At 36.0% G+C, this 72,089-nt stretch overlaps 2 protein-coding genes across 5 annotated transcripts in view; one reads left to right on the forward strand and one right to left on the reverse strand.

Moving 5' to 3' along the window:
• Positions 1 to 30,689: 30,689 nt before the first annotated feature.
• Positions 30,690 to 49,156, reverse strand: LOC136041653 (eukaryotic translation initiation factor 2-alpha kinase-like). Of its 4 annotated transcripts, none has more exons than XM_065726364.1 (4): positions 39,550 to 39,695; positions 38,825 to 38,962; positions 36,989 to 37,137; positions 30,690 to 31,142 (listed from the first exon to the last, which is right to left on the reverse strand). In XM_065726364.1, exons 1-4 carry the CDS (start codon positions 39,658 to 39,660, stop codon positions 31,124 to 31,126), a joined length of 417 nt encoding a protein of 138 aa, XP_065582436.1. In that variant the 5' UTR covers positions 39,661 to 39,695; the 3' UTR covers positions 30,690 to 31,123. The 4 variants fall into 4 exon arrangements, with proteins under 4 accessions (XP_065582436.1, XP_065582437.1, XP_065582435.1 ...); XM_065726365.1 differs by lacking the exons at positions 30,690 to 31,142; positions 39,550 to 39,695 and adding exons at positions 31,220 to 36,279; positions 49,059 to 49,156; XM_065726363.1 differs by lacking the exon at positions 30,690 to 31,142 and adding an exon at positions 31,220 to 36,509 and having other exon boundaries at positions 39,550 to 39,691.
• A 16,883-nt stretch (positions 49,157 to 66,039) lies between these two features.
• LOC136041651 (zinc finger protein 664-like) overlaps positions 66,040 to 72,089 on the forward strand; it is an 87,817-nt gene continuing 81,767 nt past the window's right edge. Inside the window, exon 1 of the mRNA XM_065726358.1 lies at positions 66,040 to 66,208. The gene's annotated coding sequence lies outside the window, so the exon portion shown is untranslated. The remainder of the gene's footprint in view (positions 66,209 to 72,089) is intronic.

A 72,089-nucleotide genomic window follows, 5' to 3' on the forward strand; every position in this document is an offset into this window, starting at 1 on the left:
ACTTAGTCATTTTTGAGTTACACCTATTTGACAACCCGCATGCACATAAAGTGCATTGATTTATTTGGACAGTCCCCTCAACATTCTGGGAAACGCTCACCTGAATGCTTTTCATCTTTTGGAAAGTAAGATACCAATCTTGCTCAATAATATATACCATATGTAAACGATGAACGAATTACCTAGCTTAAAGCCTTTGCCCTGATGGCTGTAGGGGTTTTGGAATCCTCAAAGGCATAATTACCGGACTTTTCAACAATTTTGAACAACATAGCTGTCTCAAAATTTTGATTTTGAATGCGTTTTGGGAAATGATGAGTGTGGGATGAAGGGCTGGTTGCCTCTCAATAAGTTTTGACACTAAAAATTCTCATTAAATGAGCCAACACCGGAGTTTTGTTATCTGACCTTTGAACTGTTTAACAAAAAATGGCTATCTCAAAATTTGTATCGGATGGGTTTGGGGGGGGGGACTGAGGCCTCTCTGAAGACCAGACGACCATCCCTTTCATAAGAACCATAGATGCCCCCAGGATATAACTTACAACGCCTGCCCCGGGACCTGGGTGGTTGTGTCGACACTGGAGTTTTGTTTTATAATTTTTGAACTATTCTTAAAAAAAATGGCTATTTTAAAGTTTGAATCGGATGGGTTTGTGAACAAAGGTCGTGGGGATCTAGTTGCCCTCTGATCTCTTTTGACTTAAAAAGTGATCCAGAACTTTCAATTTCCAATCAAATGAGCTCTCTATGAAGTTTATATGAGCATCTCTTCCATAATAACCATATATTTCCCCGGGCTATAACTTACAACGCCTGCCCTCAGGCTTTGGGGGTTGAATCGACACCGTAGGTTTTCTTATCTGATCTTTGAACTATTTTCAACGAAATGGCTCTTTCAAATTTTTATCGAGTGGGTTTGGGGGAAAAAAGCGTGGGGGCTAGTTGCCCTCCTATCTATTATGACTCTCAAAAACTGAACTAGAAATTTCAAATGACGCCTCTCTGAAGTTTATACGAGTATCCTTTCCATAAAAACCGTATATGTCTCAGGGCATGACTTACAACGCCTGCCCCCAGGCCCTGGGGGGTTGTGTTGACCCTGGAGTTTTCGTTATATGATGTTTGAACTATTTTTATAAATGGCTTTTTCAAAGTTCCTCGGATGGGCTTGAGGAAAAAGGGCGTGGAGGGGATGGGACTACTTACCCTCCCATCTCTTTTGACTCTTAAAAATTGAACTAAAACTTTCAATTTCTGATGAAATGAGCCCTCTCTAAAGTTTATACGAGTATCCCTTTCAAAAGAACCATATATGCCCCCATGGCATAACTTACAACGCCTTCCTCCGGACCCTGGGGGGGGGGGGGGTCCTGTGGGGTCTTTTGTGTACACCGGAGTTTATGTTATATGATCTTTGAACTATTTTTAACAAAATGGCTGTCTCAAAATTTTATCGGATGCATTTTGGAAAAAAGAACGTTGCGGGGGGGGGTAGTTGCCCATCGATCACTTTTGACTCTTAAAAAGGGCACTAGAAGTTTCGATTTCCAATTGACTCCCTTCAAAGGTTATGCGACGACCCCTTCCATATGAAGTGCCTTTTGGAAAAATAAATAACAAAACATTGGAGTCGTATAGCCTTTGCTATAGGCAATGCTATAGCGTTGCCTATCAAAATGGAATTAGAAATTTCAATCTCCAATCAAATGAGCCTACTCTAAAGTTTATACGAGCATCCCTTCCATAAGCCCCCAGGGCATAATTTCAACGCCTGCTCCGGGGTCCTGGGTGGCTGTTTCGACACCGGATTTTTTGTTATCTGATGTTTTAACTATTTTTAAGAAAATGGCTATAAAAATTTTTATCGGAAGGGTTTGGGTAAAAAAGAGGTGGGGGTTTAGTTGTTCTTGAATCTCTTTTGACTCTTAAAAGATTGGCTAGAACTTTCGATTTCCAATCAAATGAGCCCTCTCTAAAGTTTATGCGAATATTTCTTCCGTAAGAGTCATATATACCCCCAGGACATAACTTACAATGACTGTCCCTGGGCCCTCTGGGGTTGTCTCGACACCAGAGTTTTGCTATCTGACTTTTTAACCATTTTTAACAAAATGGCTATTTAAAAAAAACTCTGCTGTATTTGGAGATAAATGGTGTGGTCGGGGGGAGGGGGGCCAGTTGTCCTCCGATTTCTTTTGACTCCTAAAAATTGAACTAGACCTTTCACTTTCCAAACAAATGAGCCCTCTCTGAAGTTTATAGGAGCATCCTCCATATGAACCATATATGCCCCCAGGTCATAACTTACAACGCCTACCCCCGGGCCGCGGATGTTTTGGAGCATCTGATTCATAACATCCTTCTATATATCCATGTAGCCAAAAAAAAATATAAATATGTAAATTTCATTTTAATTATTCGTCTGCCGAGAGCCAAAGTCAAAACATGCATTATTTCAAAAACGGTCAGAAATTAAATAAAAAAAAACAAGTTTTTTTAACTGAAAATAAGGAGCGACATGAAAACGTAAAACGAACAGAAATTACTTCGTATATGAAAATTGGACGATGAAATTTGACGATGAAATTTGGACGATGAAGGACGATGAAATTTGGCAGGTGTATCAGGGACCGGACCAATTTGAATTAGAAATAGTCTTTTTCCCGATTTGATCATCTGGGGGGAGTGGGGGGCCCGTTAATTCGGAAAAAATAGAAAAATTGAAGTATTTTTAACTTACAAACGGTTGATCAGATCTTAATGAAATTTGATTGTTGGAAGGATATCGTGTTTCAAAGCTGTTATTTTAAATCCCGACCAGATCTGGTGACATTGGGGGGAGTTAGGAGGGGGAAACCTAAAATCTTGAAAAACACTTGGAGTGGAGAGATCGGGATGAAACTTGGCGACAAAAATAAGCACAAGTCCTAGATACATGATTGACATAACCAAAACGGATCCGCTCTCTTTGGGGTAGTTGGGGGGGGGGTGTAATTCTGAGAAATTAGAAAAAATGAGGCATTTTAAACTTACGAACGGGTGATTGGATCTTAATGAAATTTCATATTTAGAAGGATATCGTGTCTCAGAGCTCCTATTTTAAATCCCGACCGGACCTGGTGACATTGGGGGGGGGGGGTTGGGAGGGGGAAACCTAAAATCTTCGAAAACACTTAGAGTGGAGGGATCGGGATGAAACTTGGCGGGGAAAATAAGCACAAGTCCTAGATACATGATTGAAATAACCGGAACGGGTCCACTCTCTTTGGGGTAGTTGGGGGGGGGGGGTGTTAATTCTGAAAAATTAGAAAAAATGAGGTACTTTTAACTTACGAATGGGTGATCGGATACCAATGAAATTTAATATTTAGAAGGATATTGTGTCTCAAAGCTCTTATTTTAAATCCCGAACGGATCTGGTGACATTGGGGGGAGTTTGGGGTAGAGGAACCTAAAATCATGGAAAACGCTTAGATTGAAGGGATCGGGATGAAAATTGGTGGGAAAAATAAGCAGAAGTCTTAGATACGTGATTTACATAATTGGAACGGATCTGCTCTACTGGGGGGGGGGGTTAAATATAAAAAATTAGAAAAAAGACGTATTTTTAACTTACGAAGGAGTGATCAGATCTTTATGAAACTTCATATTTAGAAGGACCTCGTAACTCAGATCTCTTATTTTAAATCTCAACCGCATTCAGCGTCATTGGGGGTGGCAGTTGTGGGGACCAGAAATCTTAGAAAATACTTAAAGCGGAGAGATCAGGATGAAACTGGATGGGAAGAATAAAAACTTGTCTAAAATACGTGACTGACATAACCGGACCGGATCTGCTCTCTTTGGTGGAGTTGGGGGGGGGGGGTAATTTTGAAAATTGAGGTAGGCTATTTGGAACTTACGAAAGCGTGACCAGATCTTAATGAAATTTGGTATTTAGAAGGGTCTTGTGCTTTAAAGCTCTAATTTTATATTCCGACCAGATCCTGTGACATTGGGGGGAGTTGGAGGGGGAAACTGGAATTCTTGGAAAACGTGAAAATTGGGGTATTTTTATCTTACGAATAGGTGATCGGATCTTAATGAAAATTTGATATTTAGAAGGAATTCATGTCTCAAAGCTCTTATTTCAAATCCCGACCAGATCTTTTGACATTGGGGGGAGTTGGGGGGGATCTTGGAAAACACTTGGAGTGGAGAAATCGGGATGATGCTTGGTTGATAAAATGAGCAAATGTCCTTGATACGTGATTGACGTAACCGTACTGGATTCTCTCTCTTTGGGGGAGTTGGGGGGAGGGGTTCAGTGATTTGGCGAGTTTGGTGTTTCTGGACGTTCTAGACGATGAAAATTGGTAGTCGTGTCAGGGGACTGCACACATTGACTTGATAAAGTCGTTTTCCCAGATTCGACCATCCGGGGGGCTAAAGGGAGAAGAAAAATTAGAAAAAAGTAGGTATTTATAACTTACGAGTGGGTGATCGGATCTTAATTAATTTTGATATTTAGAAGGACATCGTGACTCAGAGCTCTTATTTTAAATTCTGACCGGCATTAAGCCTCTGACTTTCCTTTTAAATCAATCTATTGATTCGCAGAATTTTGTTAAAGCTCATACCTTATGAGCTCTTGGCTCTTAGCTCTTCTTGCCTTGTCACAAGTGCCTTATGAGCTCTTAGCTCTTGTTATTTAATCAAGAAAAATGATAGTCTGGACGCGCTATAGACACTTGAAATACAATTACATGGTGTGTTTTGCATCTAAGTATATAAACCAATTTTATTTTTGTTTGTGCATGACAATAAGATAAATACATTTAAATATAGGCCGTAGGCCTATATTTCCTAATTCAACACTGATCAGATCAGAATTGACTTGACAAATTGACAAATTGACTTGATAAAGTCGTTTTCCCAACACTGATCAGAATACATTTATTATTCTGTTTACATCGAAAAGATTAAATTTTTTCATAAAACAAACCTAAGTGCACTTAGAAGGACTCTGAACGTGTCATGAGAATGCACGGAAAGATTTTTTCGACAATAGCAACAAAAATCACTGCAGCACGCAAAATTGGGCTATTGTAGGGTTCTAATAACAGACCATGGTGGCAACCTTATTACAGAGCAAGGCACTGTAATCCGATGGAGTTTTCAGTGTATAGTCGATTAGTGGCTGATTGGTATTTTTCCTTCTTTGCTCTTTTATTTCGTTTCATTTTTTCTTTTCCTTTTAATTATATAGTGGGTTTTCTGTTGGTTATTTTTTTTGTCATAGTAACTAGTAAAGTTGCCAGGGAAGAATACTGATGTTTACCTTAACTCGCAAAAAACAAAGGCCTCAATCAGTTTTATGTTCGTCTCCTATTTTAGTCATAAATGTATTGTTAGTGAATCAGCATCTAGTTATTTTTCTTTGAGTTTTCAGGGTATGGTTAAACTTCCAATATTAAAGGAGTTAATTTACAGAAACTGAATTCCTTGAGAACTTTATGAGAACTGACTTGCTTTGAGAACTCTAGTTCTGCAATTACCCCTTTGTTGAATTCTATCTCAACAGATAGACTGTGATTCATAGTTATGAGTGTCTTCACCTCTGAAGAACTCTATTGATGAAATAAGTATATGTTCTTTTCTAAGGTTAGGTTCAAGGTTCAATCGGGTTTAATTAAAAAAAAACCTTTGCATATTTCTTATATGCAAATGTTATATATGTTTTTTAACCATTTTAATTGGTCAATGGTAATAATTGATTAAAATTAATGGGACCAAATAAAAGCACAAGATGACATCATGACAAAATAATATCGTCTGAATCCACAAAAACTGACACTTTTGCATGGTTTTTCATCAATCGTACTAACATGCTTTGCTATCTCCCCCTTCTTGTGTCATCATTTTTTACCTCTTCTAAGTCATTTTTAGTTCAACGTTGAAATCTCCGGAAAAATGTGTAATTGTTTAACGTAATTTTTTTTTGTAGAATTCCCCTCTGGTGCCTCAGAAACGTGGATGTCTGATTTGGACATTAATTTTCACATCCATTACCTTTGGCATTTTGTCGTTTTTATGCTTGATGACCATTAAAGCGCTTGGACTTGAGAGTGAAGTTTATGGTTTCTTCCTTAAAGTGGAAGGTAAGCAATTTTCTTACTGTTTTTTGATTAATTGAGAAGACAGGCGTTTGATCTGGTGGTTTTTGCATTCAATGCCTGATACTTATGGATGCTCTATGGAGGAGAATAATTCCTTAAAGACCCCTCCCCCATATTTTCAAAAGTTACACATATATTATACAACTAATCGGCAGGCACATGAAACGGCAAAGATGTTAGAAAAATATTATACATTTTAAGGCTTCAGGCGCACTTTTCTTTCCAGAAGTGACAATATTTATCGGAGGTACTTTATAGTAGCTGATACGCAAGTATGCACCTCTTTACATAATCAAACTCTTTGCTTGACTTCAATCAATAGCAAACGAAAATAAAAAAATAACTAGTATATAAAAAGAATTAGATTGTCTTGCTGATTGATTTGGAGGGGGGGGGGTAAATAATATTTAGTTGTGCCTCCAATTTACTTCGACTGCGTCACTAACATATGAGGTCTTTAAATCATCAACTTTAAATCATCAAGGTAAGAGTAGAGATAAGCTGGGAGCTCTTCTTCAAACTGAATTTTGCCACTGATATGAGAAGGAGGAGGGTTTTAAAAGAATAAAATGGATAAATTTATGCACTATGAATGGGATAACTTGGTGGGCTTACGAAAGTATTTACCTGAGGGCTTATTAACCTAGGATTGGCCTTATCTTTCTGATCCCCTTGCAACTCTACGCTGCTAAAGAAACACGCTTAACATGCCATAGTCGCTCAAACAAGAACGGGTAATTATAAGGCCACTTAACACCCTTATACTGGCAGTCATGTGCATTTTGAAGCTGTGATATTTGCTGGTTTATTGTAGTATGGCTGTTTTGGCTGCTAATTTTCCACGTTCCACCTTTCCCATCACGTGCTTTAACTGTGTGTACACCATGATAAGTACGAGTCCTTTCAAGATCTTTTCAACTGACGAATAAACAGTTTGAGAGTTGATTAAACAGTTTGAAAAGAGCTCTTAGCTCCTCTGGCCTCGTCACAAGTGTTATATGAGCTCTTAGCTCTTATTTTTATTTCCGTTTTTTTTTCTCAGGACTTGCCTTCATACAGGGTAAATAATTGCTCAGGGTAAATATCAACTTTTTTAGACCGTAAAAGATCCTAGACTCAGTTGAAACACTCGATCAAGCATGGATGCTTGTCAAAAATATTACAGTGGAGATGGCGCCAGAGTAGTAATAGTGAGGGGAGGAGGGGGGAATGCATTTGAAGATGGAAAAAGAAAAGTAATTAATTTTTTAACAAATAAAATTCAACAAATTTTCAAATGGTGAAGATTCCTGGTAAAACTATCAATCTTTTAACCGGTACTTATAAATTTAACACCCAGTGCTCAAGAAGTGAAGTTAGCTTAATCCTAATCAAAATTACCGAAACATGATGAAATTATAGTACTTTAGAAACAAATTTTGGATATTTATTTGCACATTATGGGTTGGAGGGGTTGGCGGTTGGTACCTTGACTTAAAATAACCTACCTCCCCTCCCCCTACCTAATGTGCAAATAAATAGCCCAACTTATATAGTTCCAATGTATTCGGTTACCCGTCACTTGTTTTACACTGGGCGTAAACTAATTGTTTCTTAATACAGATAGATAAACCGGTTTGTTCTCTAGTTTTACACAGCGTAAACTTAAGTTTTGGCAGTAGAATACATAAGTACATTTAAAGTTATCATGCATTTAAATACTACGTATTTAAGATTAATCTATTAACAGGTCTCCAGTGGTATGCTCATCTCATTTATAGCTCGATAATAAAAATATCGCCAAATTTATCACGGAATCCCCTAATGCCTCTTTGCATAGGTACCTTGCTTTCCCTTTTTGATTTTAGAATAATTTTTCAATCTAACTCTCTTATATTTTTGGATGTTTGAAAATTAAACAGAATAGCCAAAGTTAATCAAATTTAAACTCATGGACCAGCTGTATAAAATAACCCTCTTTGCATTGATGCTTGGATCACACTGAACGTAAACGTGTTCAAATGAAATTCTTTACCAGGAGTGTGATTTTTGATGTGTAGTATATAATTGAGAAAAAACTTTGGAAAGTAGTGGAAAATTAGGTCAAGTTAAGTAAATGTGATAGTTACTAGGCGTGGATTGTCACTAGTGATACATCGCAAGAGGTGGCAAACCTGAGTGAAATGGGATTATGAAGAACCGATTATTTTTTCGAGAAGACACATTCTTGGGTAAATCCCTAAAATTTCTGGGATACTGGATACTCAGACAAAATCAGCCAACAAATTTTACCCGGCCATGAAAACTGCCAAGTAGCTTTGCTACTACGATACCCCACATTTTGCTTGGCGGAGCACAACATTTAACCGTTTTTGTTTGAGCAAAAACTATTTTTATGTAAAAATGGTATTTGAGACAAAATCTGCCAACAAATTTCAAAACTGCCAAGTAGTATTGCTACTTTACTACCCCGCTTTTTGCACGGCAGGTTAGTACTAATTCCTATATTCATCCTCTCTATAGGTGGCATTGACATCCAAGGGGCTTGTCTCTGGATCTGGTCACTGTATCTGGGTTTGGCATTTTCTAGGGTTTATTTTTCATAGTTTATTCCAACGGTCATCTTTTTTTTTTGTTTTTGTAAGAATAATTTTGTTCTACGAGAACCATTTTCGATTTTGTTGGAACTTTTTTGCATTCTTTAAGAAGGTATTCTGGATTTTTTGGATATTTTGTGTTTTTTATCAAGTAGGTACCATTTTTATTTTATTAGAACTACTTTGGATTTGTGTTAAGTATTTTTTGTATATTGTAATAATATTTTTATAAGGACTATTTTGGATTAATCTTACCCATCAAAAGTTACGAGTCTCAGAAATTTGCCAGATTCTTGAAAAAGGAGGAAACGTTCCCAATAAGAATATTATTGTAAATTACGCTATCAGATTCAGCAAGTTAGAGAACTTCACTATTGACTTTTCAAGCTCCATTCTTTACAAATGTGGAATTATGCATTCTGCCAGAAGAAAAGTCATGTGTGCGTTTTTATTTATTTATTCCCTTTGTTCTTCCTAGGGGTGATCGTATCGGACCAAAACGTCCTAGAATGTTGAAAGTCATTTTGAGCAAAAAGTAAATTTTTTAATGACCCTTTCCAAATACCAAAAAGATTGGAGGGTAAGTATCCCCCCCCCTTCCCGTGGCTTTTTCTGTAGAGTTGTCTGGTTAAAAAGTTTGCTACAACCATTTTATTGGGCGTAGTCAGTATAATTGGAAGGCCTAATAACTATGTCTTTGGGAATGTGTGACCTCCAAAACAGCTGGAGATAGAGAAATATGTTGTGGTATTTGTTATAGGGGAGTATATCGACAATTTTCAGGAGAGATTTTCAATTGGGAGACTCACATACTGGGATGAATTTTTGGGGTTGAATTATTCAGGGAAAACTTTAAGCGAGGGGAATTTGCCCGAAGTTACATAGCAATTTTTTTTTACTTGTCGCACTCTCTCATTGATGACCCCCTTTACATGTGAGGATTCTATGGGAGAATATTTTCAGGGGAGTTTGAATTTTCGGGGGAATTTTTGCGTAGGAGAGGGATTTCCCAGAGGAGAAATTAACCAAGGGGGAGCTAATACCAGGAGAAATTTCCCGGCAAATTAGCAGGAGAATTTTCGGGGGAGATTTCTGGTTTACTTTTTATTATTTTACGAATAGGTGGGATTCTGTCATGGCTTTAAAAACGATCAGATATGAAATAAAAAATCAGTTGTTTCTTTTTGGTAAAATTAAGTTGAGGAGTATTTTATGCAGAATCGTAAGCAAGAAGCTTTTTCTTGGGGGAGGGGAATTTGCTATGAGGATGGTATTGTCGGAGGCAAAAAATTTGACATGGGAAGAACTTTCTATAAACGAATTTCCCGTGAGGGTTTTTTTCTAGGGAGAGAATGGATTTCCTGGCATCATTTGAAAAAATAGAAGAAATCAAATTAAAAAAAAAACAAGCTTTTTCTAATGAAAGCAAGGATCAACATCAAAACTTAACAGAAACAGTGTTCCGTATATGCAAGGGGTTCCCCCTCTTAAATATTCCACTCTTTACGCTAAAGTTCGAGCTGTTGTCCCAGTCCTTTAACAAAGATTCCTGAAACACAAGAAACAGAGCATTTTTTATGTACCAGAAAAACCTTTGGCAGAATTTTGAAGAGTGGAAGATTGAGAAGGGTACACCCCCTCACAGAGGGAATAATATTTTTGTTTTAAGTTTAAATGTTGCTCTTTACTTTCACTAGAAAACTTTGATTTTATATTTAATATTGCTTGTAACCACTTTATCTGATTGTTTATTTATACATTATTATGATATAAACAATTCAATTTTTTTGTCATTGGCAACTATACTAGTTACCGGCTATTACTGCTACTGCCTATTATATATTTAATATACTTTTTAGTTGTTGTTTTTTGCGTATTCTTAAATATTACTGATTTTGCTTGCTTACTTGTTTCTTCTTGTGGCTCAGAATATGTTTCAAAGGGTCTAAGTTAAAAGGTTCTTTTAATATTCATTGTCTGATTGAGGAGTTTAATTCAAATACTGAGCTAATTGCTAATAATAAGCACAAGTATGATAATATAAAAATATGTGTCTAAAAAATGGATTCATCTCAAGTCTTCGTATTGTTTGTATTTTGGTCTCTTCAATACTGTACATTCTTAAGGGTAGTATCACATTTTCGTTAGTGTTGTTATGTTAAACAATGACAATAAATAAGTCAAACAATTTTATTTAATTTTACCACGCTTTCCATCCGTAAACACCATACACCCCTCCCCCTCAGGTTCGAATTGGTTTAATATATCACTTGAATAACTGAACATGCTTCAGTTTTACCGAATTGTCCCTCATCGATTTTGGAGAGTCTAAGCACTGAGCCGTTGACGGATGTTCTCGATTACTAGGTGATAATCTGTGGTGCGAATATCAGGTGCCTTGCGCGTTCTGTAATTGCTTATGCATGATCGAAATCTCTGCAAGATGATGATATAGTCAAAAATTTTCTCGCTACGACCCTGATCACTGTACTACGTGGATTTGTGAATTTCTTTTCTGGCGAACAGGGTGTTCGAGTTGACAAGGTTGCAAATGCTGCCGAGCTGTTGGAGCCTTAGTCTGTTCTCACTTAGACGATCCAGAGTTACTGGTCAAACAACTTGTGACTATCGCTTACAGTAGCATTAAAGGTGCCCAGCAAAACTATAAAATCGTGAGGCGAGATATCAGAAAGTCCTCTGGTCTGGTAGGAAAAAAAAAAAATCATCTTTTGTTTCAGTTTCAGCTACATTTTTGTGGAGAATAACTGAAAAAGACTGTCACTTTTGTCTTACTTTTACTAAAATGAGCGAGGGTAATTCTATCTAACATAGACTGAATCAAAGTAGACAAACCTTAGATTTTTCGCTGAGGACCACTCCAATCCCTCTTCTCTTTGTGTTTTGTTATCCTGACAACAGAAGATGATATTCATCAGCAATTGGTTCAACTCATCTCTCAGCTAGACGGGTGTCTGTTATATTGGCGGCGAAACTGCAGATGGGGCTCAGTTCTATTGCAAAAGTGACTTTGTTTGTGGATCATTCAGCGTTATAATATTCCATGTGTTAATAGGGAGGCTATCTGGGTCAAAAGAATTCAAACGATTGTCAATTTTTTGCCTAGAGGCAAGGTTCTGGGAATCAAAATATCAATCATCTGGGGCAGTTGCTACACTCTTCACTGCAAGAAGTTTCAGGTGGAGCGTTGCTACTACAACAAACCCTAGGCTTAGGAATTCATTAAACCTAGGTAAGACCTATATATATATATATATATATATATATATATATATATATATATATATATATATCCTTGAGATGGGCTCCATTTGACCCATCAGAATGAGGCCACCCTTATCTAAAATAGGATAAATATTATAAGTTTTTTTCAATACTTCCGCATCACATTTTAACAGGCTGTTAACATTTTGCATTGGAATATGAAGCATTTCATTTTTTAGACAAGGTGGCTTCACCTCCCATTTTGGCTTATCAGTCGCTCAACGGATGCCTTAGAGGAAGGAAAAAAAAACTTACAACTGTTATAAACGATGATTCGTTGGAATAAGTAAATTTTTTTCGAAGCATTCGAACTAACAGACGTGATTAGACCGAAAGCACGACACAAGCACCATAAATTTGCGATGGGTGAAAATTAACAGCCTGGACCGTCAAATGAGACTTGACATATTCGAGCGCCAAAGGATAAAAAAGGATATACATCCTTTAGACCTTTTCTGGTGAATAGGATGTCAAATTGATGTTTCAGTTGCTGGGTCTTTTTTTTACAGGGACAATTAGCAAGCTGGTCGCACAACCTTGCTATGGCGGAGATTCAACTCTGGGCCAAGAATTGCCAAGCAGAGGATCAATCTATTGTGCTGCATGAAGGGTTACAGCAAAAGGCATAGGAAAGATGCTTGAAATTGTCAAAATTGAACAAAAAATAATAGGATATTTCGAACACATATACAGTGTTCATCATCAGTAGTAAAACTCAGCAGTAAAGACGTTTTACTGCTGATGATGAACACTGTATATGTGTTCGAAATATCCAGTTAATTTTTGTATCTGTTCACTGTCAATAAAAAGGTTTCATCCCTATTTTGAACTGTTTTACTTTAAACAATCTTTAGTCCTTTTGCTATTTTACCAAATGATGAGGCAATTTATTTCAACTTTTCTTCATAATCTATGATAAGTAGACTAAAATTAGTAATAGCAAAATATTTCTGCTTAACACATTTTAAGAACTAAAGTCAAATTCCTGTTTTTAATTTTAGGAGGCTAAAAGATTAGAATCTTCTAAAATTAAACGGATCGGCATTGCATTTCCAGACTTTTTAGAGTCACAGTCTATAATCTAAAAGTCATAGCACTCAGAGCCATAATCTATAATTTAACAATAAAGTCTGCATCTCTAGATACAAAATTCAATGAAATCGTATAATATTATACAGTATAATGCAAGAAAAATGAAAATATAATGGACAATATAAACTATGATAATACCAACAAAAAATATAACAAATATGTGGTTAGAAGAGAAGTGACAGCGGGAATCAGAACGAGTTACTAACGAAAATGAAGAAAAAAGACTTTTGCGTCTAGAAGACTTGCAACAACAAGGGACTTGCAAAAATTCTTCAGTTTGTGCTTAGTTGACCGTGTTCAGTTCTCAGCACGATTTTATTTTATTTTCCATCCATAAAAAGACATGCATAGTTAGACAACTAATTGTTCCTACAGTCTACTTCCCGCTTCGTAAGTACTTCAAAGTCTGTATTTGATACTAATTGACTAGTGTACTAGATTTGAAATATTTTGTCCATGAGCATAGGAGTTGACAAATAGTATTGATAGTTTTCACTCCTTCCAATAATTTTAAAAACAAAAATGATTTAGATTTTTTGCAAATTAATTCTGACCATTTTATATTTCAGGACCGTCCTACTTCCTTATGACGAGGTTCGGGATTTTGTAGTTATGTGGCATATCCGTGGTGTCCTGCTTACATTCAATAGCATCTCTCCAATTCTGCCGCCCCCACCAGCAGTGTCATCTAATATACTACAGATGCTGTAATTGTAATGAGACATCACATCAACTAATAGTAGCTGTGGGGGTGGCTAACCAATTAATTGTTCTATGGAAAGTCTTTTTCTTCGCAAAGAGAATCATAAACAGTTACACCGTTATCCCATGCATTCTTGCTATAGCTATTGATTCTTTCATCACAAGGGTAAGTAAACTTCTATTTTTCCTTCTGTTTATTATTTTTAATATCTGGTATGCATGGTATAATTATTGGATTTTAGGAAATGATATTGGTAGCTTACATTGAAAAAGTTAAAAAGTATTAAAGCGAATTATAGTTCTTGCTTTAGAAGACGAAAATATAATGGGCTGGATGAACCTTACGGGAAGTATATTTACGTATGACTCAATTACTGTGAATAGTAACTGCTTGGTCAGTTTGCTGCTTGATCAGCAACTGCTTGGTCAACTATCCTCTGGTTAGTTTTTATCTGGGGTACAAGGCTTATAAACTATAGGTGGATAAGAGGCTTATCCACCTTTTTCTTGACATGAACTGAAAAATCAATCGTTAGTGTTTGTACCATAGCCAATAATGTTGAATATACAATTGGTTCCTGTTTGTGCAAGCTGAATTAGTCGACAAAATTAAGTAGGTACTGTTTGGTGTTACCTCCGACAACTATATGGTTGGAGTCCAATTTATATTTTAAACATAATTTTAATATGCAGCGAAACTGTAAAAGCCATTAAATTTTAGTTATGGATGTAAATCTACTCAAGGTAATAAGGCTAATCTATCTATATATATATAAATAAGTTGTCTGTGTGTGTCTGTGGGTCTGTTGGGTGACGTCATGTTTGTGTGTTGACTGACGTCATGTTTTCGACTGACGAAATTACAAACCGGGACAGGACATCGGGACAGCACAAATGACGACCGGGACACCGGCACATAGGGAATATAAATGACGACCGGGACACTCAAAGAGAAAGCGACCGGGACACAAGGAATGTTCGATTAGCAATCACCATCAACAAAGCACCGGGACACAAATGACGACCGGGACACAGGGAGTATAAATGACGACCAGGACATAAGTAAAAAAAAACTAAAAAGAAAAAAAAACTAAAAACTAATAAAAAAACAAAAAAGCTAAAAAACTGAAAAAACTAAAAAACAAAAAAAAAAGAAAAAAAAAGGAAAAAAAAGAAAAATAAAGGAGAAAAACTAAACTAAAAAAAAATAAAATAAAAAGAAAAAAAACTAAAAAAACTAAAAAAAAAAGTAAAAACCAAAAAAAAACTAAAAAGAAAAAAAGGGGAAAAATACAAAAATTTATTTCATCATATACCATTTCAAAAAGTATTCTTCAAGCCTCCAGATAATTGGACTTAAGAACACCGAACCCTTGTTAACCTGATTGTATTCTCCTAAAGTTTCGATGTTCTAACCAATCTAACACTCTTGAAAATGAAACTGCTATATAAAAACCACTTGTATTACCCCTGAGCCAATGAATTCTTTAGGCTCCAAATTTTCTTAAAATCTGTTTGCTGAACTAAATCGTACTTTTTCGTTTTGGCATAACCTCAAGCTTCTGACCTATAATGAAGACTTGCAACTTCTTTTATCTGAAGGAGTCGTCTCTGAATTTTCACATCAACTAACTGACCTAAATAACTTCTCAAAAGGATATTTATTTGGCTATTAGCCTTTCAATTACAATTTTCTACATGCTTAGACATCCCTATTAGCGTGCAGACTTGATGCCAAAATAAACAAGCTATTCTTTAACCTCTAACATTTGTCCTTCAAAATTAGCTGCAGTCCCAGATCAAACCTCTCATGTACTCCGAAATGAGATTTATAAAAACAGCATATTTTTTGCATTGAAATCAAGTCGTCGCAACAGTAATATTCAAAATTAACATAAATCATTCCGTTTATGAGGTACTGGTGCTCGTCCAAAGTCTACTCTCGTGCATTCTTGGCGCCTGCAGAGCTTACTTCACGTGTCTCTGGATATCCAACTAGCAATCGGAGAACTAAACGCACCTAGGGAGGATTGGTATAGCAGCCCACATCCTGATATTCATTGCTATGAATGGAACTTGAAATACAGCCTCGGATGCCCCATCTGCTTTCCCAAACGAACCAAGGCCAGCCCAAAGACGTATCCCTTTGAACATTGCTGACCAAGGTGGCATTATGGTGCCACGTGGAATGTTTTGACGTTGAACCAGCCCGACTCTAGACTTCTTTTAGTAAAAGAACTAAAAAGTATAAAGTGACGATTGCAGGAATAACAGAAACTTGCCTTTCAGGAAGCGGTGAAGAAGATATTGGAGAAGGACAGACACTGCTTTGGTCCGGTGGAACCCAAAGAAGAGAGGGAGTCCACCTTGTTCTCAACAGTTTCGTCCGGAAAGCCCTACTGTCATTCACACCTATCTCATCACGTTTACTGAGAGCGAGAATTGACGGCAAGCATAAGAAGGTAACTTTTCTTACCTACTATGCACCGACAGATGAGGCCAAGGATAGAGATAAGGACGACTTCTATGCAGTGCTGTCCTCCAAGGCCTCCTCTGTGCCGCCACATGACAACCTCATTGTCATAGGTGATTTCAACTCCGTTGTCGCTAACAGCCCTTGCCTATATGATGCGGCTTTTGGACCTTTGACGGTTGACGCTCTACGCCCTATCAGTCATTAATTCATGGTTCGTGAGAAAAGACATTGCGAAGCACACATGTTACAACAATGACGGCAAGACAAAAATATGCTTGACTACATCATTTTACGACGACGCTGGCTTTCGTTTGTACAGAACTGCTGCTCATACAGAGGTGCCGAGATCGGCAGTACTGACCATCGTCTTCTTTCTGCAAGGATCAAACTCCAGCTGAGGACCAACAAAAGTAACTCCTCTTCCTCCAAGAAGATAGACACCTTTCAATTGAAGCAAGATCCCTCGGTTCGTTAATGTTTTTACTGCAGCTACAGAAGTTGTGGGCTTGAAGTAGTGAAAAAAGAAATAGTGGATTTGCAGCCAGACTTTCGAAGTGATTGAGCAGTTACGGTGAGCGAGACTACGAGGAGATATGACACTCTAAAGACAGTTCAACGAACATTGCAAATCTATACTAAGGACAAGAAAGACTTCATTGGAGGCAAAGCCACTGAGCTCGAGCAAGCTGCCCAAAAGAAAGACATAGGCGCAACATTCAAGATCTTGCGTGAGCTGACTGGGGAACACTCCATTGTGTCCACGAGCCTGATAGTAGTGAATGGAGATCAGTCCCAATGTCTTGGTCTGTGGAAGAAACACTTCGATATACTGCTCAATTCAGATCCGTCCGTTTGCATTTACCCAGAGCTTGTTGCTGCTGCTGCAGAAGCCATCGCTTCCCCTGACGACGATGAGTTTTCTCCTGAGGAGATCAGATCGGCCGTAAAGAAACTTGAGGATAATAAAACAACGGGCACTTGTGGCTTCGCTTCTGAGATACTCACAACAAGTGGCCCTGCATTGATACTCTTGCTACAGATGGTGCACAGCATTATCTGGCACACTAAAGTTATACCATCAAACTGGAAGAAAGGAATCCTTGTGCCAGTGTTTAAGCGTAAGGGCAGCAAGACGGACTGCGGAAACTACCGCGGTATCTCCCTGTTGTCTCTTCTTGGAATGCTATTTGCGATGCTGCTTCTGAAACGTGCAAAAAGTTTCCTACATGCTTTGCGCCGCCCCTAACAAACTTGATTCATGCCAGGAAGATCGACAACTGAACAGATTGACACGGTTTGATTGATCGTTGAGAAAACAGTGAAATTTAACAAAAAAAAAGCCTACATAGCTTCCATTGACTTTCGTTCTGCCTTCGGCACTGTTGACAGACAGTCCATTTGGCTAATTCTGCTACTACGAGCCTACCCACAAAGATAGTACAGAAAACGCCAGAACAAGCAGAAAACACACAGAAAACTTTGTCCTGGTCAACGGGAAGCTTTCTTCTTCCTTCCTCATACAAAATGGAATATGGCAAGGATGCGTTGCTGTACCTGAGCTGTTTAACTGTTTCATTGACCACATCCTGAACGAGACGCACAATCCCCACCCTTTTGGCATCAGTTATGTCGGGAGAACTCTGTCTGATGTTGATTTCGGGGACGATGTACCTGTCCTTAGTGACAATCTCGACCAACTTAAGTCTGCACTCGAGACACTCTCCTCCACAGCCTCTAGAGTTGGGCTGTAAATCAACTGGAAGAAAACGAAGATAATGCCCATAAGAAAGACCACATCAGCACCAATCTCAACTGTTAAGATTAACGGCTAAGCTGTTGATGTGGTAAGGCAGTCCACATATCTCGGATTAGTTATGTACTCAAGTGGCACACTTGATGCCGAAATCTCAGCCAGATATGCTAAGTTTCTGTGTTCAGAGGACTCCTGAGAGCAGGCTTCCACAAATCACAAAAGTTAGCCGCCATACCAAAGCCCAAATTTACAACGCCTAAGTCTCAAGCATCATGCTGTACTCATCTGAGACATGGCTGATAACCCAGACACAGCTAAGAAAGATCAATGCCATTCAGGCTAGACACCTGTGTTGATTCAAAGGCTTCAAATGGTATGACAAGATCCGCAATACTGAGATCCTGAAGACCTTTAAGCTGGCGAACCTCTCTACCCAAAAATAGAAGCCCTCTAAGGTGGTACGGCCACCTACTCCGTCTCCCACTAACTATGAAGTATATGATATATAATTCAGAAGTATATGATGGGTTTGCCCCCCTCCTCCTTAATACCTTGCTCTTTGCGCTAAATTTTGACTTTTTTTTTTCCTTTTTTTTTTACGACTTCTGAAACACGATGGCAGTTTAGCTAAAATAAAAAGCTTTTCCCAAAAAAGTTAAAAAGTTTACCATGAAGATTGCAAGGTGATGAGGATCGGGGGGGGGGGGGCTCTTCATATACGGAATAATTTTATTCGTTTCGAGTTTTTATGTTGGTTCTTATTTTCAGTTGGAAAACTTTTTTGTGTTTATTATTCAATTGGAACAAGGATCTACTGCGTCTTGGGGCATATCTCAAAAAATGGATATGGCTTCTTAGACGTGTAGTTTCTATTAATATTTAATTTTAATGATCTATTTACTACAATTCAGATAATGACAAGCAGGATTATGTTAAAGGATATATTTAAAGCATCCAAAAAATGACAGTTTAGCTTTTTCAATTTTGTGACTTTTTAAGTCTTAACCACCTCATTTTTTTTTTTTTAAATCTAGTTTTTCAGGGTAGCAGAAAAATACATTTTAATTTATAGCACCTTTAGGCATAAGAATATTTGAAGTTTTTCCTGACTTTCTTTACTCCATTATGTTATTCATGATAGACCTGTCCTACAAATGATAAAGAGAAGAAAAATGCAAAAGAGCCTGCCAATTAGATCTATTCTTAGAGCATGATATCATATCTCAGAGTAGTTAGTTATTTGGATCAATGTAAGGACAATACTTTAAAACTTTGGTGCCTCATAAGAAACGAAAATAAAACAGAAGCTCATGAGCATTATCTTTCTAATTGCTGTTTCCTGTATTAATGTTCAAATACTGATTTTTTATTTGTTTAATGACTGATACATGTAAATTACATCCAGTAACATAATTTATTTTTTATTTTTTTGATTCGTACTATTTTTATTGTCCCACCTTATTTTAGATAACATATCCTCCCATTCGATTTTTTAAAATTGAGCTTTTATTCAGAAGATCTTTGACTGGAAATTCTTTTCAATTTTTTTTTTTTTTTGTTGATTTAATGCACAAAATCAACAAAAATTATTTTCTAAATAAAATAAATCCAATTCACAAACAGTTTGGGGGGAGTCCATGTTATTGTCGAAGGCATTTTTTATTTGGCCTTTCAACTATGTTGAACAAAATTGCTATCTTAAGATCTTTACCAGGTTACTTCGGGGGACAAGGTGCTTGGGAGTGGAGCTATCTACCCTCCAATCTTTTTTTTAACTTTAAAAAGACACTAGATGTTTTAATTTCAGTCTGAAAGAGTCCTCCTCTGATATTCGAAGACCATTGGTTCGACACGATTACACATGGGGAAAAAACAAAAAACACACATCTGCGATCTTTCATCCTGCAAAAAATACACAAACTTAATATTCTGCAGAGAAGAGCTTGAAATCACTGGAAGTAGCCTTCTCTGATACGTTGAATTAATGGTATTATTTTATTAAAATCGCTTTATTTTTCGGGGGGTTTTCCCCATTTTTCAAAAATCATGCCAGTTTTCTTAGATTCTTAGCTTTTGATGCGTAGCATTAAACTTACTGATTTTTTATATTTGGAAACAGCATAAAAAGTCAATTTTGGTGTACCTATTGGTGTCAAAATACCGGTTCTTAGAACTGCTATTTAATAATACCACTGATTTCTTTATGTTCAATAAAACCGTAGAGTTATTAATAATCCTTCATCATATCATATGTATGTTTTTTTTCAGTTACTCATCTGGTTGTGTCCAATCTCTTGTTTCTCAATTTCAAAATGCATAGTGAAATTGGAGTGGCTCCTATTTTACATCCTAGTTTTAGTACCAGCCTGGCTTCAAAAGTATTATTTCAATAAGTCTTTCGAGACGTCGAACTGTCGGAGATTCTTTGAAAATTTGATGGACCGTGCAGCCGTAAGTGTTTTCAATCTGATAAAATATTGTTTCTTCCATCATGTAACAGTTATTTTGGAAAATAATGTGGCCACAGCTTTGATTGTTGCTAATTTTCAAGCAGTTTGTAGTACTGAATTTCAAAATTTTAAGAACGCGTTTGTCATGTTATTATTTAAAATAAAATTTATTAGCTGAAGAATATTATATAAAGAATGGTCCTTTTGCCATCTTGTCTGCCAAAAGTTACTATAAATCAGTAGAACCTAAGAGATTCTGCAATCAGTTGATTATACCAAGAAGATGAATAAATTGTCAATTTTTTAGCTATTTGTATCTGCCGAAGTTTGATCTTACAAGTTTCGAGGTTTTAAAAAAAATTCTATGGAGCAATATCAGGAAAAATTGAAAAATCCCAACCCTTTAATCTGCGTTTAATTGTTAGCCACATGAATAGCCAATTTTTTTTTACTTGTTTTTCTAATCAGCAGATAATTAATTTGAGATAATTTACCTGGTTTGAATTCTTCAACCCACAGGACTGTTTCTTTATGAACTGCGTACCTTCAGGGAAAAACATATGTCCGAAGGAATAAAAAAAATGTCAGGTTTTGTCGGATATAGGAGAAATGAAGTATATTTTATTACGAAAATAAAACATATAGCTCAACCCAAAGCTAATATTTATAAGAAGTAACAGGTTTGAAGAATACTTCTGTTTATAAAAGCTGTTTTTAAATAGAAAAGATTCGAAAGTAAGCAAAGAGAGATTTCTCTTATTATGCACTTCACAAAGCTGTAGAGCATCCTGTATCTCTCACAAGGTTTGAAAATTAAAACTTTCCAAATTTTATGCTAAATCAAATCACTCTTACATATTTAGCACTAAAAAAAGGAAGAATTGTATGGGAATGTGGAATTTTTGATTTATCCCCTTCTCTCTAATGCCCGACCATACTATAGTAAAGCTTATTGATAAGAAAAGCCAAGTTTTTATCAATGATCTTTGGTTTTCCGTCACATTTAATTACAGAAGCAGATAGTTAAAATGGCAAGGGCAATGGAAAGTAAGATTCTCTTTCTAATGGTTTAAAATTTATCGTTCTGCAATTTTTTACCAAAATATAAGATTTTCATTCTCCACTCCCCCTCTTCCCATGAAAATTTCCATTATACTTCAATCAGACAGACTCCATTTCAAGAAGAAGAAAATTTTTTTGATTATTCACCGCTTTCACTTTATTTAACATTTCTTCTTAATGTAAAAAATTATGATTTATTGACAAGCTGATATCTGAGTTGTCTGAGTTGAAGAGCTGTTGTGAGTTGCGAAAGAAATGTTTTGGACGAGTGTTGGGGAGTGAATGCTGGTTAAAGGAGCGAATGGCTGAGAGGAATGGATATGCTATTAAACAGTTATGTAAGTTTCTTCGTTTATGGATTAAACATAGGGAATCATGTTTGAGGAGTTAGCTTGGTAAGAGTTTATTAACGGGTGTTTCTGAATTCATAAAGTGTTTGCAAGTTTGTTTGCTTGTTTAAGTTGTTTGTAATTAGGTGTTTGTTTAAAGTTGTATGTGTTTTGCTATGGCCTGCAGGCTTTTTTGCAAATAAATCTTATCTTAAATCTTATCAGTACAAGAGTGCACTGAGATCAAGACTGCTAAGAGTGCACGTTTCTGATTTTCTAATGTTTGAAATGGGAGCCAGTGACACAACTACAACGGCGCGTAACGACTTACGCGCGCGGGAGGGGGGCTTGGGGGAGGGGGGCGCGAAGCACCCCCACCAACTAGGTGTTGGTGTGGCGCGAAGCGCCACACCAACAGCTAGCACCATATACAAACGATGAACGAATGACCTAGCTTAGAGCCCTTGCCCTGATGGCTGTGGGGGTTTTGGCATCCTCAAAGGCATAATTACTGAACTTTTCAACAATTTTGAACAACATAGCTGTCTTCAAACTTTGATTGGATGCGTTTTGGGAAATGATGAGTGTGGGATGAAGGGCTTGTTGCCTCTCAATAAGTTTAACAATAAAAATTCTCATTATTCCATTTAAATGAGCCCCATCCAAAGTTCATACGACTAATCATTCCATAAAACCTTATATACCCCTAAAGGATGACTTACAACCCTTGCCCCTTGGCTCTGGGGGTTTTGTCAAGGAGGACAAAATTTTTGTCCTGGAGGCATTGTTAATTGTTCTTTGAATTATTTTGAACAGATTGTTTGTTTCCAAATTTCAATGAAACTTGTTTGGAGAAAAAAGGGCTTCGTGGGGGGGGAGGGGGTAGCTGCCCTTAGTCACTTTTGAATCTTAAAAGGGAGCCGGATTTTTCAGGTTCCAATCAAATGAGCCATCTTTGAAGTTTATACGACGACCCCTTCATAAGAACCTTGTATGCTTCTGGGGCATAACTTGTGACCCTCAACTCTGGGCTCTGAGAGTTTTTTTCAACTCCAAAGTTGAACAAACCCCTGTGATATTTGGACTATTTTGAATAAGATGGATGTCTCCAAAATTATATTGGATATATTTTGGAAAAGAGGACTTGGTAGAGAGGAGGGGGTAGTTAACATCCGATCACTTTTTACTCTTAAAAAGGGCACTAGAAATTATGATTTCAAATCGAATGAGTCCCCTCTGAAGTTTTTACCATCACCTCTTCCATAAAAAAACATTATATGTTAACAATGGGCGACGGGTTTAACTTATATCCCTTGTCTTGAGGGATGGGGTGAGTGTACTTCCACAACTTACAGTCCTTGTCCCGGAGGTGGGGGATTGTACTTCCATAAATTACAGTCATTTTCGCAGATGCTGGGGGATGTAGTCAACTCCTGGGTATTAGTTCCTGTCTTTTGAAAAATTTTGATCAAAACTGCTGCCTTGAAATTTTGATTGAAAGTATTAGGGAGAAAAAGGAAGTGGAGTTAGAAGGGCTGACTTCCATCTGATCACTTTACTCTTATGAAGGGGACTAAAACTTTTTATTACTTATCAAACGAACCTCCTCCGAAGTTTATTCCCCCCACCCGTAAATACTTTAGACGTGTTGCCACGGAGATAGTTGGGGATTTTCTCAACTCAGGGGCATAATTATTTGGCCTTCGGAATATTTTAGAACAACATTCCTGTTTTAAAATTTTGATAAGATGTAATTTGGGAAAAAGAGTGCAGTGGGGAAGGAGCTGGTGGCCTTCCAATCACTTTTGTTCCATAGAAAGGGCACTAGAACTTTCAATTTTCTATGGAATAAGCCCCCTCTTCGTCTCATTTTTCTGGCATCTCTCCTTTCTTACTGACTATCGTCCATAGTCTTTGTGTCTTAGGGAAATATTTATTCTTGCACATCACTATTGGGAACTAAAGTCTGTCGGAAATAATTCACATGGCTATATAAACAGTGAACTTGAATACTCATGTTACAGATTTCTGAAACGTATAAGCATATGGTTTACCAGAGTGTTCAGCTTGCGCTTACCTAAGAAATGTTTGACTTCAATAAATGGTTTGCATCCTTTTCGCTCATCCATTAAAAAATATTTGTTGTAAAACTGGCTCTTCTATTCTGTAAAACTTGGTATTTCCTACATCACTTAAAGTTTTATTTTTGCTCTTTACTTACAACAGAATAGTTAATTTTAAAAATCAATGTAAGTACTAGCAGGAGAGAGGAAAGAGCGATCGAAAATAAAGTTTGTCGTTAAGCGTATCGAAAGGTATGATTTATTTTAACTCCCAAGACTTTGAAAATTTTTAGGTCGCTTTTCACCTCACATGTCTGGAGTACGCTTATTGAGAAATACTTCTGAAGCTGTTTCAAAGAATCCTTCGACGAGTGGTTCCTCAAATTCTTGTGCATCGGAATCTAAAACAAAAGGCTTTGAAAATCAGAAAACATGTTTAAAACGTCACCTTCAAAATAAAAAGCGTAGAAAATCGGAAAGACATCAAAGAACACATCAAGGGGAAAAGCCATTTAAATGTGATCTATGTGACAAGGCTTTTTCTAGAGCATACGATCTGAAACGACACCAAAGAGTGCATACTGGTGAGAAACCGTTTAAATGTGATGTATGTGACAAACACTTTTTATATGCAGCTACTTTGAACACTCACCACAGAGTGCATACAGGTGAGAAACTATTCAAATATGATGTATGTGAGAGGGCCTTTTCTGTAGTGCTTTAAACGTGCATTACAGAGTGCATTCGGGTGAAAAACCCGTATAAATGTGATGAATGTGACAAGACCTTTTCTCAAGCAACACATTTGAACAGGCACCACAGAGTGCATATGGGTGAAAAACTTTTTAAATGTTATGTATGTGAGAAATACTTTTCGCGACGGGACTCTATGAACAGGCATCAAACAAAGCATACAGGTGATAAATCTTTTAAATGAGATTTATAAAACAAAACCTGTTCTGTAGTGAATATTTTGAACTTGCACCATAGAGTAGATAAAGGTCGGAAACAGTTTAAATGTGATGCATGTGACAAAATCTTTTCTTATGAAGCAACTTTGTAAACATTCATCAAAGAATGCGAACAGTTGAGAAACTCTTTAAATGTGACCTACGTGACAAAATCTTTCTCGAGTGTATAATTCAAAAACGCACCAAAGAGTGCATACACGTGAGAAAGTAGATTTAGATGATTCGAATTAGATCCCAAATTTTGTTCGATAGCGTTGCCTGAAAGTGGAAATGGCGTAAGTGAAAAACACAAGATTTCGAGAAAAACGCGGTTGAATATTTCCAACGTTGTAGAAAAGAAATGGTTGAGTAAAAAATGCGAAGAAATTTCGTGGTGAAAAGCATGGAACTAAAAACGGATGGTGAGAATTTTGTAGCAAAATATTACACAGTTTCAGCACATTAAATCGGCAAAATACTGTTGCGTCAATTGGGTTTCAACAGTTGTTCAACTTGTCAGATATATCAAAACTGGTTCAAGCGTATTAAACAGCAGACATGAGACTTGCGGTAAAACTGTCCTGTAAGGTGGGACTAAAACTTCTAAGAAATTCAGATTTAATATATTGACAAATAAATACAAAAGAATGTTAAGAATTTGGCACAGTTAAATGTCACAATTACGGCTTTCGTCTTTTCCCTTGCCTTGATGTGTGACAGCTTTCTCTTTGGGACAGTTCTCAACTCGAGTGTTCATGAAACTGGGCGGTTTAATTTAAACATCTTTGGCAGGTTCACGACCTTTCCTTTAAGCAAGCCTTGGCAATTTCTTCTTGACGAATTCTCTGTAGTAATTTATATCGACAATCGGCATGAATCGCATGATAGGCTCTATATCTTTCATTTTGTTTTCTGGCAAGTTTATGACCAAAATAATAGACTTTGGTAACCTCAAGATTCTCAACTATCCCTACCTCTGAGATGATTTTCCCCTAAACTCCCTGAAAGGTTATCTCTGGTGCAATTTGGGCAACTTTACTGTCTGAAAAGTAGGAAACTTTACTGTCTTTACTCTGAATACTGTGAATACTGATTACTCTGTACTGTCTTTACTGTCCGAAAAGTCGGGAACTCTTTACTGTCTGAAAAGTAGGAAAGTTTGATGGTTGCAACTGAATAATCATATATGGATTTTGACGAATTTTTTAGCTTAATCTAGAGGCGTGTTCACTTCCTGGTTCTTAAGAGCCCTTTAAATAAGACTGCATTGCATCTATTTCTTGAATGAGAGAGTTTCCTGGCTCACCATATTACATAATAGTTCTCTCAGCCTGTAGACAGGATGTTCTGGATATTGCGGCTCATGATGGAATTTCTATTCCGCAGAGCGAATGAATTTGACCATGTTATTAACTTCCTAATATCAGGAAATGTCTAAAATACTTTATCGAGAATAGCTGCCAAAGCTATTGCATTGTTTGTTTATGTTTTCTAAATCTTTTTTTCTAAAAAGTACAGGTGAATACACAAATACATTCAATAGTCCTCTGTTAGCGCGTATCTGACACGTCAATTACGCTTCGAACAGAGAATGAAAATAATGCAAGTTAAGTTAAAACGGTTTAGACTTTAGTTTTGCATGAAAGTGCGGTACACTAAAATGGACTCCACATTCAGAAAGAGTAAAAAAAATCTACATTAGATGGTACTGATAACTCAATTTCGCTTATAAGTGCCTAATACGCCAAATGCGCTTCTAGGTGACGATTGTCATTGCCTGAGAAACCAAAATGGCAACGACTTGTTATTTATATGGTCTGAACTTTTGCCGACAAATTAGTGATGTAAGGGGACTCTCATTCACAGAAATTTGCTACCAAAACCAGAAAGAATCAAAGCTTCGTGCCTCAATTTGGCTTTAAAAATTTCCTCCATTGCTTTTGAATCTTGTGTCATGTGGATGCCAATGTGAAAAAAAAATGACGCGAACTTCTTTGTCTGGTTCTATTAAGTCGAGTTGTTGGTTATTCAGAATCCCTTAATATTCATCTGGATTTAAAAGCCCCCTTCCGTCATATTTCCAGGTGACCACTAATAATAAAACTTTTGCGAGATCAGAAATCTTTTGTATGTAACCTAGGTTTACATATTCTTCAACTCAAGGGCCAAGAAACCGGCTTGAGTCAAATGATAGTCGTAGAATATCAGAAAAGCCGCCATGTCGTATGCGGGGCTCCCATGGCGTCAATAAATTAAATAAAAATGTTAATAAACCGTTTTCCTCGCATAACTTTGTTGACCTTTTTACTGTAGGAAAAAGCCGGACTTTTTTAAGCTTGTTCAAGAAAGTCCGAGTTCAACCGATAGCAGAAGACATGTGGAAAATTTCAAATAAACCACATAAAATAGTGTCTCCATATGTAATGGCATATGCTTGTTGAAATATTTGCATGGTGAAAATAAGGGGGCACATGGGCATCTGTATCATATACTTTTGTCTGTTTTTTGAAAAAGGAAATTGATGACTTTTTTACATTTATCTTGCCAAAACTTCAAAACAAATTTGTCAATCCTCAATTTTAATCCAAGTTCAGTTAAATTTCTTTCTACAGCCCAACTAATCTCCATAATTCGATTAGAGAACATTTTTACAAAGGTCCCCTCCCCCCACATTCCATCCGAGGACAGTCTATATTCCGAGGAAGTCGGTAAGAAAAGATATAAGGGGAACAAGAACTTCCTGGGAGGGTGTAAAGAGGAAGGCTTTGAATATATTTGGATGGAGAAAGAGCGTGCGTAGCTGTGTTGACCCCAGGCGACTTGGTGCTGCGGTGAGTTGTTATAAGCTGCATTCACAGGTTTGGTACATGGAATGTAAAGTCAAATTTAATAGGCCTAATGTACTCACATTGAACTGATCTGCACATGTGGCATGTAGGAATATGTATCAAAATTTATTCTTGTAAATGCTAATCCCATAGAAACACTTTCTTTTTTACTTTTTTTACGTTCATGTTATGCTTCATTATTTCTTAAAAGTTGCCCATTCCTTGTAGTAAAATATATAAGACACTAGAAAAACATGTCCAACTTCATTACCATATTTTTCATCATTGGAAACCCTAGCATGTTTTTGCTCATAAATCTTTATTCCAAATGAGAATTACTTTTATTAGGAATTATATCTGTTATTGAAGAATATGAATGAATAAAGATACAGATACGACTGCTAACCTTTGCTGCCAGTCATAACTTGTACATTCTTGGGTCGTGATCTAATGTCATAAGTGACAGGCCTCTGAACCCAAGGAATGAAGAAATGTGTACCTTCACCAATCACCTTATTCTTGACACCAACAAATCTGTCAAACATTACAGCTCTGTTTGCGCCTTCAACTAAAAATGCACACGTTATTTTTTGTTCTGAAACTGCCAAATTTATATTTGGTACAAAGGATGCAGCATCTTAACTCTTTAAATAGGAATCATTTTTGTTTTTGTTTTTTCCAAAGTCACACTTGGTTAAGACACGGGAGATATTTCCTTAAGTCCAATTTATAACAACTTAGTATTAAAAGACTATCAATATTTTTGCCCAGTCTAATTTAAGACAGCCTGTTCGCATATCATATGAACACGGAAATTATAAACAGGCAAAATCTGGTGGAAGGCAAAGGATACTTATTCAATCTAATTGGTAACTTTTCTTTCTTTGATTTCAAGTTGGTTTTTGTTGTTTGATTTAGTGTCTTTTCTCCTCTCGTAGAATTCTCTTAAGAGGGTTAGATTTTGTTGTCGTTTTCTGTTTTGTTTTTTTACTCTTTCTCTTTTTTGAGCACTTTTTTTAGGTCCTTGTCGAAATATTTGCTTGATTTATCTAAAAATGTCTACTGTGTCTGGGGCTGTTTGACTTAACAAGGCATATCAGAACAATAAAAATTTTTGTGGCGGTTGAATTTTCCACGTGGATATCACCATTGCCAAGGTATATAAAACAATTTTTAGGCCGAGGTCGCAATACTTAAGCTGCATCTGAACTTGATACATCAACACAACACATAGTAAAAACAAACATAAGTACAAATTCACGAGTTTTTTTTATACGTGCAATATATAAAAACTAATCCTGGAATACATTTTCTTTGAAGCAAAATATCCGTTTTTATTTTCCCTTCGGCTTTCCAAGAAATGACTCACAGATTGCTATATTACGTGATATCCCTCCACCATTTCGGGTAATAACGCACCCAAGAAATTTTATCGTTGGCAATTAAATTTGGAAATATGTTTTTCTTGGGTTTGCCTTGGATACTCGTCATAAGAAACTGAATTAAAAAAAAAGTTACTGAAATTAAGGAGCAACATTAAAAGTCAAAACGAACAAAAATTATTCCGCATTATAAGATTCTGCCCCTTCCACAATACCTTGCTCTTTACGCTAAATTTTTAGCAAATTTAAAAAAGGTTCCTATTCTATTTAAACAGCCCTTGTGTTTCAGTATCTGTTCCAAAAAAAAACATTGGAACAACAGTCAAACTTCCGTTCCAATTATGTCAATCACGTATCTCGGACTTCTGCTTATTTTTCCCACCAATTTTCATCCTGATCCCTCCACTCTAAGCGTTTTCCATGATTTTAGGTTCCCCCACCCCAAACTCCCCCAATGTCACCAGATCCGGTCGGGATTTAAAATATGGCTTGGTGCTGGAGTGAGTTGTTAGGAGTAGTACTATTTCATGTGAAAATTAAATCTTCGCTAAGTAGGCATGGATTAGCTTAGAAAAATTTTGGCAGGTCTCAGTAGGCTTTTCAACTTTGAGCAGGCAATTTCATTCCTGATATTATTTCACTTCCTTTACTCTCTCTAACATTTAATGTATCCAAAATAAGACAAGCGGTCCATCACCGAAGTTTAGATGGTGTTGGTGATTTTCAGTTTTCCAAGGGAAAGAAAGGGTTTCCCCCTTGGGAAAAAAAAATCTTTTGTGAACAAATGTTAATAAAAAAAGGTATAAAGAAATTAATAAAAACAAATTCATATAAATTACAAAGAAAAATTTTGCAGCCATTAATAATGCTAAAATTAATACTGTAATAATTACACCCCTCTCCCTTCTCTCACAGTTTAAGTTTTCAGCTTGGTCATTCAACTGTAAACATGCGTCATTGCTGGCTGATGGCTTACAACTAAGTTACCGATTTACTTCATATTCCCAAAAATGATACTTCACATCTTTGTTACTATCTGATATAGCTAACTAATGTTATAATACTTTTTTGTTTGACCCTATTTTTAGTCATTAAATGGTCTTACTCTTTTGATGCCAAACTTTTAGCAACACTTTGTTTTACTGGTCTCTTTTTAGCAATATCCAAGAGTACGTTTTAGAATATTCTTAGATTTCCACAAATATTCCAATTAGAAGTGACCGGCTTTCCCGCTTTGAACTCACTTCTGGAGCATAAATCTACTCCTCTTAATCAAACTTAAAACTGAAAGAATCGCTTCACCAATTGATTGCTCAAATAATTATATTTGAAATATTAGTCTATTTTATCATTTTGTAACTACCATTCTATTAATTTAGCACAAAGACGCGCTATTTCTTTTTGTAATATAAAGAAAAAACCATTCCAGGACTATGATCTTGAGCAAGATCATCTTTCCAATTGACTCAATCATTTTATCAGGGTTCCTAAAATAATTCTTTTCTTTAGGATCGGCATGTAGCAAGTACATGGTAATCTGTAAGCATACAAAATAAGAAAGTTTCAGTTAAACAAGCTAAAAAAAAATTTGCTAGATTTCTTTATTAAATTTTTACTAAAATGAAGAAAATGAAATGACTACAATTCTTTTTTTTGTGTTTCTTGAGTCAGGAAGCGGCTCCTTGGCGGAGGAAGAGAGGCCACATAGGGAGTAGAAGAGCTTAGATGAGCAGTAAATTCGTTTAGCAAGGGATGAGCAAAAAATATAATAGATTTGAAAATGTTGAAGGGTTCCATTTCTTTTAAAACATGAAAAGGGGAGATAAAAAAGAATAAACAAAAGTTTTACTGAAAATTAACGTTACTTAAGGTTGAGAACCCTTGGTTTTTATTTAAACTTTATAATTATAAGGGGCCACTTCTGCTGCAACGCCTTTTTCTGTGAAAATAAAAGCTATCACACAAAAAGACGGCAACAGTATACAGACCTCACAGATTTAGTTTCGAAATTTACTGCTCAGCTCTCAATTTTCAACCTAGAAAAGAAAAAGAACGTTAATCATTTAGAGATAAAAGATAGAAATGGAGATAAAATAACGGCTAATTATTCAAATTTCTTTTTCTCTGTTTAAATATTTTAACTGAGATTATATGAAAAGTTTTTTAGTCTTACATTCAAAAGGTTCTTGGACCATTTTTGACGTAACACCTTAAATTAGGTATTCTCGTCTTACACACCACTGCCGTTCTATGACGAACAAATACATTTTCAAGTGGGGATAAATCCATTTATTTAGAGTTAGCGTTTTCCAAGACTCCCCCCCCCCGCCAGATATATCGGATGAGACTATTTCTAATCTGGTCCCTGGTCTGGCCTGCCAACTTTCAACGTCCTAGCTTATCTGGAAGGGCCCAAACTAGAAAAACTGGGACCGACAGAAATTGCGATCGCTATATGTTACTTGGTAAATTTCAAGTGCCATAAAAAAAGATAATTTGGCATATTTTCCAAGAAGTTTGATAACAGATGCAATTTTGTCTTTCTATTTGTTCGTTGTTCTTTCCTTGGAGGTGATAAAACCAAATAAGTGGTCATAGAGAATAGAAGGAGGGCTAATTCCAAATGAAAATTTGAAGTTTTAGTCCCCTTTTTAAATGACAAAAGAGACCAACAAATAAACGTCAAATGGGGTAAGTCCATTAATAAAAAGTGAAAACTGATACAAAGGCTTGGATATTAAGACAACATATACAGCGATCATCATTAGCAGATATGAAAAAAAGCATTACAATTAAAACTAACATATTTAAACAGAACAAAGTAAATACTTCAAAGCATATTAAATACAATTTTGATTTTATTGTAAACACTAAAGTCAGTTTGGGTGGGAACAGCGTACTATATTGTATAGCATATATAAAGTCTACCTTCAGATAAGAGGAGGGATAATGAAATTTTCTCACGGGATCAAAATAAGAAAATAGGCCACTATTTAATTAATTTAAATGAAAAGTCTTTCCGACCCATCTAGGGAGACTAGTATTAATATGGAGGTATTGTCTATGTGGTAAGACAATACCTATGTGTGAGACAAAAATCAATAAAAAGTGTACTACTCTAAAAGCACAGTCAACTTTCAAAATAAAAATGTAAATATTATTACTCTTATGGGCAGAATCAATTGAGCTAAGGCTCAGGCCACAAAGACACATTGCCGACAAACCCCAAAGAAGAAGAAAATGGCACATAGCGTGTGGTATTTTTCGATAGAGCTTGCCTTTTTGTTAGAAGACCCTTACTTGGTGGGGCGAGATACCACCATTGTTTCACACCTTCTCAATAATTCCACCCACCCACTTCATAACGGCAGGGGGGGGGGAACAGCCGTCTCTTAAAAAAAGGAGTCACCGAAAACTCGTCATCCTCCATTGGCAGGAATGGCTATATCCTCAGAATCGGTATTAGCAACGACACTTCTTTCTCTACCTTGGATTGTTCCTCAAGGGGTTCTTGCTCCATGGTCGGTGCTTCATATGTCCAGGGGAAATGATCTCCTTTAGACATGATTTTGACAGCTATTACTCGCTTCAGTCTACTCAATCTTGGAAGCGTAGTCTACAGGGGACCCAATTCCCAAATTTGTTTTAGTTTTCATGGAAATTGCGAAGAAGTAGAAAAGGTAAAATTACGGCAAAGAGAGATTATAATTTGAAAATTCAGGCTGAAAAGGAAAACATTGTTTTTTCGTTCGTATTCGAAGATGATTTATTTTTTCCCCTCCGAAAGCCAAGAAAAATAAAAATAAAAAATAAATGCAAAAATAAAACTGACAGAAATCATACTCAGCGCTTTTGCATGGCCTACGTGAAGAGTGATATGGACACAATGCATTAGTATTATTTCTTTTGTGTGTTTTTTAGACCAGGGCTCTTCGCATAGAAGTAGTTGTAGTAGAAACTTTGAAAAAGGCTCATTCGATTCTAAATTCAAAGGGCTAGTGCTCTTTTTAATAGTTGAAAGTGATCGAAGGGCAACCCCACCCATCATTTCCCCAAACACATCCAATCAAAATTTTGAGACAGCTATTTTGTATAGCGTAGTTGAAGGGTTCGGAAATTATGTATTTGATGACGAACCACCCCCCTCCCTCTCCCCAGAGTCCTAAGAGCAAGGGTTGTAAGTTTTGACCTGGGGCGTAACAGCTTTTATGGAAATGGTGGTCGTATAAACTTCGGAGGGACTTATTTGATGGGAAATCAAAAGTTCTAGTGCCCATTTTAAGAATCACAAAGTCAGTAGAGGGCAACTAGCCACCCCTCACGTCATATTCCCCAAATACGTCAACCATAATTTTTAAGACAGCCACTTGTTCAAAAACAATACAAAGATCACATAATGAGGTTTTTGGGATTGACCCAACTCTCCAAAGACCGGGGGCAAGGGTTGTAAGTTACGCCCCGGGGGAAAATAAGTTTTTTTTTATGAAAGAGGTGTTTTTTTTAAGTTTAGAGGAGGCTCGTTTGACTGTAAATTTAAAGTTCTAGTTCCCTTTGAAGATTCAAAATTGATCAAGGGCAACTAGCCCCCTCCCCGTCCCTGACAACCTCTTTTCCCCAAACACTTGCGGTAGAAATTGTGATATAACCGGTCAAACAGCATATAACAATGCCTTCAGTGTGGAAACAACCCCTAGAGCCTAGGGGAAAGAGTTGCAAGTTATGTCCAGGGGCATATAAGGTTTTTATGGAGCGAATCGCCCTATAAACTGCGGTCGAATGGTTCACATTCGATTGCAAGTAGTAAGTTATAGTGCCCTTTTTAAGAATAAAAAGTGAATGGAGGGCAACCAGTCCTTCCCCACACGCCTCCATTTCCAAAAACACATCTGATCAAAACTTTAAAACAACTATTCTGTCCAGCATTGTTAAAAGATCCAGTAATTATGTCTTTGGGGGGTGTCAACTTCCCCACAGTCCTCAGGACAAGGGCTTTAATTTAGGCAATTCGTTCATTGTTTACACAAAGTAAATGTTATTGAGAAAGGCTATTGTTATTTACTTTCTAAAGAGTCAAAGGGCATTCAAGCGAACCTTTCAGAGAAAAATCAGCAGAGGATTGAACTAAATAAAAATACATTTTGTGCATACAGATTTTCAAAAAGACGTAACTCGGGAATGACTGGGTATATTATTTGGAGCTTTCAGGAAATGATAGGGGAGATCATCAAAACGGCAATATTTGCATGCTACCACTACTACTACTACTACTACCACTCCTGTTGCTAGTACTACTACTACTGCTACCAGCCTACTAAATCAAAAGAAGCTATGCGTATGTACATTGTCAAAAGAGCGTATCTCAAAAATTAATTTGGGTGTTAAGTTCAAACTTTCAGAGAGAGCTAAAATGCGAAGATCATCTGAGCGAAAGGCAATATGTACATGCTACTACTAATACTACTCTCACAGCTACATTTACTACTGCTACTATTACTTCAACTACTATTTCTATTGGAAATAATTGTAAAGGCAATACATTCATGCTACTACTGTTACTAGTACTAGTGCTATTATTATTAATACTACTACTAGTTATGCCAATACTACTACTGCAACTACTATTACAACTATGGCTAAGGCTATAAAGGTACAATTTTCAAGGAATTTTTGGGGAGGGAAGGTGAACTTAATCACAACACAGCGTCTGTATGGAGGTTGTCCAAAGGGCATACCACCAATATCTTAGGAACAGATTGGTGTGTGAAGTTGGAACCAACAGGGCTTGTTCTGTGGGATGTTGAACTAACCAAAAGAAAATATTCTCATACTGATGCAACTACTTCTACTGATACTGCTACTATTATTAATACTTCTATTACTACTGCCAAAAAAGCTAAGGCTACTACTATTAGTTCCATTGCTATTACTACTATTGCTGCTATTAAAACTAAACGTATTACGGTGAAATTTAGAATGTCTTGAAACTGTATGGAGCTAAACAGAAACAAACTATGCCAAAACAGATAATCAAGAGGACGTATCACGAATGCTTCAGGAACGGTTGATGGCATTCAATTTACTGTTGAGGGGGATGTCTAAGAAACCAAAGGTGCTAGGCGCATACTGCTACTAATGCTACAGCGACTATTGCTTCTACACAATCTAAGTGTATCAAAGTGAAGCTTACAATGAATATTTAGGCGGACATTGAATTATGTCAGAAAGTTCTAGTGCTCTTTTTAAGAGCCAAAAGAGGGCAGACCTCCTCTCAAGCTCATATATTTTCCGAACAAATAAAGTCAAAATTTTGAGACAGCCATTTTGCTCAGCAGAGTACAACAGTCCAGTAACTAAGTCTCTAGATAAATTAGGTATGTTAGCCCCCACAATTAACTAATTGACCCATTATGCTTTAAAACTAAATGTTACTTTAAAACAAAATCAAAAAGGCACTGTGTGTATGGTTGCCAATAAGACACATCAGCAATATATTGAGAATGACTGGGGTTCGTTACTACTGTTACGTTGAGACTTTCGGGACCATTGCTATTACTACTTCTGGTGTTACAATTTAAATAAATCAAAAGAGAGTAAGTGTATACAGCTTGTCTAAGAGTATAGCTAGGAATTTTTGGGAATTACATTATTTATTGATTTTCAGGTCCATTTCAAGAGGAATAAAATTCAATCAAACCATACTATTTGCATCTTGATTAAACATTGGTGAAAAATTTCTCCAACATACAAATAAAAAGCCAAACCATGAATTCTTATAAAAAAAACAGAAAGATAAAAAAAAAATCACAAAAAAGACTATGTCAATAAAAAAAGAACAGAAATTGATTTGAAAAACTTTTTCCACAAATTTTTTTTTTTTAAGAAAAGTAAACAGAAATACAAAGCTGCATTAAACCAAAAATGAGCAGAAACAAAGCCAAATAATCTTCCAAACTTAAAACTACCATAATTCACCATTAATAAATAAATGAAACCCAAAACGAAAAGAAATTACAATAATGTTTTCACTTTTTGACTTAAATAAATAGAAAATAATTAAACTTTAAGGAATAAACATCAGTATACATGGATTAAACTGACAATCCAAGGTCATTTTTGTTTCAGCAAAATCTGGTCTTCATGTGTTCACGTTGAGCTTTCTGCCTCTCTCGTAGACTGAACAGAAAAGAAAAAATAAATCAAAACAAGCAGGTAAGTGCCTGTTAAATATATCAAAAGAAAGGAAGTGAGGATGCTTTTTCGCGTTAACACTTTCAGGGATCACTAAGTAGAGGCTATGGACTCGGGCCACTGTCACTGATGCATCCGAATATTTGACAAACCCAATTATTACTAGTTGTTAGTATCATGTGTTAGAAACAGACATGGCACAAAACCAAAAGTAACTGAAAGAAAAAAAGAGTAAAGAAGTGAAACACAAAAATAGAAAGTACGTGTTACAAAAAAGATCAAAATATATTCAATCTTTAGTAGGCCTAAACTGTGAAGTGAACACTATAGACATTACGAAATAACTAGAAAGTTTAAAGTACTATCTGACACTACAACAACTAAATATTTAAATTTAAAGGACATTTAAAAGCAGCTGTCTTTTTTTCTTAATTAAAAAAGTGAAAAAATTTAAGTCATGAAGACCTGAAATCGTAATGAATAAATCATCTGTCGCTGAAAAAATTATCTTGAATAGTCCTTATATTTTGGCTGTATTGCCCTTTAGTTGAATTGAGTTTGAAAATATAAAGCACCATTTTATTACTTTACATCTTAAGATAGGGTAAGAAATCAAACCAAATCTTCGCATTATTCATATAAAGTAAGAAAAAAAGCTATAGGCAACAAATTCAATAAAAGATAAGCTTCAAACCTTAGAGAAAGAGAAACTCGTTTTACAGCGTAACGGACAGTATCCAATTTGTTCCTTGCTTCAAAGACAACACCAAATCCTCCTTTACCAAGACGTGACAACGTCTCAAATTCATTGAGGAAACGAGAATTGTACTCTTCACTTGTTGACTGAGAAAAAGAGATGACAATGAAATAAAAGTGAAAAATCCAATTCAGCAATACAAATTATTTCTTTACGTATTTTTTTTTAACGTAGCATTTATTTTTACGGATTCTTTTTGGATTAAATTGTGGAATAAATTCTGGTATAATTAATATTTTCCAAGGAAGCGTCTCTCTCTTCCATCGAGGAGAATTTTTGATAATTCCAGAGTTTATTTCAGAGGGAGGAATTCAAAAATATTATCTACCAATCAGCTTCCCAGACTCCGATCTAGGAATAACACTACAATCACTTTGAGATCTATAGGCAATAGCATTGTAATACAAAACTCGTAGCCTGCATCAAAGGTCGCAAGCAGTGTAATATGAAAATAGTTCTTAACGTTCAAGAGCAGAGAACAAGATTGAGAAGGGCACTAAAGCTCCATGTGCTTACAAGGAATAGTAACGACCGTGTTTGGAATGTCCCACCGGGAAAATATGCAAAACTGTTACTACTACTAACAACTCATTGTTGCAGCAAGCTGCTTGAGGCAGCAAACCTAAATATCCTCTATCTACATCCCAATTTATTCAAATTCTCCCTCAAAATGTAGTTTTTAAGGGGAAGAAAATAATTTTTATGGACGCTATTCTGAAGGGAAAGTAGATTGGTCTTAAGGCTTGGCAACGTAATTTCAAGTGTAAAAATTTTTACTTTTTGATCTGAACGTCCCTTAACAGTTGTTTAACTGTTACCGCTACCGTTTTAACACAGTTAGCGTATATACTTTTCAGTCCAGCAAAATCATGCTTTACCATTACATAATATTGGAAACATGTGTTGTGATAATAATATTATCACAGCCGAGTTGAGCGTCTCTTATGGCTAATCAGAATGTTGAATATATAAAATATGACAGCTGTTTCTTGATTCAACCGTGGAGATTTTTGAATCGTACTAAATCAATAGGTCAATGACGGTTGCTGTTAATACTTTTTTCTTTTGCTACAACTAAATCACGGTTGAAATTAGGTTAGGTTAGATTGGAAACATTCGTCGTATAATACGAAAACACCCGAGATGACCACCTTAATTAATCTAATTGCGGCTAATTGGATTAAAGAACATAATAAAAAAAGGACCAGTCATCCTTGTTTAAACTAATAGATTCATCTTTTTTACTAAATTCAAATAGGCATTTTTGATCGCCGAAACTACAACTGTACACCTGAGAACATAAAGCCTTTTGACTGGTAAGTTATTTAAACAATTTTTGACCAAATCAAACGGCCACGCAGTATTGATTCAAGCATAGACAAACAAAAAGTATAAATGTAAATACGTTGTGACACAAAACTTTACTGGGTAAAAAAACACAAAATAAGAACCAATCAGATGTTAAGGTTTTTTTTTATCAGCTTAAATTAGCATTTGACCTAATAACCAGCCTATTTGATATGGTTAGGTATGGCTTTAGGGAGGCGGGATTATTAATCGCTCCAGAGATAAGGAATAATGTCATTGACAAAAACTCGTCAGAGTAATAAGCCAAATTAGAGAACCCTTGAAATAAAAAAGTAAAGTTTATCAATTTCTCTTGAGTTGTAGAGATCAAGAGTGCCCCTGCTAGTACCCTTTAATAAATAGAAGCGTTTTTCTGTATCTGATCAATGTGAATCTGTATGAGAATGAAAAGGAGAAAGTACCTACCTCGGTTGATATTTTTGTAGAAAGGAATTTGCAGATAAGGTCAAAGACGGCTTTTGCATTTAGATCAAGTCTTTCAGCTTCCCGAAAAATTTCCTCACGGACATTATCCTGAACCAGAACACCAGCTTCCTTTCTTTCCTAATTGAACAAAAATAATCAGCATTAGTTTTTATCCCAATTCACAACTTTTTAGTATGGGTGTTACTTACAATACTCCCAATTAGGAGTTTATATTTTTTTATCACAGTAATATTAGTGATTTAGAGAATGTTTATAACTTAATTGTCTAGTTCAATTTGCTAAGAACACTGTCTTGAACTCTTAAGACTGTGAAATGCAAATAGTTATGACATAGTATGTAGAATATTATTTGCATATTAGTTGCTATTGTTAACTGGAATTGACAAATCCTTACTAGGATTCTTTGTCAATCAATACAATTTAGAAAATTTAAAAGATCGTTCTCAACATTTTTGTGGGTATTCACAGTCATTTTATTGCTAAGAAAATGTTATTAGTATGCTACAATTATGTCTGCCAGTCAAAGTACAATACTGAGTGCCTTAGAAGAGATGGGAAGCGATCTTAGTGCTTTGGATGAAGAGGATATGACTATCTCTCTATATATCGTTCTTTCATTTAAGCACCAAATCTTCCAGTCAAGACCAATGAACAGTGTTCAGAGGAAACTTTGATTAGAAAAAAAATGAAACAAAATATCTTACTTCGAAGTCAGATATTTCCTCTATTTTTCGTTCTCTTTCCTCCATTTTTTCCAGAATTCTTTCCAGGCGTTTAATAACGGGTTGGGCATTTTGTAGAATCTTGCTGTTCATGTCTTTTGAAAGACCAGAAGCTTGTTTGTTATTTATTTATATTTTTGTGTGTATATGGCCCATGGGTTTTTGAAATACACTTATCTATCTATCTATCTATCCTTCCAAATATTAAATTTCATTGATATCCGGTCACCCATTCGTAAGTTGAAAGTACCTCATTTTTTAGAATTTTTCAGAATTAACCCCCCCCCCCAACTACCCCAAAGAGAATGGACCCGTTCCGGTTATATCAATCATGTATCTAGGACTTGTGCTTATTTTCCCCGCCAACTTTCATCCCGATCCCTCCACTCTAAGTGTTTTCCAAGATTTTAGGTTTCCCCCTCCCAAATCTCCCCCCAATGTCACCAGGTCTGGTCAGGATTTAAAATAAGAGCTCTGAGACACGACATTCTTCTAAATATAAAATTTAATTGAGATCTGATCACCCGTTCGTAAGTTAAAACTGCCTCATTTTTTCTAATTTTTCAGAATTAACCCCCCCCCCCAACTACCCCAAAGAGAGCGGATCCGTTATGGTTACATCAATCATGTATCTAGGACTTGTGCTTATTTTTCACGCCAAGTTTCATCGTCCTAATTTCCTGCCAAATTTCATCGTCCTAGCTTAACTGGAAGTGCAAAAGTAGCAAAACCGGGACCGACAGAATTTGCGATTTCTATGTCACTTGGTTAATACCAAGTGCCATAAAAATTAACAAGTTTTTTAACTGAAAGTGAGGAGCAACACTAAAACTTAAAACGAATAGAAATTACTTCGAATATGAAAGGGGCTGTTCCCTTGTCAACGCCCCGCTCTTAACGCTAAAGTGTTTTACTGTTTTAAAGAGTAGAGTTGAGAGAAAGTCAAACTTTAGCGTTAAGAGCGGGGCGTTGAGGAGGAAAAGCCCCTTTCATATACGAAGTAAATTCTGTTCGTTTTACGTTTTGATGTCGCTCCTTACTTTCAGTTAAAAAAAACTAGTTTTTTTATTTAATTTCTGACCGTTTTTGAATTAATGCATGTTTTGATTTTGGCTCTTGGCAGACGAATAATTAAAATGAAATTTACATATTTATATTTTTTGGCTAAATGGATATATAGAAGGATCTTATGTCTCAGATGCTCCAAAACATCCATGGCCTGAGGGTAGGCGTTGTAAGTTATGACCTGGGGGCATATATGGTTCATATGGAGGATGCTCCCATAAACTTCAGAGAGGGCTCATTTGTTTGGAAAGTGAAAGGTCTAGTTCAATTTTTAGGAGTCAAAAGAAATCGGAGGACAACTAGCCCCCTCCCCCCAACCACACCATTTATCTCTAAATGCATCAGATTTTTTTTGTAAATAGCCATTTTGTTAAAAATGGTTAAAAAGTCAGATAGCAAAACTCTGGTGTCGAGACAACCCCAGAGGGCCCAAGGACAGTCATTGTAAGTTATGCCCTGGGGGTATATATGACTCTTATGGAAGAAATATTCACATAAACTTTAGAGAGGGCTCATTTGATTGGAAATTGAAAGTTCTAGCCAATCTTTTAAGAGTCAAAAGAGATTCAAGGACAACTAAACCCCCACCTCTTTTTTACCCAAACCTTTCTGATAAAATTTTGATAGCCATTTTCTTAAAAATAGTTAAAAAATCAGATAACGAAAAATCCGGTGTCAACACAGCCACCTAGGACCCCAGAGCAGGCGTTGAAATTATGCCCTGGGGGCTTATGGAAGGGATGCTTGTATAAACTTTAGAGTAGGCTCATTTGATTGGAGATTGAAATTTCTAATTCCATTTTGATAGGCAACGCTATAGCATTGCCTATAGCAAAGGCTATACGACTCCAATGTTTTATTATTTATTTTTCCAAAAGGCACTTCATATGGAAGGGGTCGTCGCATAAACTATGAAGGGAATCAATATTTCAATTTAGAGTTCAAGGTGAATGCATCTATCTCAAAATCGGATATTTATGAACGAAATCAAACGAGTAAGCTTTCTCAGTGACCTTATGGATATTAAATTTTAATCCCACTGAAGCTAGTAGAATTTGAAAAATTTGGCAAAAGATTGGTTTTAATTAAAATTTGTCCGACTGGTTTACTCCAATTCCATTGCTGGATAAATAAGATAAAAAAAGAATTACTTAGAACTTTGATTGATCGATATTTCTGATGGAAAAAGAGAGAAAAGAGTAAATAAAGAGAGAGAGTTGTTAACTTTGGGAACGGTAGAAGCGCCGTATTACGCGATAATAAGCGAGCAGAAGAGGGGAGTTCTCTTGTCGCAAGGGCCGTTGTACCTGCCGGGAGTGGACTCTCCCTTAAACTGCGGGGATCAGGTAGCAAGAAACTACGCTTCCCTCGCTTATTATTTAATTTCCATCGCTCATGATTTAATTTGTATTCAAGATTGCAATCACTGTGAGCCGCATTCAAGTTATTTCACTGCGCATTTCACTCATTTCACTGTGAGCGCGCTATAATTAGTTAACATGCACGAAGGTGATGAGGACAATTTGCATTATTCTCTGGTGTTAAATTTTGTTCAGCAAAATGTTGAAAAAGGAATTGATGATGAGATGATTAAGAAGTTTGGTACAGAATTTTTTGACGTCGATGATATTGTGAATGCGAAGAAGTGGCTTGGGTCCAAGCTGTATCCAGATGCTTTATTTCACAAGCAAACTGGATTGAAAGTGCCACTAAGTCATTTAGGAGATATACTGGATTTTATCAAGAAGGGCAATACAGATGATTTCGACATCCCGGTATTTTGTATATTAAACCCTAGTGAAGTCCCATTGATACCAGCTACAGCTTATTCTGCTCTCTTTTCGGGAGTAAACGAGCTGCGTATCCAGCAAAAACTATTTCTTATCAGTTTGATGTGTTTTCCAATCATTTCCCTCCATTACCACAGCCTGGAGCCTCCAAACCTGCTGATAACCACTCTACTATTGTTGTCTCTAAATTGCCACCATCTATTAGAGATCCGACAAGCCGCAAAGACTTTATCGATCAATTAAGTGGTCATGATTCGGTTGCTAGTATTCGGCTGGTGGGAGATAAACTGTTCGTAAACATTGAAAAATCAGTAGCTTCTGATTTCTGTGAGTCTGTAGTCTCGGGTATTGGCACGAAGATTCTGCAGAAACGTTACCTTGGAATAATAAAAGGAATCCCGCTGTCATTTAATGCTTCCGAATTCAAAATACACTCAGGAGTCGTTGACGCAAACCGAATTGGTTTGTAACAAACTGTCAAGCTAGACTTTTCAGATTCGTTTGCAAAACGTGACGCTACCAATTTCCTTCATGCTTGGAATTTCTCTGTTCCAAGATAGTTCTAATAGACGTGGGAATCGTAGATGGTTTACCAGACGAAATTGGAATAAGGCTAATATTCCTCTTATATTTCTACCCTTACAGCTTTTTTGTCTAGGATAAAGTTCCTTTTCAGCTACTTCAGGTTGGATCTAAATTTGTAAATGATAAGAATTTTCTGAATAAATATTATTTTGATATTGTATCGTGCATGAAGGAAGCTGAGAGGGTGGCTGTTCCTGAAGAACGTGTTAAATTTAATACGCAGAAGCCTGAATGGTCTTGGGATCCAGGTCTAAAATCAGTGAAAAATAAAGCCAAATTTTGGCTACGTATTTGGGTTTCTTGCGAACGACCACGTAGCGGTGTAGTATTTCAGCTTAAACAGAAAACTAAATTAGAGTATAAAAAGTATTTACGGTCTGCAAAATCTAAAATATGCAAATTCCCGTCAAGTAATTTCGATTGGAAAAATGTGGTAAATTCAAATAAAATCGATGACTCTTCGTCAACAAGTAGTCCAATTAGTCCTGCTGCTTGGTGCAAATATTACGACCAGATTTTCAACACTATAAACCATTTTGTTCATGCTACTTTTATGAGGTTTCTTATTTCTGCACTTCCCATATCACTCCACCAGAACCAGATCCTCCCAGTTAATTTATTTCGGTGGCACAAGCTATAAAGAAGCTATAAAGCTATAAAGATACAAGCTATAAAGATTGTGATGGTATAAGTGTCAAACACCTAAATGTTGATTGTCCAGCTCTAGTCCAACATTTACAACTTCTGTTTCAAATGTGCTTATGCACCTTGGTTGTGCCTGAAAGTTTTTTGTGTGGAACAGTTACTTCAATCCTTAAAAGAGGAAAGATTCCGACTGAGTGTGCATCTTACAGGCCTATAACGGTTTCCTGCAATATAAGCAAAATGTTTGAGTATCTTCTCCTGCCATCAGTTAATTCTTCGGCATATTTTAGTGAAAATCAGATTGGGTTTTCAGCTGGGGTAGGTTGCCAGCAGGCTCATCGAGTTTTGGCTGATGTTCTTACTGAGGCTACTAAAAAGGGATCCGAGTTACACTTGTGTGCTTTGGATCTCTCCAAAGCCTTTGACACTGTTATGCATTCCCAAGCTATCTTTTCCCTTTTTAGTCATGGTATCAACATATCGGTAATTTTTCTTCTTAGATATTGGTATTCAAATTCCTTCATGCGGATTAAAACGGATATGAGGGTTTCAGATAGTAAAATTCCAATACGACGTGGGGTCCGGCAAGGTGCTGTCCTCTCCCCCTCTATTTTCAAACTTTGTATATCATCTGTCCTTTCCTCTATCCCACCTACTTGCATCCTCAATTCTGTAAATATTTCTTATCTTGCCTATGCGGATGATATTCTTTTGATCAGTAGGACTAAAAAAGGGCTCTCTTTGTCTGTTTCAACAGTAGCATCTAAACTTCATGCGATTGGACTTTCTTTTAATCTTTCAAAGTGTGAATATCTTTCATTTAATAGCAAAATCACTACTCCTCTAATCTGTGGATCTTTTTCTATCCCGTCGGTTTCTTCATTTTGGTGGCTGGGAATTAACGTTAGTAAAACTCTAAAATCCTTATGGACTCTCACTGTTGCTGATTACAAGAAGAAAATCCAATTAAGTTACTCTAAAATTGTTGCTAACCGAGGTAAATACAATAGAAAGTCTCTTGCTAAATTATACTCATTTTTTACAGATCATTTGGTTTTGTTTCTTTCTGGTATTTACCCTATTTTTAATAAAAAAGATATCAGTTCAATTCGTTCTTATTATTTCCGTTTTTCCCGTTTTCTATTGTATCTGCCTCCATGGTATAGGAATAGGAGCCTCATATCTATTTATAGTTTCCCGGATATTGGGTCGAAGCTCACAGATCTTGCTGGCAAAATACCCCAGTCTACTTATAAGTATCTGCCCGCCCACAGAGGCCTTACTCGTTTGCTTTAGTTTTTGTTTTTTCTGTTTTGTGTAGTGTTTGTTTTGTTTCTTTTATTGATACTCCGCTTTGATTTTTTGTAGTGGGTCAAAAATAAATTATTATTATTATTAATTGGAAATCAAAACTTCTAGTGCCCTTTTTAAGAGTCAAAAGTGATTGGTGGGCAACTACCCCCCCCCCCCCCCCGCAACGTTCTTTTTTCCAAAATACATCCAATAAAATTTTGAGACAGCCATTTTGTTAAAAATAGTTCAAAGATCATATAACATAAACTCCAGTGTACACACAAGACCCCTCCAGACCCACCCCCCAGGGTCCAGAGGAAGGCGTTGTAAGTTATGCCATGGGGGCATATATGGTTCTTTTGAAAGGCATACTCATATAAACTTTAGAGAGGGCTCATTTCATCAGAAATTGAAAGTTCTAGTTCTCTTTTTAAGAGTCAAAAGAGATGGGAGGGTAACTAGTCCCCTCCCCTCCACGCCCTTTTTTTCTCAAGCCCATCTGAGGAACTTTGAGATAGCCATTTATAAAAATAGTTCAAACATATAACAAAAACTCCAGGGTCAACAAAACCCCCCCAGGACCTGGGGGCAGGCGTTGTAAGTCATATCCTGGGACATATATGGTTTTTATGGAAAGGATGCTCATATAAACATCAGAGAAGCGTCATTTGAAATTTCTAGTTCAGTTTTTGAGTCATAAGAGATAGGAGGGCAACTAGCCCCCAAGCTTTTCTCCCCCAAACCCACTTGATAAACATTTGAAATAGCCATTTTGTTAAAAATAGTTCAAAGATCAGACAAGAAAACCTACAGTGTCAATTCAACCCCCAAAGCCTGGGGACAGGTGTTGTAAGTTATGGCCCAAGAAAAAATATGGTTATTATGGAAGGGATGCTCATATAAACTTCATAGAGAGCTCATTTGATTGGAAATTGAAAGTTCTGGATCACTTTTTAAGTCAAAAGAGATCAGAGGGCAAGTAGATCCCCATGTCCTGTGTTCACAAACCCATCCAATTCAAACTTTAAAATAGCCATTTTTTTAAGAATAGTTCAAAAATTATAAAACAAAACCTCCAGTGTTGACACAACCACCCAGGTCCCAGGGCAGGCATTGTAAGTTATATCCTGGGGGTGTCTGTAGTTCTTATGAAAGGGATATTTGTCTAGTCGTCAGAGAGGTCTCAGTCCCCCCCCAAACCCATCTGATACAAATTTTGAGATAGCCATTTTTTGTTAAACAGTTCAAAGGTCAGACAACAAAACTCCAGTGTTACACAACCCCCAGGGCCCCAAACAGGCATTGTAAGTTACATCAATGGGTCATATATGGTTCTTATGAAAGGGATGCTTGTATAAACTTCAAAGAGGGCTCATTTGATTGGAAACTGAAAGTTCTAGTGGACTTTTTAAGAGTCTAAAGAAAACGGAAGGCAACTTGTCCCCCTGTGCCCTTTTTTTCCAAATCAAATGATTCCCATGGGACTCATTTGATTGGAAACCAAAACTAGATGGGAAATCGAAAATCGATACTAGGGTGGAGGAAGAATGTTTACCCCCATGTTGGCCTCAGATAGATGGATGCTGCAATGAGTAGTTAATATTATTACTCATCAGAATTTAGAAAAATGGCTGCACCTACATAAAAAAGACATAGACAAGGTATTAGTTTCTAATAGTTCTAATTATTCCTTTGATTCTACTTTAGCTTGTCATATATTTAATAACACCAGTCATACAATACTTTTTGAAAAATCTGGTTTTATTAGTAGTGCAGCTACCCCCCCCCCAAAGGCACTTTTTACTCCAAACAAGTTTCATTGAAATTTGGAAACAAACATTCTGTTCAAAATAGTTCAAAGAACAATTAACAATGCCTTCAGGCTTGACAAAAAAAAAACAGAGCAAAGGGGCAATAGTTGTAAGTTATCCTTTAGGGGTATATAAGGTTTTATGGAATGACTAGTTTCTTAGTGTCAAAACTTATTGGGAGGCAACCAGCCCTTCATCCCACACTCATCATTTCCCAAAACGCATCCAAAATCAAAATTTTGAGACAGCTATGTTGTTCAAAATTGTTGAAAAGTCCAGTAATTATGCCTTTGAGGATGCCAAAACCCCTAGAGCCATCAGGGCAAAGGCTTTAAGCTAGGTAATTCATTCATTGTTTACATATGGTATATATTATTGAGTAAGATTGGTATCTTACTTTCCAAAAGATGAAAAGCATTCAGGTGAGCCTTTCCCAGAATGTTGAGGGGAGTGTCCAAATAAATCAATGCACTTTATGTGCATGCGGGTTGTCAAATAGGTGTAACTCAAAAATGACTAAGTATACTTATTTGGTACTTTCAGGAAATGATAAATGTCATGATCAATTAACAAAACAGGCAATATTTGCATGCTACTACTGTAATTACCATTACCACTTCTGCTACCACAACTATTATTAATCCCACTCAAACAGTCAAAAGACACCCTGTCTGTATGCAGGTTGTAATAAGGGCATGTCAGCAATATCTTAAAAATAATTTTGTGTGTTTAGTTGAAAGTTACAAAGCTTGTTGTGGGTGATGTTGAACAAACAAAAAGACAATATTTGCATCCTAATGCTACTGCTTCTACTCATACTACTACTACTAAAGCTAAGGCTACTACTATTAATTCTACTGCTACTACAACTTTTGCTACTACACAAGCTAAAGGTATTAAGGATAAGCTCTAAAGAATTAATTAGGCATATATGGAGATAAATCATAACAAACTATAAGTATGTAGATTGTCAAGGGGGTAATAAAGCAATATCTGAAGAACGGCTTACATTATTTATTTATACCTTTCTGGTCAAGTTTTGGTGGATTTTGAATTAATTAGAAGCCACTATGTATATAATTTAACACTACTTCTACACTTACTGTAACTAATCACATTAAAGTTTTTAACGTGAAACTTTCAGGAAACATTAAGGAGGATTTTCAATAAAAAAAAAAGAAAAAAAAGACTATATGCAGGCAGGTCCATAAGGGAATATACTCAATATCACAGGCAGTGCTGCTCTATCATAGCTATTAATACCATTAAAACTTTTAAAGGAGCTATTTTGATTGAAACTTAAACATTCTAGTACCCTTTCTGAGATAGCAAGAAGTCAATTAACTAGAATTTTACCCAAAATGTAAACCTAAATAGCCATATTTGTAAATAAAAAAAAAAGCATAAAGTGGTAGGCTATAGGCCTACTCTATTTTCTGGTAAGAAATATAGACTATCCCATATTTACCAAAAATCCTTCTGTTTTACCTGAGGGAGAACAATGAATTTGGATTCAGGATGTAATGCAGGGTATACGCTATATTTGCACAATAATGGGGTGGAGTATGATGGTAAAATTCTAGTTATATTGGAAAGGGTTTAGGTTAGGAAAATAAAACTTTCAGGGATGGATCTACACGCTAAAGCATATCCTGAGAAGGTATTTTAAAGTACCCACCTCCACTCCTTCTCCCTCTAGAGGGCCCTGAAATTTGCCTACATGACAGGTCTATACCTATTGAAATTCTGACAAAACAACATTTTACCTTAATTTTCTGTTACTAGTTGCTTTTTCTCTGCTTTTAGTTCTGAAAATGCAATTCCTGTTATTTGAGTAGAATTTCGAGCCATATCAATTTTCTTTTTTTTAATTTAGGGAATGTATTTACATAGGCTATCTTCAAAACCTTATAAAATGGGATTGAACAAAGTTATGAGGCTGAAAACAATTTTGTTGCACTTCAATTAAGCAGAAGATCTATTTTGCAAGGTTTCATTTTTAAAACACACATATTATTAAAGGTCAGGGCCCTCTAGAGGGAGTTGAGGTAGGTAGGCCTACTTCAAAATCCTTCCTGGGACATAATTTAGCCTGTAGACCCATCCCTGAAAGGTTCATTTTCCTAACCTAAACCCTTTCCGAGATAGCAAGAAGTCAATTAACTAGAATTTCACCGAGTATGACCTCTGTTAATATAGGCTAAATATACACACCAAAGGCCTGCAGCCTTTGTTAGCCTACTTTTCCATTAGAACAGATCGATTATACATCTATAGAAGGTACAAAGTGCTTTATACTTACCAAATTTTTCATTTTGCTAATTCTCAGCCAGCCAAAGGGCTGGCTAAGTATTAGAGACAAAAGATGTCGGAAGGCTTGATGATGGTGATAGGGGAAACATCCGGCCGCCGTTGCAATGTTTTCTGTCTATAGGCCTTTTTTCGCGTCAACCAAAGAGACTGTTTGAGCTCAACCACTCCGTGTGGTTGAGCTCAACCGCTGTTTTTGCGTGAAACAGTGACAAACCAGGTTGTCATGAAAAGTGATTTTGCGTGAAACAATTGACTGGTTGAACTCTAATTTAACCAGAACTGTCATTGTTTTTAACCGTAGGGTTCTACCATTCATAATTGTTGGTTGACCTTTTCAGGCGTAGATTTCGAAAAGAAGAATTCGTAGGCTATAAATAAGTCTATGGACGAAAACGGACCAACGCGGTAAAATTGAAAAATAAAATTTTGCCCAGGATTATTTTCAGATTTATTGTTAGTAAAAACTTTAATCTGGGTAAGAGCATTTAGAATAATTGGATTAGAGGTTATTAATGAATTCCCACCCTTTAATGGGGGTTCCCCCTGGGGGAAGTAGCACATTGGGTACTAGCCAGGCACAACAGACAAACCATATAACCGAAACAGGGTCAACACCAGCACAAATAGGATTCTCATCTCCACAAACATCATTCTCACCTCCACACATAGCATACTCACCACCTCACACCCAGGCATTTCCAGTATACTCTGGAAAGCCCCATCACCCACCTAACAATTTTCACTTACAATACCCTCAGTCAACATATCAGGAAACACAAGGGCCCCACACAGTTTACTATGCACCCCTGCCATATACAAGCCATCAAGGTCATTTATATCATACCCCCCAAATGCAGAATTTACAATTTGTACCTTCAGTGAGTGTCCATAATAGATTTTCAGGGTTATCAGTTGATTATCCTCCCCTCCCCCAAGAAGAAGAGGAAGACATCACAAATGTTGTAAATCCCATGGAGGCTGAAGGGATTAGTGAAGTACTAAAAAGAAATGGTAAGAGAAGTGGATCACCTCTAGAGCAAGAAACCTCTAAAACTGTTAAACCTCCTATAGTGGAAAGATTTTTACAGAAACCCAATACAAGGAATAATAGAATAGAGTCAACTACTGATTTTGTAAGCAGTGAATCAGTGGCTAATCTCACAGTGGTTTTCACCTCACAGGTAAAACTTCCATCAGACAGAGCAATCACTCTAGAGCTAAAGAAAATACTTCAAACTGAAAAGTTTGACTTTTACTCAAACTATGATAGGAATAGAATAAATGTATATGTCCAATCACAAACTGCATTGGATACTTTAATGAAAATAAAGAAGTTTGACAATGTTGAAGTAGCACCTGAAGAGAAAAGACAGGTCAGCTATGGTGTAATCAAGCAAATAGCACTAGATTACACAAAGGAAGAACTGATAACAGACCTCAGGGCAGAAACTAATATTGAGATTAAGGAACTAAAGAGGTTGAAAAGATACAATCGAGAGACCAAAAAATTAGAGGATAGCCTGAGTATTTGTGTTGCATTTGAGAGCAACTCTCTACCTCAGAGCATTTGGCTTTATGGAAGAAGAAGGAATATTGAGAGGTACAACCGACCAATAATACAGTGCTTTAAGTGTCAAAAGTATGGCCATACTCAAGAAAAATGTAGGTCACCACATGCGGTATGCTTGAGATGTGCAAATAAACATGCTTCTAAAGAATGTCCCTTAAAATTAGAAACAAAAGAGTCTGGAAAATACAAAAAGTATGTCTGTGCTAACTGTGGGAAAAACCATTCAACAACATCTGGTAGCTGCCCAGCCCGCCAACAAAACCATGAAATCATAAAAATTTCAGTTGCCCAAAATTTACCAATGAACAGAGCAGCCAAGGCATACCAAAGTTATGCAGATGCACTGAATAAGAAGACTGTGAAAGAGCAAGCCCTCCTCGAACCTAAAAAGACCCTTCAACAGCTAGTGTTATTTGTATCCAAAGTGCCAGAAGTGATAGAAATCAAGGAATTAGAAATGAAAGATAGGATTGTGAAGTTATGTCATCTTATGCACTCACTGTTCAAAGTTGATATCAATGTTGAAGAAGTTTGGAATCTAGCAAATAAATCAGAATGAAAGTGCTGTCTTTTAACATCCAATCTATTCTGAAAGGGAAAAAGGATTTACTAGATTGCTATTTAGAAAAAGAAAAAATTGATGTTGGGTGCTTTCAAGAAACATGGCTACAGCCCCATCATTCATGTAGACTTAGAAATTATGAAGTAATAAGAAAAGATAGAGCAGGACAGTCAAGAGGAGGAATATTGATTTGTATTAAAAAGCCTTTAATGTTTCAAAAACTAGATATTGAAGAAATCGCAAGTTCTAAAATTGAGATGGTAGCTTGCCGAGTATTCCTGGGGAAGAAGGATACAGTAGTTATTGTTAATGTATATAACCCTGATGGAAATGAACCACAAACAGAGGACATATTTAATAAAGTGAAAAAAGAGATTAAAGATAAAGAGCCTTTTATAATTACTGGTGACTTTAATGCCCATTCAGATGCCTGGTGTTTATGTGGATCTCATAATCGTAGTGGTATAGGTATCCTAAATGCTCTGGATAAAAATGATGATATTGGCCTAGTGACCCCACTTGGACTCCAAACAAGAAGAAATCTAATTACAGGAATATACTCTACCATCGATCTGGCATTCTCAACAGTAGCAATAATAAATCAACTAAATATTAGCTTAACTTCTGAACCAACTTTAACCAGTGATCATGAGCCAGTGATAATTGAATATAAAGAATCTGTACCTAGAAATCAAACCCCACCAACACACCCTACCTTTAAATTGAAGAAAGTTAACTGGAATTACTTCCAGGAAGAACTTACAAATATAAGTCTTGAAGAAGAACTGGCTGCAGTAACAACTACAGAAAAGAAAATTGAGAGATTACAGGATCTACTGCTGGAAGTGGCTAAGAAGACTATCCCTTTCAAGACACTGGGCAACAAGACTAGAAATGAACCAGTATGGTGGAATGAAGTGTGCAGCCTAAGCAAAAAGAAACTCAACCTAGCTTCTAACAAATACAACAAGATATTGACAATCGAAAATTATAGAAATAAAATATTGGCTCAGGCAGAATTTAGAAAAACAATAAAAGTAGCTAAAGAAGAATCTTGGAAGCAATTTGTTGAGAATCTCAGCTTCAGAGATCCATTTGGAAAAGTGTACAGCTTCATTAGAAAGATGAATAGGAGAGAATTTTACAATCATCCACAGGGGCCAACAACCTTCCAAGGACAAGTGATTGCTGATAGCAAAACAAAAGCTGAAGCAGGAGCAAATCATCTCCGCCAGACAATAGGTAAGAAAGATCCATTTGAAGGAACCAGTCTATCCTCAACAACTTTCATTAAAGCAAGAAAACTTTCGATAGAACAATCAAAATCAAATTACAATAAACCCTTCTCAAAAGCAGAATTTGAATTTGTCATAAAGAAACTACCAGAAACTTCTCCCGGCTGTGACAACATACACCCAGTTTTCTTTAAAAGGTTGACTGATAAATGGAAGGCTATTTTACTACAACTTATCAACAAGTTGTGGCAGGAGGGCAATTTCCCTACAATTTGGAAGAATGGCATGGCTATCATGATCCCAAAACCAAATAAACCAAACAAAGTAGAAAACCATCGTTTTATAACTCTCCTTCCAGTTGGAGGTAAGATATATGAAAGACTAGTAAAGGAAAGGCTGAGATTTGCCACAGAGGAAGCTAACCTGCTGCAGGATATACAGACAGGTTTTCGCAGGGAAAGAAATACAGTGGATAACCTGATCAGAATGCAGAGAGACATCATCCATGCACTCAATAATGGTAAAGTGATGATTGCAGTGTTCTTGGATGTTAAAGGAGCTTTTGATAATCTGGTTCACAGACAGATACTAGAAGGTCTGTCTAAAGCAAAAATTAATGGAAATCTGATGAAATTTACACTGAGTTACCTGTCAGATAGGAAAATTGTTGTGACCGTAGGACAAGAAAGATCAGAAGAAATAGGGGTGGAAAGAGGTGTTCCACAAGGTAGTGTTCTTGGGCCAGACTATTATAATGTTGGAGAATTTGATATCCCCCTAGAAGACAATAACTGCAAAGGAGGAATCTTTGCAGATGATAATAATATTTGGACAGTCCAAAACACAGTAGAAGAAGCAGAAAAAGCAGTCCAAGAAACATTGGCTCAAATAGAGTTATGGTCCCTAGGAATAGATCTTGATTTTGAACCATCCAAAGCTAAAGTTATGTTGTTCACACCCAAGAGGAATATCAGGCCTCCCCAACTTACTCTATTTGGAGAGGAACTGCTAGTAACCAATTGTCATAAAGTCCTTGGAATATACATTGATGATAAACTTCAATTCAGCCAACATATCAAATATCTAAAAGATTCCTGTGCAAAGCGACTGAACTTGATGAAGATGCTTTCGTGTGGGAAGCATGGTGTCAACATAGTTATAGCAAGACAATTCTATATCAAATACATTAGACCTAAAATTGACTATGGGAGTTTGATATACAGCATTGCCCCAGAATCCACTCTCAGAAAACTTGATTCAATACAGAATACTGCTCTAAGATTAGCATTTGGAGCTCACCAGAGTACCCCAATTCCTTTTCTCCTGAGTGAGTCTGGTGTGGAGACACTCAACACAAGAAGGGAAAAAATGCTTATAATGTACATGAACCATCTATGGAAAACAGATCTCAATCACCCAGTTAAGAAACTGATAATTAAACCTGGACTGACCCACACTAGAAATCACCTTAGGAAAAGGAAGCGTCTGAATCCTTTTGAAAAATTTGAAGAACTACTTACTCAGGAAGGTATAGAAGTACCTATTACCCAAATGCTACGTTATGAAAAACCACCAAAAATTCCCCCTTGGGATTGGATTGAGATTGAGTGCGAGATTGACTACATGGAAAAAACAGGAAACAACCCCCTATTAATGAAACAAAAATTCCTCTCAGTATTGAATTGCAAGTATGAAGAATATGTGAAAATATATACAGATGGTTCAAAAACAAATGGATTAGGAGTGGGCTGCTCAATAGTGGTTCCCGAATTCAATACAGAGATAACAAAGCCACTTAGCAAAGAATCAACTGTTTTTGAGGCAGAAATAAAAGCAATTGAAAGTGCACTAGAATGGGTAATTGAAAAAATTAGTGAAAGTGATCAAAACCAAAATAAGTTCCTCATATGCAGCGACTCAAAATCAGCCCTCCAGTCCCTTAAGAATTTTCCAAATAAACCAAAGGATGAGGTCCATAAGTGTTATAGCTCTATTCTGAAGATTTGCGAGAAAGGAGTAACAATACAATTTTTGTGGTGTCCAGCCCATGTGGGGGTGGTGGGTAATGAAAGAGCAGATAAATATGCCAAAAAGGCAGCACAAAAGTTGCTTCATACACCTCCTACAGAACCATATAAACAGGTTAGAGAGATGGTTAAAAGTATTTACCAAAAACATTTTGAGGAAATGAGGGATGATAGTAGTAATATAGCTCTTACCCAGAAAAAGAAACCTGGTTTTGATTTGAAAAATTACAGCAGATTGAAAAGAAAATATGGTTGCTTAATGTTCCGTTTTCGGTCAACCCATGTAGGCATTAAGCATAGGCTGTTTATCATAGGCAAAGCTAATAGTCCTCAGTGTGATAATTGTAGCGAGATAGAGAGTATTTTCCATTATGTTGTTGATTGTAAAGAATATGAAAATCTAAGAAAAGAAATGAGAATGTTGTGTAAAGAGGAAAATCTAGGAGAGCTTTCAGTGGGGCTTGCATTAGGAATTGTGATTGATGACGAATCTTTGAAGTATAGGATGATAGACTTGTTTATTAAGTTTATTTGTGAAAGTGGTAGAGAAAAGGATTTTATCTGATTCTGATACTATTGTAAATGCTATATTGACAGTGATGTAATAGGGATTGATTTGTATGTGGACTCCATTCGACTGAGTGTTTTAATATTGATCTAGGCACTTGATGAGTGATTTAAAAAAAAAGAAAAAAAAAAAAAAAAAAAAAAAAAAAGCCTGCTATAGAGGAAGATTATTTGTTCTTTTTAGTTTGAAGCTGAGATGAAATAATAATTGCTGTATTGAAAGTAGCTGTAGCCAATGGTGAAGTGCCAAAAGAAAGGAAATTGGTCATATTGAAAGGAGTCTCAACTGGCATTGCTGTCAAGAGGAGACTCAAATCTCTCAGATCAGATCAGATCAGAATAAGTCTATATATGAACCAAGTGGTATAGTGATCCAAGTGGTATAGTATAAGAAGCCTCCTGAGTCCTTGCAGGAAGAGAGGAGGAATCATCCAGTTCAATTCAATAAATAAGTCTATATAAAATAAGAATTATAAGCTGACAAATAGAATTCTAGCCACGCAAAAGTAAGGTTTAATTTTGTTTTTTTCGTATTAGGGCTATTTGGATAAATGTTGGGTTATATCCTGCAATTTGATTCACATAGGCCTTAAGACAGGAAGTCAAGAGTTTGAATATGCTTTTGAAAACTTATGTAGATACTTGGAAATCTTTGTTTCATCCTTTTGATGCCCTAGGCTTGACCTTAGCTTGGTAATTTGGCTTCAGAGATAAAACCTTGATGAAGCAAGACCCTAGTGGTTATAAAGCATTGTTAATCCAATTACTATTCTTACTAGATGCTTCAAGATGTGTTGCATCTTTGTCAGAACTCTTTACATTTCAGCCTTACCCTATAGGGCCATGGATAAATTTTCAGGTCAAACTCTAGTTTGGCTACTGTTTGCTATCTTAGAAATGGGTTAAGTCAGGAAAATAGAACTTCCAGTAATGAATCCAAAGCAAAAATTCGTAAAATTCTAGTTTAGCTAATTTTCATTATCTTGGAAAGGGAATAGGTTACAAGAATGAAACTCAGTAACTAATCCAGGGTCAAAAACACTCTGGGAAGGTACTGCCAGGCTTCTATGTCAACCCTTTTCTGTTTTTTAAGTCTTAGATAATTGCTTACTCAAAAGGTCTATACCTATACTATTGAAATTTTGACAAAACAAGATTTACCTTAATTTTTAATTATCAGTTTCTTTTACTCTGGCTTTAGCTCTTAAAATGCAATTCCTTTTATTTGAGTAGCATTTTAAGCCATATCAATATTTTTTTTTCAAAATTTAGGAAATGTCTGCATATCTTTAAAACCTTATAAAGTGGATTGAGGAAAGCTGTGAAACACAAGTCTTAGAAGTATCTTATATCAAAATACACCTGATACAGTTTAATTTTTTAGAGATGACACAGAATAGCATTAAAGCTGAGTATTTGCTTTGCAAGAAATGTGTCCCTTCTGTTGTAAAGCATTTTGGATAGACACTAATCTAACCATGGGCGTATTGCTGTTGCAAATGGTTTTGCTTAAAATGGTTTGGAAAACAAATAGCAAATGTAAATTTGCTTTTTTATCATTATTTAAGACTAGAATATCACAAAGCTATGCAATCACATTGCTTGTTGTATCTTAAGTAAATACAATCCCTAATGGAGCTTTGTTGATATCTGTCTTAAAATTAATTTTTCTAAATAAAATATATTGTTTATGGGACAGTAGAGAAAATGGCAACAACCATGAATTGAGCTTTTTCAATATTTCTTTTTTCAAATAATAGTTCTCTGGTCACATTTGTGTTCCTTGCTAAGTTGTTGGCGCTCTGGTTTGGGAATCCTTTGTCCAAGGGGTACAGGTTTAATTCCTGGCATTGCTAGTGTATTTGGTTTTTACCAGCTAAGTATTCACCATGCTAGTTTGCATCTTAAGTAAAGCAATCCCTACTGGAGCTTTGTTGACACCTGCCTTACAATAATTTGTCTAAGTAAAATACAATGTGTATTGAAGATTAGTGAAAATGGCTGTAAATCCATCTTGTTTTTTTTTCAATTTTTTTTTTTAATAGTTGTTCTACTCTGGTCGTAATAATGTTCTTGGCTAAGTGGAAAGCACTCTTAGTAAGAAATCCTTTGTCCATGGGGTACAGGTTTGATTCCTAGTATTGCCTGTTTATTTGTTTTAAATGGGGGTCAGTGATGTTAGACAGATCTAAACCAGCTCTAAATAGGCAAATGGAGAAATATGCAAAAGGTAAGCAGGGAGGGTGTACAAAAGCACAAGATTTCTGGCCCCCAGCCCTTAATTGCAATTCTTGGCCAAAGGGTCACAAAGTGAAAATTAGCACTGCCAGTTTAGACCTTGATGTGTCAGTGCTGCCATACTTACTTACTTGCATATTGTTGTTGAGTTTGCCCACATTTTATCTTCATTACTATCTAAAATCATTTAGACATTCAGCAAACTGTCTCAAAGCACAATTAGTATTGAATAGTTTTTGGGCCTTACTGACTTTCCCTTTATAGCAAAGGTTTATTGTTGTGTATAATGTAGATATTTTAAAGTAATCAATCATTAAGAATTCCCTTTTAGTTTTATCAAGTTTTTGAGTAATAAACCTTTTTAATTACCTTAAAATATTTATTCAGGTCCTTTACTATTGGCTGCCCTTTATATTACAATAATGATTTAAATATATTGTGGTAACTAAAAATTTGGATAATCCAACCTATTTTACCATCTTAAGGTTGTTTACAAAGGTGTATGAAATATTTAAGTACTGACTTAGCTACAGAAAACTTCTAGATATAATAAAATGTAAGCAAGATGGCTCTTACTTTGACCATATCTATGGAAGCACTAATGAGAGAGTGGGTCATTTGATGCATTTGTAGGATTGAGTGAGATGAGAAATGAAGTGTAGGTTTGATGAGAGATGGCTGGTGAATGTGATGAGGGATGAATGTTTTGCAAGATTTTAAAATTTTGGACAATTTCTCATGTTGACAGTAGAGTGCAGAAGTAAAATTTTGTAATTTTTTTTTCTTTGTTTCTGTTATGTTAGACAATGTTGAATATTCTAAAGTGAAGTTTCTTTTTTGTTTGGAATTGTGATGGCCCTAGGGCTTTAGTGCAATACAAATTACTAATGTTTATTCACTTTCTTTAAACAAACACAATGTCTATGTCTCCTAGCTTTAACAAAGTCAAATGTAATTTTAAGACCAGGGATTTCAAAGTAGGTCAAATGAACTTCTGGTAAAAATGAGCAATTTATGAAACATCTAGATTAAAAAAGTCTTTTAGACAACAAAGAAGACAATTGAATAAAGAAAAGTACCTTATATCATAATTGTTGTGCACCCTTAAGATAGAAATGAACAAAGCTTCAATTAAGATTCTGTTTTGTTTAAACAGACAGAAGGGACAAACCTCCAAGCTTTGACAAATACAATCTCACTTTGTGGCTCCTATCTTTTCAAAGGGGACTTTCTTTGGATTTTTTCTATCCAACTAAAACTGAAAAGGACAGCATGATATACAAGTGACCTTCCAATTACCCTACATAGCAAGAGAAAATCATTAAGTTAGGCTATACTTTATCTCAATCCCCCTCCCAATGTGCAGAAATATGGCTCAAATTTCATATTTTCAATGCATTTAACCTCCTGTCACCTGTTTTTCTAGTTATTGTTTGTCACATTTGTTTAATTTACAGCTACATGGGATGAAGTTAGAGAGACAGATTGACAAAACAAATGGAAAATAGGAAATTTCAGCAATACATTTTTATATTGGGAGGATTGAGGGGTAAAGTAGAGCAAAGTTGAATGTAAAATGTGTTACCAGGTATTATCTAAAAATTATGAAGCATGAATTTTTTTTTTATTATGTTTGTTTCTCTTCAGGTCCTTCTCTAGGGCTTTACCAAATCAAACATTCTATGCCCAATAAAATTAGCAACAAGGTATAGTCTATATACAAAGGCTAATGTTATTTAACTATGAATATGGAATTTATATGGCAATCAGGAACTGGATACAGGCTAAAGCAAGTAAAAAAGAAAGAAAAAACTTCCCTAGTTAGCTCAGGAGACTTTTAATAGATTACTCTTCAGATAATTGCCTATGATACATAATTTAAATATTTACCCCTGTACAGTAGGGCATTAAAACAATCTATCACAATGTAAGATACAGTATATTTAGATATGATGCTGATTTACAAATTCCAGGATTCTTTGTTGTAGTTTTCATAATTTTGTTGATAAAGTTTTATATATTCATCATATTTTATTTTATGTCATTAACATTAGCCAAACTAAACTTCTCAATAGAACTTGAATGTGGTGGCTATAATGCACAAGTACTGCAAAAATCTTACAACACATTATGTGTTATGGTAACTGTTCAGTGAGAAAAAAAAATTTCCTAGTTTAGCTTAATTTGTTATATTTTTGTGCTTATCAGAAATATTTTGTTAATTTTAGGCAGCTGTTCCCCCTCAAAAAATTCTTAAACATTTGCTGGTTTATACTTAACTAGTATTCTACTGAAAACAAAAATTAGTATATATTTTGTATTGAAGAAATATAAAGCCCTTTGGATTTTTTTTTTATTCAGATTAAGCAGTTTGCTATTTTCTTTTGTTAGGCTAAGCCTGTAATAGTGCTTTATTGTGAAGAGTCAAAATTTGCAGGGACTGCAAAGGCTAGCCTGAACAATATGTTATTACAAATTCTTAGGTTAAACTTCTGTTTGGTAAAATTCTAGTTTAGATAAATTTGTATTATCTTGAAAAAAGTTTAGGTTAGGAAAATGAAACTTTTAGGGATGGGTCTAGAGACTAAACTATATCACGGGAAAGTATTTTGGAGCATCTAACTCTACTCTTTCTCTCTCTTAAAAATGTTTGCCTTAAATTACCTTAAATCACATTGTCTAATGAAATAAGGATTAAATCCTGTAGAATTGCTGGTTAGTGATGATGACAGTTGGAAATCTCAATATTTGGTCCACACCCTTAAAAATGCTTGTGTTATAAAAGTGAAACCCTTGCAAAATAAATCTTCTACTTAAATGACAAGAAAAAAGCATTTTTAGTGTCATAACTTTGCTCAATTTCAATTTATGAAGTTTCCAAGGTTTGGAAACTTTCAGGATATACATTTCCCTATATTTAAATACGAAACACTGATATGGCTTAAAATTCTACTCAAATAACAAGAATTGCATTTTCAGAGCTAAAACCAGAGAAACAGAAACTGCTTGCTGAAAATTAAGGTAAGATGTTGTTTTACCAAAATTTTAATAGTTACAGACCAGTCCAGTATGCAAAATTCCCAGATTTAAAAACAGAAGAGGGTTATCACATAAGCTTAGCAATAGCTTCTCATAGTATGTTTTTAGCTATGGATTAATCACTGAAAGTTTCATTCACCTAACATAACCCCATTCAAAGATAGCAAAAAGTAGCTAAACTGGAATTTGACTGGAAATTTAATCTATAGCCTGGTAGGCTAGTAGAATTCCAAATCAAAACAAAAAGAAGTCAAACTAGAATTTTATCCTCTGTTTAGGGTAGCTCAACAAAGCTAAAGTCTTATCATTTAGGACTTTTTTATAGGTAATTTTGCTTTTACAGTATGAATACAACATTTTCCAATATATTACCTGAACAATTTAACCAAAGATTCCACTAATTCAGACCCTTCCTATCTCTTCAAATATACCAGAGAGTATGCTAGATCATTTTTCAATTCTCTCTGACCTCAAACTAATGTGAAATATGTCAAATCCGGAGGAAATTAAGCCAGTGCTAAATCATTTAATTATAATAGAATGACACTCTTAACCAGTTCCAGTTCCAAAAATTGTAGGGAGGTATATGGACTAACAACAAGTCCTTTCACCTCTTTGACTTCTTCTTCAGAAAAACTAGCTACTGGAAGCGCTATTCTCCTCCAGTCTGCGAACAATGGATATATACGATTATGAACAATAATACACTGTTATTGATTGTGGGAAGTGCGAGTACCTGAGCTACCTGTCCCCAGCAGTTTAAGGCACTAGGCCGGCCGTATAGTTTAACACTATACGGATGTTTTATGTTTGAAATTTTTTGCCCAAACCGACAAGTAAAAAGAGTGTTTTCGTGAACCAGTTTTGTTTGAGCTCAACCATATGTAATTTTTTCCGTTTTTGCGTTAAACATACAAGCTGGTTAAACCAAAGCTGTCATTGGTTAAACCAGCTGGTTGACGCGAAAAAAGGCCTTATGAATATGTTCCCTGAGTATCGTAAATGTCACACTTAAGCCCTGTCTTAATTTATGCATCGGCTTGTCTTTAATTGGTAGATAGTGGCAATAAGGCGTGGCTTCTTGACTTAAATAGTAAGAATTGTCAATTCATTCACATCAGCAAAATGAATCCTTGTCACTTTTATTTTCTTTGAAGCCATCTAATCCTCTTTGTAAATAACGAGCGAGATTTTTTATTCACAGTGAACTAAATTTCAGCACCCATGCTAAGAAATCTGTGGCTAGTTAAGTATAACCTTTCCAACCAATCCCCAAAAGCAATAAGCCTTCCGTATGATGGACTTGTCGGTTTTAAGCTTGAAGATATAATGTTTATTTTCTCCCCATTAAAAAAAACATACAACAGTTTTAAAAGACGTGCCACCAAACTTAAATCCAGGAGATGGAAGTTTTTCTACCCTTGAAGACTAGCTTAGCTAGTTCTCCAAACACTTGTATAAAGAAGAAATTTATATGATTCCATGCAGCCAATAATAACCTATGAGCTCAGCTAAGCGAGAAACGGACAATCAAGATAATCTGATAATTTCCCCGATGCTGAATTTTTTTAAAACAGGTTTTAACATGGGAATTAATAAAGATGACATTATTCGTTATCGTTGGGCCTTTTTTGATAGCACTGAAATTTTCAAAGTGAAGCATAATCTTTGGAGTAATATTTTAGCAAATGACTGGGTCTTTAAGTGGTTTGGAACTTATGCAAAACTGAATAATCTGAAAACATTTTTGACCATTTCAGCAAATGTGATGATAATAATGCCAAAGTCCCCAATTTCGTAGTTTACCACCCAGCCAATATACCCTGACACGGTACATCAGGGTTAATCAATGTACCCAGCCGATGGGGGATTTTTCCATTGACACGGAAGTCTCCCGTGGCGAAATTTCTAGGTGAAATTTTATACGGAGAAACTTGTCAGAATTCATATATATATATATATATATATATATATATATATATATATATATATATATATATATATATATATATATCGTCTTACTTTTTCGGCAGTGAATTTATTTAACATATGGAAACTTTCAATGGAGCTGGAGATTTTGGGAGGATTGTTAACGTGGAGGGTTGATTTTCCATGTAGGAAATATCACCAGAAAAACTATGTGGAAACTTTTTGTGGGAGAAAATTTCAATGGGGGGACTTTTATAGTCAGAGCGGAATCTTCCATGGCGGGAGAGATGGATTTCCTAGTATTTTCGGGTAAATGATAAGAAATTAAGTAATAAAACAAGTCTTTTCTACTGAAATTCAGGAGCAATACTAATACCTAATAATAAACATAAATTATTAGGTATATAAGATTTTTGGAGGGGGGGGGTGGTCCAACTTTTCACTATCCGACTTCACGATAAAAATCGTCAAACGATTGCAGTTTCCAGTGATTAGAAAACATTTTCTTGGAGATGAGTATTTATAATAACTTATGAGATTGATATAAAGAGATAAGATAACTGCTGAGGACGAGACGACTTTCCAAAAATTGCTCGGATTTTTATATTACCACAACAACACACACACCAAGACGATTCCTGCACGGTGATTTCATTTTGAAGTTCCTTCATTTTGTAAATGCAAAGACAGCCACTTGACTAAAAGGAACAACGTATTAAAGTGAACTGATATTCGAGTCACAAAGACATTAATCCCAGTAGCAAAAACTGCTTTATACTTTTAGTGACCCCAGAAAAAATTTGAAATTGACATTTCCGTGAACTTCATTTTCTGAGGAACTTCATTTTCAGCGGAGAGAAATAATAGAACTAAAAAACTTTACTGAAGAAAACTGCTCAATGCTGGTAGAGCTCAACGTAAAGATCTTCCTCTATCACTTTGAAATGCAGAGTCAGAAAGATTTTTATCACAGACGGGTTATATCAAGACGAAAATGGAAAACGTTGAAAATCGAAAGTATTCAACCTGTCCTGGTAATGAATTTCTTACCAAAAAAAGTCTACATCGTTCCACGAGCCCCTTTGTAACCTCTTCATATCTTGGTCAAGAATACAAGTCTGAAAATTGAGATATTAAACATCGGATTATTTGAGCTGAATTGTTACCCTTTTTTATGTTTATGAAGAAAAATTTTGATGAGGTGCCAAGCTACGTATGTAAGGGTAGCAGGCCCGTCGAAACGACAAAACGAAAAAAATCAAAATCGTTTTTACTCTGCATTTAGTCATTCTGTTTGCGTTTTTTCCTTCATTTGTTTACAGAGTGTTTTCACTCCCTTGGTGAGTTTTAGGAGAACAGTTATTTTTATCCGATTCTATTGCATTCAAACCCTTTTTTGAGGTTAAGACATGATTCAAATTTATTTCAATCAGACCAAATGTGAACATACAACTGATCATCTTGTTATGACACTTGGTATTAACAAAGTGACATATAGCAATCGCCAATTCTATCGGTCTGTCTGTCTGTCGGTCCCGGTTTTGCTACTTTAGGCATTTCCAGGTAAGCTAGGACGATGAAATTTGGCAGGCGTATCAGGGACAGGACCAGCTTAATTTAGAAATAGTTGTTTTTCCAATTTGACGATCTGGGGGGGGTGGGGGCCAATTAATCCGGAAAAAATAGAAAAAATGAAGTATTTTTAACTTATGAATGGGTGATGGGATCTTAATGAAATTTGATGTTTGGAATGATATTATGTCTCAGAGCTCTTATTTCAAATCCCGACCGGATCTGATGACATTGGGGGGGGGGGGAACCTAAGATCTTGGAAAACACTTAGAGTGGAGGGATCGGGATGAAACTTGGTGGGAAAAACAAGCACAAGTCCTAGATACATGATTGACATAACCGGAACGGATCTGTTCTCTTTGGGGTAGTTGGGGGGGGGGGGGGTTAATTCTGAAAAATTAGAAAAAATGAGGTATTTTTAACTTACGAACGGGTGATCGGATCTCAATGAAATTTGATGTTTAGAAGAATATCGTGTCTTAGAGCTGTTATTTTAAATTCCGACCGGATCTGGTGACATTGGGGGGGGGGAGTTGGGAGGGGGAATCCTAAAACTTGGAAAACACTTAGAGTGGAGGGATCGGGATGAAACTTGGTGGGAAAAATAAACATAATTGCTAGATACAGGATTGACATAAACGGAACGGATCCGCTCTCTTTGGGATAGTTGGGGGGGGGGGGGGGTATTTCTGAAAAATTAGAAAAAATGAGGTATTTTTAACTTACGAACAGGTAATCGGATCTCAATGAAATTTGATATTTAGAAGTATATCGTGGCTCTGAGGTCTTATTTTAAACCCGACCAGATCTGGTGACATTCGGGGGGAGGGAGTTGGAAGGGTGAAACCTAAAACTTGAAAAACACTTAGAGTAGAGGGATCGGGATGAAACTTGGTGGAAAAAATAATCACGAGTCCTAGATACATGATTGACATAACCGGAACGGATCCGCTCTCTTTGGGGTAGTTGGGGGAGGGGTTAATTCTGAAAAATAAGAAAAAAGACATATTTTTAACTTACAAAGGAGTGATCGGATCTTCATGAAACTTCATATTTAGAAGGACCTCGTAACTCAGATCTCTTATTTTAAATCTCAACCAGATCAAGTGTATTGGGGGGGGCAGTTGGGGGGGGGGCGGAAATCTTAGAAAATACTTAAAGCGGTGAGATCAGGATGAAACTGGATGGGAAGAATAAAAACCTGTCAAAGATACGTGATTCACATAACCGGACCGGATCTGCTCTCTTTGGTGGAATCGGACGGGGGGGTAGTTTTGAAAATTGAAGTATTTGTAACTTACGAAAGGGTGACCAGATCTTAATGAAATTTGATATTTAGAAGGATTTTGTGCTTTGAAGTTCTTATTTTAAATTCCGACCAGATCCTATGACGTTGGGGGGAATTGGAGGGGGAAACTGGAATTTTTGGAAAACGTGAAAATTGGGGTATTTTTATCTTACGAAATTTTGATCGGATCTTAATTAAATTTGATTTTTAGAAAGAATTTATGTCTCAGAGCTCTTATTTCAAATCCTGACCAGATTGTTTGACATTGGGGGGAGTTGGAGGGGGAAATATTGGAAAAACACTTGGAGTGTAGGAATCGGGATGAAGCTTGGTGGATAGAATAAATAAATGTCCTTGATATGTGATTGACATAATCGTACTGGATTCACTCTCTTTGGGTGAGTTGGGGGGAGGGGTTTAGTGATTTGGGGAGTTTGGTGCTTCTGGACGTGCTAAGACGATGAAAATTGATTGGCGTGTCAGGGAGCTACACAATTTGACTTGATAAAGTCGTTTTCCCAGATTCGACCATCTGGAGGCTAAAGGGAGAGAAACAATTAGAAAAAATTAGGTATTTATAACTTACGAGTGGGTAATCGGATCTTAATGAATTTCTATTTTTAGACGGACATCGTGACTCGGAGCTCTTATTTTAAATCCTGACCGGCATTAAGCCTCTTATTTTCCTTTTTAAATCAATCTATTGATTCATAGAATTTTGTTAGAGCTCATACCATATGATCTCTTGGCTCTTAGCTCTTCTCGCCTCGTCACAAGTGCCATATGAGCTCTCAGCTCTTGTTTTAAAAATGTGGGGAAAAGAACAAAAAGTGTAGCACAATTCGATCCAGAAAAAGCACACATTTGGGCTCTAAAAAGTCATAATACTCTCCTCATCTGGCAACGCTAGCCCTAATTTTCAAAATTAGGTGAAGCACACCTCAATTACTTGCACTTCCCACAAACCAAACAGAAGAGAGGATGAAAAAGAAGGATTGCTAGAGCCATCTTGAAGTCAAAGGGGTGAAAGGACTGTATGCAGTCTGTATAACCTCATACAAATCCTGGGATTGGCAAATGAAATTTAAGCAAAAAGTAACTTTCAAAAGAAGGTAAATGGCAATTTTTCGATTTCCTTGTATCTTATTAAATCTGCAGAATTATTGGCATGTTGTCAATTGCTGAAATTACCCTAATTGAACAAGAAAACTTTTCTATATTCATAGTAGCCTAGGCCTAGCCTACATTCAAGTGATTAAGATTAACCTGAGTTAATGAAACTATGCTGTAGAGCAGCATAGTTTCCATACTAGGCCTATAGCACATAGAAATGCTAATTTGGTAAAATTCTAGTCCATTGACTTCTTGCTGTCTTGGAAAGTTAATGGGCTAGAGAATTGAAACTTTCAGGGATGTGTCTACAGGCTAAAGTATATCCTGGGAAGTTATTTTGAGATCCCTAACTATACCCTTCCCTCCTCCATATAATGCAGTTTGTTGTGCATTATAGCTTATATTTTGGTCAAATTTGATCCTATATTACTATTGAAAGTGTAAATCCTTGCTTACCTTAGAAAAATTCAACTTTTCACTGTTTTTTAAGCTACCATATTCTATAATTAGTTCACTGGCATTGGAAAACAATTATTACCTTTTATGATATAGTTCAAAATGGAATGTAGGCATTTAAATGCACCCCTGTTTGAAATGTCTTATCTTTAAATGGCTTTTCACAGGGGTAATACAGATAAGACTTTGAAATTTAAGGGGCTTCTCACTCAAAATTATGATTTGTTGCTACAATTGGGTAAGGTTTATGTTATATGTGTGTCAATGACATTTATTTTGTAAATCATAACAGCATAGAGAAAGTCAATTTCTTCAAGAAGGCCCAATAATGATTCTTAGAAACCTGAAGAGAGGCAAAACCGAAATTTAGTGGGAAAAATAAGCACAAATCCTAAATACATGATTGACATAACCGTAAGGGATACACTCTCTTTGCGGGAGCTTGGGGGGAGGGTTAATTTGAAAAAAAATAGAAAGATGTATTTGTAACTTACAAATGGGTGATTAGATCTTAATGAAGTTTCATATTTAGAAGGATCTTGTGCTTCAGAGCTATTATTTTAAATCCCAACCAGATCCAGTGACATTGAGGGGAATTGGATGGGGAAACCAGAAATCTTGGAAGACGTGAAAATTGAGGTATCTTTATCTTGCAAATGGGTGGTCAGATCTTAATGAAACTTGATATATAGAAAGATCTTATGTTGGAGATGCTTAATATAGATGCTTATACAGAAATTACTCTGTATATGAAAGGGGTTGTTCCTCCTCAACACCCCGCTTTTTATGCTAAAGTTTGACACTTTCTGTTAACTTTACTTTTTAAAACAGTAAAAAACTTTAGCTTAAAAAGCCGGGTGTTGAGGAGGAAAATGCCCTTTCATATATGGAGTAATTTCTGTTCATTTTAAGTTTTAATGTTGCTCCTTACTTTCAGTTAAAAACACTTGTTTTTTTTTATTTAATTTATACCATAGTTTTATAAATATATATTTAAATTATCAAAATAAACCAGAAAAAGCCCTTAATAAACATTAGTTACAACACAACTATCTAGAAAAGAAGTTTTACAAAGGAAAGTAAAGAACCATATTAAACTTAAGACAAGCTTCAACACATTCCTATAATATTTAAAGCTCAATATTTTGTGGGAAACCAGGAAAGGAAGATATATAGTTAATGAAAAAAATCAAATAGTTGAGAAAATGAGAATTTTGTCAGCCAGTAGCAAAATATGAAGATGAAAATCAAGCAAATATTTTGACAAGGACCTCTGAATAATGGAAGTGTTTTCAAACAAAATGAAGTGGTGAGGGTTACTGTACACGTGTTGGGCCAAGGCAGAATCAAAATTCTTGGGCCTTTGCTGCAAACTATGACTTTGTTCATTGAACATTTGTGTTTCAACAATCCCTTTTCCCAAGTGTTGGCGTTTTACCAATATAGAAGATTTAGAAATGTTACACAGTCCTTAAAATTTGAAAACTGGTATTTTTCACATTTCTAAATCTCTTTCATAGGGAAATCCAGGAAATTTCCAAGGGGGAAGTGGTATTAAAGATTTTTTTGAGGAATTTTTATAAAACAAAAACTATGAAACGCATGAAAGACTTGTTTATATTCGTTTTGTTATGTTTTTACAAGTCAGAGAAAGGTTTCAGACCATACATACCCTTTAGCCCTCCTGGATACGGCTTGTTTTTTCCTAGCCTATTTGAATTTAATGGGAAAAGATTGTATTAATTTTCTCACAACCTCCCACATATTTACATTCTCATTAAAACAAACAGTCTTCTCAATATTTGAAGTCCACATTAATTACTCTTTTAAATACTGGATGACATGTGGAAAAGTAATTACGAGTGACATAACAATTCCCCCAGAAGCCAGAACAGCTTTCCGGGATCTGAAAGGAGCTTTTGATGAAGTTATAAGGTATTTTAGCATTCTTATTTTTAATATATTTATGAGAAATTTTTGAAAAATTTAACGTTACTTCTTTGTTTTCACTTGAATAATCCGTTTTTATGGCACTTGATATTAACCAAGTGACATACAGCGATTGCAAATTCTGTTGTTCTGTCGATTGCACTCAATAATGATTCTTAAAAACCTGAAGAGAGGCGAAACAGAAATCTGAGACCAGTGGTGTCAATTATGGGAGGGACAAGGGAACCGCCCCATACTCCCCCTCTAGATTTTTTTTTATATTTTCATTGAAAATGCCTTTATTTGTGTTTTCTTTGAAAAAGAACAACAAATCCCCCCCCCCCCGCTATATTTTCAAAACCCATTTTACACCTCCTAAACTGTGTTATGTGACACTGTCTTAGATGGGATCTCTCAACTCAACAAACACAAAGAAGACTTATGAACAACTTACGTGTATGCAGTCTTTAACAATATTTCTGTCATTATAAATTTTCCAATTTAAAGTAGATTTTTTAATTCTGTGGTGTTTCCTTGAAGGTACCAAGTTGAATATGAACAGTTCACTAAAAATAAATATTTTAGGGAATCTATTCAACAATGCTGATGAATGGTAATGTTTTTCACTGTGCCCTAAAGGATTATATTACTGTTTAAAAAATCTTAAAGTAGCTTTTATCATTTTATAGAATTTGCTTCTAGAGAGTTGGATTGCAATACTGATACAACCTCTTCAATAGGAAATACTATTAAATTCTGAAAACTTCTTTAAACACTTTGGATAAAAGAGTAATTGAAGGCAAATTTATTCCTTTTCAGAAGTAGGTCCCAGGAGTGTTGTTCTCATTTATTAAAAGTGCACTGTCAATTAATTTTTCAGAATGATTTTAGACGAATATTGGTACATTTTAGTAGATCAGGGGCATTGCTATAGCATTGCATCAGTAAAGACCATATGGCTTTTTTTTATTATTACCGTAATTTTTTTCCCCAGAGGCACTTCATATGGAAGGGGCTGTCATATAAACTTCAAAGGGGGCTCCTTCAATTAGAAATTGAGAGTTCTAGTGCCCTTTTTTAAGTGTGAAAAGTGACCACAGGGCAACTAGCATCCCCCCCCTCCTGCGCCCTTTTCCCAAATACATCTGATGAAAATTTGAGGTAGCCATTTTGTTAAAAATATTTCAAGATCTTATAAAAAAAGCTCCAGGGTCAACATAACCCCCCAGGGCCTGGGGGCAAGTGTTATAAGTTATGCCCTTGGGGTAAATATAGTTCCTATTGAATGGATGCTCATATAAACTTCAGGGAAGGCTCATTTGATCAGAAATCAAAAGTTCTAGTTCACCTTTTCAGAGTCAAAAGTGATCAAAGTGAAACTGGCCCCTCCCCTCTCTTAACCTTTTTTCCCCAAGTACATTCAATAAAAATTTAGATAGCCAGTTTTTAAAATGGTTCAAAGATAATATAACAAAACTTCAGTTTCGACACAACCCCCCAGGGCCCAGGGGCAAGCGTTGTAAGTTATTCCCTGGGGGCAAATATGGTTCTTATGGAAGGGATGCTTGTATAAACTTCACAGAGGGCTGATTGTATTGGAAATTGTAAGTTCTAGTTTATTTTTAATTATAGTTCAAAGGTCAGGTAACAAAACTTCAGTATCAACACCACAAACCTTCAAAGCCCAGGGGCAAGTGTTGTAAGTTATACCCTGGGATCATGTAAGGTTCTTATAGAAGGGATACTTGTATAAATTTCAGAGAGGGCTCATTTGATTTAGAACTAAAATAACTAGTTCACTTTTTAAGAGTCAAAATTGATCTGAGGGCATCTAGCCCCTCCCCACTACGTTTTTTTCTCAAATGTATCATATAAAAATTTTGAGATAGACATTTTGTTAAAAATGGTTCTAATGTCAAATAAGAAAAACACCAAAGTCGTCAAAGCTCCCCAGGACCTGAAGGCAGGTGATGTAATTTATACCCTGGGGGTATATAGGGTTCTTATAGAAAGGATGTTCGTCTGAACTTCGAAGAGGGCTGATTTGATTGGAAATTGAAAGTTTTAGTTCACTTTAAAGAGTCAAAAGTGATCAGAGGGCAGCTAGTCTGCCCCCACGCCCTTTTTTCCCCAAATGTATCAGAATTTTTTTTATATAGCCATTTTGTTAAAAATTGTTAGATTAAATAGCGAAATTTCCAGTGATGATACAACCCCCCCTGGGCCCAGTGGCTGGCGTTTTAAGTTATGTCCTGGGGGTATATATGGTTTTGTGGAAGGAATGCTTGTATAAACTTCAGAGAGGGCTTATTTGTTTGTAAAGTGAATGTTTTAGTTCACTTTTTAAGGGTGAAAAGAATGGATGGCAACTAGTCCTCTCTCCCTCTATGCCTTTTTTCCCAAATGCATCAGATAAAAATTTTGAGATAGCTATTTCACTTAAAATAGTTAAAAGGTTAGATAACAAAAACTATGGTGTCAACACAACATCCCAGGGCCCAAGGCTGGGCGTTGTTAGTTATGCACTAGGGGCATACATGGTTCTCATGGAAGGAATGGTCATATAAACTTCTGAGAGGGTTCATTTGTTAGGAGAGTGAAGGTTCTAGTTCACTTTTTAAGAGTCAAAAGAGGTCAGAGGGTAACTAGCCCCCCTCGTCCTTTCCCCTAAATGCATCAGGTCAACATTTTGATATGGCTATTTTGTTAAAAATAGATAAAAAGTCAGATAACATAAACTGTGGTAACAACACAACCCCCAAGGGCACAGGGGTAGTTATTGTAAGCTATGCCCTGGGGTATATATGGTTCTTTTGGAAGGATTGCTTGCATTAACTTCAGTGAAGGCTAATCTGATTGGAAATTGAAAGTTATATTTTATCTTTTAAGAATCAAAAGGGATTCAAGGGCTACTAGCCTCCACACGCCCTACCCCCCAAACCCTCCCGATAAAAATTTGGGTATCCATTTTTTAGAATTAGTTCTAACATCAGTATTTGTGTATTATTCAGAACACACTCAATAAGTGAAGTTAGGTTTTTTCATGAAACAAACTACAATGCAGGTACATTTTAATTAAATATTTTATATATAGAGGTGGTTAGGTTAGGCTAAGTCGGGTATTTGATATAATGCACCCCCCCCCTAATGTGCAAATATGTAGCCCAAGCTTTTGCCAAAGCTAATGAAATAAAACAAAATATAATGAAAATATAATACTTTATTAGGAAGATTTAAAATTACCTTATACATGGCATTCAACTGTCAGCAAACCACATATTTACACTCAAATTGACTTTTTTTAAACATGGCCTATTGTTACACTTCCACAAATGTTCCTTCTTGTATGAGTATAAAGTCGTGTCCGTTGACGCACTGTTTTGTTGTTGGCAACAACCCCTTATCCTGGAAAAATATAATTGCCTCTTTTCCAGTCTCTGGCAAATCCCAAATCTTCATTTCAAAATCCATGTTCAAACACTATCTTCTATCACT

Source organism: Artemia franciscana, unplaced genomic scaffold (assembly GCF_032884065.1).
Source record: "Artemia franciscana unplaced genomic scaffold, ASM3288406v1 PGA_scaffold_32, whole genome shotgun sequence".
In the NCBI taxonomy this organism is placed as follows: domain Eukaryota; kingdom Metazoa; phylum Arthropoda; class Branchiopoda; order Anostraca; family Artemiidae; genus Artemia; species Artemia franciscana.

Coding starts and splice junctions, on each gene's coding strand:
- LOC136041653 (XM_065726362.1), bottom strand. CDS start 39,660: ATGAACAGCAAGATTCTACAAAATGCCCAACCCGTTATTAAACGCCTG. Junction 38,963..39,549: donor AGGAAATATCTGACTTCGAA/GTAAGATATTTT, acceptor TTGTTCAATTAG/GAAAGAAAGGAAGCTGGTGT. Junction 36,280..36,988: donor CGAGTTTCTCTTTCTCTAAG/GTTTGAAGCTTA, acceptor TTTTCTGTTCAG/TCTACGAGAGAGGCAGAAAG.